Source organism: Geotrypetes seraphini, chromosome 2 (genome assembly GCF_902459505.1).
Source record: "Geotrypetes seraphini chromosome 2, aGeoSer1.1, whole genome shotgun sequence".
NCBI lineage: Eukaryota > Metazoa > Chordata > Amphibia > Gymnophiona > Dermophiidae > Geotrypetes > Geotrypetes seraphini.
In genome coordinates this window covers 510956950-511009566 of record NC_047085.1, presented here as the reverse complement: position 1 = coordinate 511009566, position 52617 = coordinate 510956950, and the positions used below count along the sequence as shown (strand labels likewise).

General features: G+C 43.4%; 1 protein-coding gene across 1 annotated transcript; it reads left to right on the top strand.

The window, feature by feature from the left end:
* Positions 1-620: 620 nt before the first annotated feature.
* On the top strand, positions 621-47368 carry LOC117354985 (oocyte zinc finger protein XlCOF6-like; the record flags this gene model as incomplete). Its single annotated transcript, XM_033932943.1, has 7 exons — positions 621-813; positions 4365-4491; positions 9318-9437; positions 42669-43789; positions 45265-45789; positions 46670-46963; positions 47048-47368. Coding segments are annotated over exons 1-7 (2532 nt in total), but the record flags the coding sequence as incomplete, so codon positions are not given.
* Positions 47369-52617: the final 5249 nt, after the last annotated feature.

Genomic DNA, 52617 nt, shown 5'->3' with positions numbered 1-52617 from the left:
GCAGCATCTCTTTTTCTCCCCCCTCTCCCCCATGCAGAATCTCTCTTTCTCTCCCCTCTCCTCCATGCAGCATCTCTATCTTGCACCTCTCCCCTCATGCAGCAAAATATATCTCTCTCCCCTCTCCCTCATGCATTATGTCTCTCTCTTGCTCTTCTCCCCCCATGCAGCATCTCTCTCTCTTGCCCCTCTCCCCATGCAACAGCATCTCTCTCTCTGTCGCCTCTCTCCCTCTCTTGCCCCTGTGTGCTGTTTTCCTTTCCTGCCCATGTCCAACTATCTCTCTTTTCCTTTTCTTCCTCCTGTTCCAGCCTTTTCTTAGCAATCCTCCTCCTGACAGCCAGCATGGGAAGAAGGTCCATGGCCTTGCATCTCCGCCCTCCCTTCCATAACAAGTTGGTCTGTGCAGGGAGGGAGGAGCCAGGGCAGGAGAATGGCAGCAGGGGTCCGTTTCCTACCTGAAGAAGGCAAAGCCCTGCAATGATTCTCCTCGTCTCCGCTTCAACTCCTGTCCCCGCCCCAGGATCAGTCTGACCAATCAGTGCCGGGAGCTGAAAATCCTCCTCTCAGAGCTAGTGGGTGGAACCTTCCATTTCTCTCCCACCCCAGCAACTGTCTGACCAATCAGCTCTTGAAAGGGGTAGAGCCAAGAAGAAACTCCTCGGCTTCAAGCACCGCCCCTTTGGTGATGTCATCATCCTCCAGGAAACGAGTCTTGTCTTCTTCCTGCTATTGAGCCGAAACTTCCGGTTCCCGCTCACTGCAAGAGGCAAAGCCTGATCCTGGGAAATGGCTGCAGGAGCTTCTGCCCAGGTGGGTCTTGTTGAAAGGAGAGAGACCAACCCAGAAACCCTTCAGTGCCCAGAACCCTCCTCTGGGATTGAAATCCTCTCTATCCACCCCAAAGCATCTTCCTCTGCCTCACTCAGCCCCAGCACTGGCAGCTCTTCTCAAACACAACTACCCTGGGACTGTGGGTTATGTGAAGGTCAATTCTGTACATCTGCCCTTGAGAGATACTCTGGGATTGTGTGTTAGGTGGCTGTGAACTATTTAAACCCAGAAACATCAGCCTCACTCAGCCCCAGCACTGGCAGCTCTTCTCAAACACAACTACCCTGGGACTGTGGGTTATGTGAAGGTCAATTCTGTACATCTGCCCTTGAGAGATACTCTGGGATTGTGTGTTAGGTGGCTGTGAACTATTTAAACCCAGAAACATCAGCCTCACTCAGCCCCAGCACTGGCAGCTCTTCTCAAACACAACTACCCTGGGACTGTGGGTTATGTGAAGGTCAATTCTGTACATCTGCCCTTGAGAGATACTCTGGGATTGTGTGTTAGGTGGCTGTGAACTATTTAAACCCAGAAACATCAGCCTCACTCAGCCCCAGCACTGGCAGCTCTTCTCAAACACAACTACCCTGGGACTGTGTGAATGTAAATTTCCCTCCACCCTAATAAGCATCAACCCTGGGAGGCCTCTTTCTGGAAGTGCTGGAAGAGGCTGAGTGTGTTTCTGGTTAGAGAATGACATGAGGAAAAAATCTGTCCCCATCCCCGGCCCACCGTCTCCTTCACCGCCATTCCCTTCACCGTCACCATCACTGCCATCCCATTCACCGCCCCGTCCCCATCCCCGCAGCATCCATATAAGCCTTAGTACTGTAATATTTAGCTTATTCCTTTCTTATAAATCAAAGTTCCTGCTGCTGAACTAGAGAAAGAGATGTTCAGCTGGCAGGGCTTTGTTTATACATTTTTATCAACACAACTAATATACTACTTTATCCTAAAGCAAAAGAAAATAAATATAATTTTTTTTTTCTACCTTTGTTGTCTGGTTTCTGCTTTCCACATCTTCTCATTCAATTCCTTCCATCCATTGTGCGTCTTCTCTCTGCGTCTTCCATTTGCTGTTACTGTGCCTCTCCCTTCACCCCCCCCCCCAATTGGTCTAGCACCCATCTTCTTCCCTCCACTCCCCCATAGTCTGGCATCTGTCTTCTCCCCAATCTGTCTTCCATATTTCCCTTCAGGGTCTGTTCCTCTCCACCCTCCTTCAATGTCTGTTCTATTCCTTTCCACCACCACCCTTCCCTCCCTCCTTCACCATCTGTTCCTTTCTACCACCCTTCAGCTCCTCTCGCGTGGCTTATCTATCTACCTCCCTACTTAGTACACTTATGATAGCTGATCTTGGATTCCCTTGCGATTAGCTCAACCGGACACTGGAGCAAAGAAAGAAACCCCCCCCCCCGGGAACCCTGGGCAGGCAAGCAAGCAGAAAGTGTGGGGATGCGGCCCACCTTACCCGAGTTTCCAGGGAGCAGGGAAGGATGCAACAATTCCTCCCATACCACAATTCTGAGGAGGTTTTGATTTTTCTGTGAGGCAGGGCTGATCCCACCACTGAGCACATGGCCTCACATTTTGGCCCCATTTCCTTGCTCTTACTGATGAAAAGATCCTCAAAAAGTTTTTTTTCTCCTGGCTGGTTAACCTTTTGAGGATCTTGTCAGTGTGGTTAACCATTTTCACTATTCTTACATTTTGGCCCCATTTTCTTGCTCTTACTGATGAAACCAAATGAAGCCCTGCATCCCTTCGCATCTTCCATGGACTTCAGCGTCTTCTCCTCTCCATCCTCCCATCCCCAGCACTCTTCACACGGTCCAGCAGCTCCCTCCTGCCAGCCAGCCATGGATTTCCCTCCCTCCCTTTCCCTTACCTTCTCTTCTCTTGTTGAAACTGGAGATTTCTATAAGGCTATGCACCATATTACAGCCGGAGCCTTGAAGTCGCGTAGGGTTGCCTGCTAGAAAAGTCTCCTCCGATGCAACCGGAAACAGGAAGTTGCGTCGTAGGAGACTTTCCCAGCAGGCAATGCGACGCAACTTCAAGGCTCCGGCTGTAATACAGCACATAGCCTTATAGAAATCGCCAGTATCAACAACAAGAGAAGGTGAGGGAAAAGGAGGGAGGGAGATACATGGCTGGCCGGCAGGAGAGAGGGGGCTGCCAGATCAAACGCTCTTCACTGCGCGTTCACGCTCATTCACCGGCCCGTGCTAACCATTCACCGCTCCACGGGGCGGTGAATGGCCTTGTCCCCGATCTCGCGGTGACCTTTTTTTTTGGTCACTGTTTTGGCGGGTTACCCGCGGCTAGCCACGGGTAACAGCCACCGTGTCATTCTCTAATATCAAACATATCCTATTGTAACAGAGGATATGTCCTACACATTGTAACATTATAAAGAAGCCCTATGTCTTTCCAGGCCGGTTATAATAGATGTGGGCAGGTCCCTAGACTGGCATCTATTTTGAATGCTTCCTGGAAAGCTCTCTCCAGCAGGTTAAAAAAATAAAAAAAAGGAGGACAACCATAAAGTCATTGGGTCAGTAGGTATTGTCTAGTATAGTGGGTATTCACTAATTTTTAAGTCAGGGACTTCTTTGGATCCAGTGAGCTGAAGGAGAGCCACTAAATATCTTCCTAGGTGAGGTCACGACACTGCAGTGCTGACTAATGTCATCCCCCCCCACCAGCCCACCTTCAAACTTTTTATTGGGTGTATCCTCAAAGAGGTGAGCATTTTCTGTTGAGAAATGCCAAAGAAAGAAATTAATCACCAAATTTACAATTAAATATTACATAGCGCATAAATAGCAAACGCCAGATCCCTCGGAGCAGTCAGCAGAGATTGCGAAAGCCCCCCCTTGGTACAAGCCTGGAAGTGGAAGGACGCGCCTGCACTACATCGGGCCGCACTGAACCCTGCCGTCAAATCCGCAACCCCCGGCGGCCCCTGCTGCACGAAGTCTCCATACTCCGGCTCAAGCCCAGATCCCACGCGGAACCCGGTCGCAGACTTTAACTCAGCTGTCAGAGAGCAGGAGGACCAGGTGCGACCACCAACGCCCACAACAGACACCGCTTCTGTTCCCCAACGGCAAGAAGATGAGCAAATAGGATAGACACAGAAACACTATCGCCGTTGAGCCACATACCGGAGGCGCCTGTTCAATCTTCTGCTCAGATGCAACCGGAAACAGGAAGTTGCAGCAGAGGAGAAAATTGAACAATTGAGCAGCTTGTGTGCGCGGCTTTTTGAAAGTGTGCCGCTGGGTGAAAAAGAAAGCCGGCAAACTCTGCATATAAGGTGAGGTGGAGGGAGGAAGCTGGCTAAACACTGCGATCGGGAGGGTGGGGGCTGCTGGACCGCGCGATCCTTGATTGTCCCCGTCCCCGCAGCGACTACTATTTTTCTTTCCCCGTTTCGGCGGGTTACCCGCAGCTACTTGCGGCTAGCCACAGGTAATAACCACCGTGTCATTCTCTATTTCTGGTTTCTGTTTCAGATGCAGGTGACATTTGAGGACATCGCTGTCTCTTTCTCCCAGGAGGAGTGGGAGTATTTAGATGAAGAGCAGAAGGAGCTGTACAGGGAGGTGATGAAGGACAACTATCAGACCCTGCTCTCACTGGGTAATGGATACATTTGCATGTCTATTGGCAGTAGTGGACTACCAGTATAGAGATAATTTTGATTATGTTTGTCTCGTGTGATGAACACAAATGAGACCATGAGGGTCTTACTGTCCTGCACTAGAGAATGACATGGGGACAAATTTGTCCCATCCCCATCCCTGCAAGGTCTGACCTCATTTGCACAGCCTTGAACACTTTAAAATCATAAGTGTTCAAGGCTTTTGAAGATGAGGATAGAGCTTGCAGGGACGGGACAGGGACAGAATTTGTGGGCACTGGATGGGGATGGAGATAGATTCTGTGGGGATGGGGAATTTGTCCCTATGTCATTCTCTATCTGGCACATGGAGGGCTATAACTGGGCAGCTCCACTCCAGGCATTCGTAGCATGTCGCATGGAAAGTGAGAAAAAGTTCTGGAAAAAAATTATAAATGTTAGGACAGAGGATAGGTTGTGAGCTGCTTGGCCCATACAGAGGAGGTAAGTAGAAACCCAATCACTCAATTAAAACTGGATATCTGGGACATAGTGAGGGAAACACTGTTAGATGACAATTACTGTGCTGATGTCCATTGGACATAATCCAGAATTTGTGCTTGGGATTATGTTTAGGGAATTTCACAGGAAGGAAGCAAAGGGGTCAAGTGACTACAGAACGCTGAATGCCGAGGGGAATTTGGAACATGAGGGAATATTATGATCTGGAAGCTGCTGGTTTTATCCTCTTTTTACAAGTGAATAGTTATATACAGATTGAGACGTGAAGAGGGATATGTGCAGGAAGCCATTAAATTTGAGGAATTAATGGGAAAGGGAAGACGGGACAAAGGAATCAAGAAATGGACTTAAGCTTCATAAGTGGCATCAGAGGGGAGATGGAAGATGTTGGAGGGACTGCGGAGCAAATGGGGATTTTTACCATTTGTGGTGGATGTTTACTAAGGCCTGCAAGTACTGGTCAGTGGTAGTTCAACAGGTACAAGAAATAATGGGTGATGTTCTGGAGTTGGACCCGTGATTTGTCTGTTGGATGGGAAGCGGGGCACAGACCGAGAAGACTAACTAAATATTGCAGATTATTATCTTGTGGCAGCTAGAAGCGAGCTGGAGAGACACTGGAGAGGGGATGCGTTACCTGTTCAGGAGGGAGCGTTGAGGAAACAGGAGGAGATCTCATGGATGGCTAAAGTTGCAGCCATGAGGCAACAGACTTTGTATAAGGATGAAAAATGATGGGGATTGTATCAGGAGTGGAAACATGAAAGTTAAATTTATGTTGCAGTGTGGTTTCTTCCAAGGATTATTAAACAGAAGGCTGGGAGAGATGGAGATGGTCAAACACTTTGAAATCATAAATGTTCAAGGGGGAGAAATAGGAGGTCAAGAGCTCTTTCAGGACAAGTCGTACATCTGGACAGTAGAAGAAACAGCACTGCCCAGTGGATTTCTATACACAGGCTGGATTGCCAATGACTAGAATAGGGGGGTGGGCTGTAGAGAGCCACAGTCTGCCATGTTGGAGTATTGCAACAGAAGTTAAAGGTGTATTGCGAGAGGGTTTAGTGGATTAGTTGGGGGGGGTTGAATTGTATTAGTAACTTAGAGGCCTTTTTAATAAATCTTAGCATCCACTAAATGCCACGTGGCCCTTAGGCATAAAATAGGACACTCAACATTTAGCATGTGCTAATTCTATTAATTTTCAAAAGAGACTGAAATCTCCTGGGCTCTTTTGTAAACAAAAAAGCAACTAGCAGGGAGGAAATACTCTGCAGAATAGCACTTGGTTGCTCTTCAGTGCAGGCTCATGACAAAGTATTCAAAAGCAATGAGTTAACACTCCAAACGAAGATCAGACTTGTCCACACACTCATTTTCTCAGTGGTCAATTACGGATGCGAAAGCTGGACACTGCGGAAACAAGAGCTTTGGTGCTGGAGAAGGATTTTAAGCGTGCCGTGGACTGCCAGAAAAACTAACAAATTGATTCTGGAAGAGATCAAACCAGCGATGTCACTCGGAGCTCAAATGATGAAGTTACACTGTCTTATTTTGGTCACCACATCAGAAGAGAGAGATCACTGGAGAAGGACATCGTGTTTGGGAAAATCGAAGGAACCAGGCGAGTAGTCGGATGGCTGGACATGTTGAGAACGACCATGGGGATGACGCTGGAGGACCTTTCCAGACTTGCACAAAACAGATTTTCTTTTAAGATCCACAATTTATCAAGTTGCTAGGACTCGAGCACCTAACAAGAACAATAGTGGGAATTTAAGGAAGGATGTTGCTCCTCCAGCTAAACCACAAGAACTAAGCTGTAGGAATATTATCAGATGAAGATTGCAAGAAAGCAGAGGGTCCCGTGGATCAGGAGATCTTAAACATCCCGACCTTCCCCCTCAGCATCCCTTACAATCTTCCTATCAGGACACTAATAAAGTTTGGAAATTTTAGTATCTGAAAACTCCAAGATTTCAAGAACATATTTCTTAATCAGCTCCATAGGTAAAAGTTAAGTATCTCCAGGTTCCTAGATCTTAATTGATTTTCCAAAACTTCCAGACTTTTGTTTGAGCTCCACCAAGTCCTTGTCGCGATCACATCTCTTGAGTCTAACTTAGTAACCGAAGACTCAGCTTTAGACACTCAGACATCGGCTTCTCCCAGCTTTATTGCAGACTCTTTGGAGAACACAGATACCTTGGCTATTAAAAATCCCTGAAGCATCAGCAGGTTACAGAGGCAGACGGGAGCCCAGGACAAAGACACAGCAGATATTGGTATTTTCCCCACCAGCAGACAATTCGCATCTCGGGTTCCGATCGGTGATAATTGACCATCTCATCTTCAATACTGGTGATAAGATACAGGCTGCAAAAGATAACAAAAAATAACCTAATTGAAACAGAAAAGAAAGAATCTAAAATGCTGAGTCTTTGCTGGAAAGTTTTCTCTGGAGAGGGACTTGGGAAAATGATTTTGGCTTCCTGCCCTTTCTCTGAGCTCCCATCAGTCTGAGCATGCTCAGTGTGTTTGTTTTACCTTATTCCAGGGTTGAAGAAGTTTGCATATATTGAAATGAGGGTGATAATTCATTATTTAGAGTGAGAATTTGACTTTAAAGATGAGTAAGGAGGGTTTATGAAGACAAAAAAGAGGACACCCACACTCCACCCATTTCCTTGGTCTCTCTTTCCATCCTCTGTACCTTTTTAGTGGTTCTTTCTATCTCTTCTTCCAACCCTCCTCCTCTTTCGCTCTCTCTCCTTCCAAACTCCTCTCCTCCTATTTCTGTCTCTCTCCTCCCATCCAGCACTACCCTACTTCATGCTCTGTTCTCTAGCACTTCCTCCTTTCCATAATGCTTCTCCAGCCCTCCCTCCCTTCATTTATGCTGTTTCTCAAGACTCCCTCTATTCCATTTTCCCAGCTCCTTCCCCTCTCTGACACTGCTGTCTAGTTTCTGACTTTTTTGAGGACTATCCAGGATGTTTTTTGTTTTTTTTTAAAGATGAGGGAGTCTGTCATTCCCGACTTCCCTACCTACTTCTTTTCTGGGCTGCCTGCTGTAATCATATCTTCAGGCAGCCATCAGCAGCAACGAGTAACATCCTGCTCCCGCACAGGCGGGACTTGTAGAGTGATGGCTTCTGGGGCAGATCAGCAATAGCAAGCTCACCTTGCTGCTACTGCCAGGTTCCCGAAGATACGATTACAGCGGCTAGCCCAGAGAAGAGGAGGGGAAGTCAGGAGTGACAGACTGCCTCATTGTCAAAATACCATCCTGGATGTCCTCGAAAAAGAGGACATGTTTGGGTTTTCACAGATGTCTGGTAACTGTAGGTTTATGTTACTTTTCTGAGGTATAAAATTTTTTTTTTTTTATAATTCTTTATTCATTTTTAAAACTTTCATCAAGTGTACAACAATCATAATAAACACAATTAATCAGAGCACTTGCATATCTTATCATTATAATCTAAAAATACAAATGTAACCCTCTCCCCACCCTCCTTCAAAGCCCTTCATTCATAATAAAAACCTATATTTGTATCCCTCCCCCCTCCCAATACTATATGGTGTATAACTAATAGAAAAATGGCATTTAATCATGACAAAAAGACGTTAATGGCTCCCAAATTTTAATAAAATTATTATAATTTCCATTTTGTATCGCTATTGATCTTTCCATTCTACATATGTGACATAATGAATTCCACCAAAAATTAAAATTCAGCCTACTATAATCTTTCCAATTATTAGTAATATGTTGGATGGCAACTCCAGTCATGATCATTAAAAGTTTATTATTACACGATGATATCTGACTCTTTTTTTCTCATATACATTCCAAATATCACAGTATCATAAGATAACGCTACATGGTTTTCCAATAAACAATTTATTTGATCCCAGATTGAGTTCCAAAAGGCTAAGATATGGGGACAGTAGAATAAAAGATGATCCAAAGTCCCTACCTCCAATTTACAATGCCAGCACCTATTGGACAAAGAATTATTTAATTTTTGTAATCTAACTGGGGTCCAAAAAGCTCTATGTAACAAAAAAAAACAAGTTTGTCTCATGTTTTCAGGCGGACTTTCTGGGTCACCAGGCCGCACAGTGGTATAAATCTATTAGTGATTTGATTTAAAAAAAAACTAAAAATGGTCTGAGGGATATTTGGAGCATTGAGATTAAGCATCAGATTTCAGCATCTCAATGGCCACAAATTTGGTCTTGGAGAATGAGATGTACAATGTCAGCGTCTATGAGGTATAAAATTTTTAAGAAAACTTAATGCAATTTTTTACTCCAGCAATAGATTCTCTGACCTTCACCCCTAAGATTATATCCCACATCAAACGAGGGGAAGAGCCATACATCAGGAGTGAGCCTGAATCAGAGGAAAGAGAATCTGTGAAAAGCAGCTGCTCAGGTGAGTGCAGTAATAAGAGGGGCTGGGGTAAACACTTTCTGTAGGAGAACTACAGGGGATGCTACCCCTTTATAGATGAGGATAAGTCACTTGGTCTGTAAGTGAAGGCTTAACCTATGGGCCACACAGTCTTAGCTCTGGAGAGGTGGAGGAGAGGAAAGATCCAGGTTCCTTTCTGTTTATCTGTAACTTCCCTCCAGCCTCAGCCCCCATGGGTCTAAAACGTCTTTTCCCCCAGCCCAGATCCGTCCATCGTTGCGCAGTTTTATGTTGCATTAGTGATTTCTATTCCGCCGTTACCTTACGGTTCAAGGCAGATTACACAAGAATTGTCATGATGTTCCGAAATACATTTGGTGGATTAGAAGAGAATTGTCAAGATACTAGTAAATGTCTAATGAATGGTTTGAATATTTTTGATTTACTATGTAGATGGTTTTTGGGTGAAGTTTGGGGGGGGGTCTGGTTCTGTTATAAAGGTTTAATGAACTTTTTGAAGAGTAGGGTTTTTTCTTTTTTAAAGGTTTTGTAGTCTGTGGTCGAGGATAGCAGAATTGGGATTTGTCTGTCCAGTTTTGCTGCTCTGGTGGCTAGTAGGTTGTACATTTTTCTTCGTTTGACATTTTTGGTAGGTGCGTGAGTGAATAGGGTGTGGGTTCTCCTGTGTCTGGTTGAGTTAGTCAGTTGTTCCAGTAGGTTGGGCTGTCTTTTGTTTATAGCTTTAAATACTAGGCAGTGGAATTTGAAGTGTACACTTGCTTGTATTGGGAGCCAATGTGAGTTGTGGTATGCTTCTGTGATGTGGTCGTGTTTTTTCAGCGAGTAGATGAGTCTTAGGGCTGTGTTCTGTATTGTTTGTAATTGTTTTATCATGGTTGCTGGGCAGGGGAGATATAGTATGTTGCAGTAGTCTATTAAGCCTAGGAGCTTGAAGGAGCCAGCCACCCCTCACTTCAGCTCCAGTTCTGGAGCCAGCCAGCACCCTCCCATGATTCTGACAACCCCACCACCACCACAACCACAGGTACGTGATAGCAGTGGCAAACCCCCCCCAGGTTAGCATTTCCTCCCCATCTTCCCTTGCGCCAACATTACCTGAAGGAGCCTGCTGCACCATGATGAAAAATCTTCAGAGGCCTGTTCTGAGACCTTCCTTCTGCTGTCGAGCCCCTCCTTGATGTAACTTGCACCCCGTGGTGGAGGGGGTTGTGGTTGCCTCTATTGCTGTACCAGAGGGAGATGGGGGGTGTTGGCTGGCTCTACAGCTGGAGCTGAAGTGAAGGACAACTGGCTCCTTCAGGTAAAACTACACCACGATGAAAACTTTTCAGAAGCCTGTTCCCAAGACCTTCCTTCTGCCGACGAGTCCCTCCTTGATGTAACCTTCCGTTTCGCGAAACCAGAAGTTACATCAAGGAGAGGCTCGTCATCAGAAGGAATGCCTCGAAACGCACCCTGGAAGATTTTCATATGGCAGCTGGCTAGTTCAGATAATGTAGACGCGAGGGGAGCTGGGGAGGAGAAGCTGATCAGTGGGGGGGAGGGGGTTGCCTCTGCCACTAATGCTATCACTGTGCCCAAGTCTGACCTTTGTGCAATTATTATCCCAGGATAAGCAGGCAGGTATTCTCACAAGTGGGTGACGTGATCCAACGGAGCCCCGATGTGGACGCCTCACAAGCAGTCTTGCTTGAAGAAACTCAAAGTTTTGAGTCGCCCGCACCGCGCATGTGCAAGTGCCTTCCCGCCCAGCACAGGGTGCATCTCCTCAGTTCTTACTTTTCCACGGAGTCCGTCTTCAACTCTCTGCGTGAAGTATTTTCACTTGTGCCTTCTTAAGTCCGCGGTTTTGGGTTATTTTTCTCAGAGTCTGAGCAGTAGTGGCTCGTGGCCAGTAGGGGGTGATGTCTATGGGATGGTAATGGAATGGACATCAGGACATTATAGTGCTGTATTTTTGTGGAATTTTTCTACAAAAGAGCCTGCTTTTCATATGATTCTGGGTAACTCTAGTCAGATACAAGCATATGTGTTAGTTAAGGCCACACCCAAATAGAAGCGTACGAAAAACTGGTGAATAAAAAAATCTAATTATGGCTGTAGCCAAGGCCAGAAAAACACACTACAGATTAATATTAAGGGAAAGCATAATAATATTCTTTTTATGTACTTGCTATTACGCTAGATCATGGAGGAAATCAGGATATACATGGACTCCATTTTGTTCTCTGTCTTTCTATATCTTCTGTGTCTTGGACTCCATTTTGTGTCAGTGACTCTCTGTCTCTGTCTTTGTTCAGGTTTCCCGCTCCTAGCATCTTGGTTCTAATTGATACCAGATGTGCCTTAGGCTGGGTAGGAAGCGCATATTAGATTACGTATCCTAAACTAAGATATAATATATATTAAATATTAATGACCGAGTTCTGAATGAAATTATGAATGTTGGGCCCAAGTATGGATGGATGAAAGAATTTTGTATTAAAAAATGAAAATACTAAGGGAAAAATCCTGAACACAACATCCGGAAATGGTTAACTTAGAGTCAGAGACTGCTGTTCCAGTCTCTAACATAGGAAGGCTTCTGTGTGAAGATCAATGAAATTTGAAACTGTCAGCTCAGGGAAAGGGGGAAAACAGCCCCTCCTTCTCGTTCTCCTTTTTCTCCAAGGCTGACCAATTTTCAGCACTGTTTGTAGGTGTAACATGAAACTTAGTTGTTCAAAGCAGGCTTAGAACATTTCAGCACCTTGCCTGATACTAGCAGATTGTCTGAAATAAGTTTTAAGAATGATAAAAGGAATATTGGATATGTTATAAAATGTTAATGTATATTCAGAAATGAATGTAAACAAAACAAATGTAATTTCTGAAACTTTTAAACGTAGAGAAATTTTCTTTGTCTAACTTTAAAGACCACCAATTTCAGCTAATAATAATAAACTTTTAGTAATATTAACAGGGGTTGCCATTCAGCAGATTACAGGGAATTGGAAAGATTATACTAAACTAAATTATACTTTTTGGTGGAATTCAGTGTGCCATATTTATAAAATGGAAAGGGTATTGGCTTTGCAACAAGGCAATTATAATAAGTTTAAAAAGATTTGGGGGCCATTGACGATTTATTCTAGTGATCAGACATCTTAAACACCAGAATATTGGATAAGATAAGGGGGGGTGGGATTATGAAGGATAATATATTGATAGTTGTTATTTATTGGTATATGAGTGGGAGGGGTGAGTTTCTTATATAATTATTTATTTGGATTAATACAAATAAGAATGTCAAGTGATGAATTAAGGTATTTCTGAAAGAATGTTGGACACTTGTTGTAATTTTTGAAAATGAATAAAGATTTATAAAAAAAAAAAAAAAAAAGACCACCTCTGTTTTTGGGTGGCCCACGGGCCAATGATGTCACACTGAGCCAAAGGTATATAATGGGGAGTTTCGAAGTATACAGCTGAGCTTGTTATCAGAAGGCCAGCATTTTGGCAACTATAACGACCTCCCATTAACGCAACTATGCTTTATTCTTTTGAGTTTCATGATTGAAAAATAAAAACAATAAATACATAATTATTATATTTTGGTAAAACCTTGCGTTAGCGTCATTTTCCATGTTTTTGGTTATTTTTCACACCTTGAGTGAAAGCTAGCAGCTTAATTGGCAACTGCAGCTTTATGAGTGCGCAGGCGTCCAATGCCCATGCTCAAGTCGTTGATTTTTGTCGTACTTTTCTTGTTGTTAAAAAAAAAAAAATTTCTTCCATCCGTTCGACCGGGCAGGCCACGTGGCCGCAGCCCCGCGGCTTTGATCTTGCGGCGGAGCTTTTTTGGCCTATGTCCTGGCCTGCGACTGGTTTTAAAAAGTGTTCCAAGTGCCAGCATGCGATTTCCCCGATGGATCCTCATCGACGCTATCTTCGGTGTCTTGGGTCTCAACACCTACCGAAATTGTGCCGGCCTTGCTCAACACTTACATCCCGTGCTTTCAAGCGTCGTTGCATCTTGTGGGAGCAGCTTTACAGCATGGAGTCTTCGATGGAGCTTTTGTCATCGAAGGGTGCTTCACCATCGACCTCATCCGAGGCTCTCCAGGCTTCCACTCCTTCTGCTCCGAGCCTCATCAAACCTGCTTCGTTTGTACCGGCTCTGCCTTCGACGCCGGCTGCGGTGCCTTCTTCTGTCTCTTCAGGTCAGATAGCACAGCTGCCCATTCCCCTGGTAGTGCTTAAAATGCCCAAGGCTTCTAAGTCCAAGCACTCTCACACTGCCTCGAGGGAGCACGAAGCCCGTGCAGGTGGTCCCGTTGAAGACGGATCCATCCTTGCTGGCTTCGTTCCATGCCTTACTGGAGAAGCAATTCATTCAGCTCTTTACCACAATAGGGCCGAAGCTTCTCTCTCAAATCCAGCCTGGGCATGCGGAGGTCTCCCGCGAGTACGAGCCGCCTCCTGTGCCTCAGTCGTACGCACACTCTCTACAGGGAGCAAAGTCTCTGCGAGTGTCTGGTCTTGCATCGATGCATGCATCGCAAGGAGCAGAGTCTTTGCCAATGCCTCCATTGGAACCGATACACTCGATACAAGGACCCGAGTCTTTGCGAGTGCCTCGTGGTTCTTCCACCCAACCACTTCTGCTTCGATCCACCGCCTCCAGCCCCATCCATTCTCTGGGGGCCACAGCGAAGTCACATTCGCCTCCTTTGTCGAGGCCTGCTTCGAGGCATAGCTCGCATCATCAATCGAGACATTTTTCGAAGCACACATCCAGGCATGCCTCGCCCCATCGGAAGCAGCCTTTTATTCAGTATTCTCCACCGTCTACTTCAACCGTTCCACTGCCGGATCTCGAGGACACGGTGGGGTCTTTTTCTCCATCTAGATCCCTGTCTTCATTGGATCAAGCTGCCTCGACATCCTTGAGTCCCTCTCGAGGCCAGGCTTTGGCTGATCAGCTGTCTTTTTCTTCTTTCCTACGTCAGATGCAGCTGATTTGGACATGCAACTGGACACTGGGTCCAAATTTTCCAAGGAGTATCTCGAGACCATGCATCTCCCTCAACCTCCTGCTAAATCCCTCAAGCTTCCTCTTCATAAGCTGTTGGGTCAAACCTTTGTCCGCTGTCTGGAAACTCCCTATTCCATTCCAGCTGTTCCGGGGAAACTGGATTCCAGATACCGGACTGTCCATCATAAGGGGTTTGATAGTGCTCAATTATCCCATCAATCCCTTCTGGTGGAATCTTCGTTGAAGCGTTCTCACCCTTCTCAAGTATATGCCACTGTACCCCTGGGCAGGGAGGGCAAAACGATGGACAGATTTGGTCGTCACATTTACCAGAACTCAATGATGACCTCCAGAGTCCTCAACTACAACTTTCATTTCATTACCTATTTCGAGGTTTTTCTTTCCATCCTTCCTAAGTTCATGCCCTACTTGGATTCTCGGGCACATTTTGAATACCAGGAAGTCCTGGCATCAACTTAGACTGCAACTGCTTCAGTCCTCATATGATGCCTTTGAGCTGTCTGTTTGGGCTACTGCTTGCTCGGTGGCCATGCGACACCTGGTGTGGCTCCGGACCATCAACATGAACCCCAATCTGCAGGACCGGCTGGCTAATGTACCTTGTGCAGGCACTGACCTCTTTAATGAGTCCATAGAGGCAGCAACCAAGAAGCTTTCGGACCACGAGAAGTCTTTCCAATCTATTCTCAATCCTAAGCCAAAGCCAGCTCCTCCTTGTCCTTCACGCCCGCCTCTGATTTACCAATGGCGTTTTCCACCAAAACAGGCTCCTGTCATTCGTCAGCCTGTCAAGAGGCAACATCCTCAGAAGCAGCAGAAACCTCAGCCACCTGCTGTACCTAAGGCTCCTCAGCCTTTTTGACTGTCTCCTAGAAAGCATAACCTCAGTCGTTCTGCCATTTCCCATTTTTCCCCCTGTTGTAGGTCGTCTCCATCATTTTTACCACCGATGGACGACTATTACCACCGACCTCTGGGTCCTTTCCATCGTAAGGGAGAGATACTCTCTTCAATTCCATCAAGTTCCTCCAGAACATCCTCCAAGAGAGTATCCTTCCACCTCGGCCCAGACCGCCCTTCTTCTTCAGGAAGCTCAAGCTTGCTGCAGCTCCGAGCTATCGAGCCAGTTCCTTTGGCTCAGCAGAACAAGGGTTTTTACTCCCGGTATTTCCTTGTTCCGAAGAAGATGGGCGATCTGCGTCCTATTTTAGATCTCAGGGTGCTCAACAAGTTTCTGGTCAAAGAAAAATTTTGCATGCTGACCCAAGCATCTCTGTATCCCCTCCTCGAGCAGAATGACTGGTTATGCTCTCTGGATCTCAAGGAGGCCTACACGCACATTCCCATCCATCCAGCCTCCCGTCAGTACCTCAGATTCCGGGTGGGACATCTTCATTTTCAATACCGAGTGCTCCCTTTCGGCCTGGCCTCGTCACCCAGAGTCTTCACCAAGTGCCTGGTAGTGGTGGCCGCTGCGCTCAGGAATCATGGTCTTCAGGTGTTTACCTACCTGGACGACTGGCTCAACAAGGATTCCACGTCTCAGGGAGTCGTCCTGGCGACCCAGAGGACTATTTGGTTCCTGCAGAGTTTGGGATTCGAGATCAACTTTCCAAAATCCCATCTTCAACCTTCTCAGACTCTTCCATTCATCGGAGCTGTTCTGGATACTATTCAACTCAGAGTGTTCCTCCCTCAGCAGCGTCTGGAAGCTCTTCTCATCTTTGTCATTCGGTGTCCTCTCGCCCGTCCATCTCGGCGAGACACATGATGGTTCTTCTGGGCCACATGGCCTCTACAGTACACATGACTCCTTTTGCCAGACTTCACCTTAGAATTCCTCAGTGGACCCTGGCATCTCAATGGTCGCAGGTTTTCGACCCTCTGTCTTGACACATCCATTTCGCTCCTGCTCTGACACAGTCTTTTTGCTGGTGGATGCTCTCTTCCAATCTATCCAGAGGTTTACTGTTTCACACGCCCCCCCATCAGAAGGTTCTCACAACCGACTCTTCGACTTACGCTTGGGGGGCTCATCTGGGTGGTCTCCGTACTCAAGACTATTGGACCAGTACAGACCGCCAGTGCCACATCAATCTCCTGGAACTCAGGGTGATTTTCAATGCTTTCAGTGCTTTTCAGCATCTGCTTCACGACCGTGTAGTCCTCATTCGCACGGACAACCAAGTCGTCATGTATTATGTCAACAAACAGAGAGGCATGGGATCGGCCTCCCTCTATCAGGAAGCTCTGAAAGTTTGGGATTGGGCTGTTCGCCATAACACCTTCCTCAAAGCTGTCTACATTCAGGGGACAGACAATGCCTTAGCAGACAATTTAAGTCGTCTACTACAGCCTCACGAATGGACTCTCCAATCCACGCCCCTTCATCACATCTTCTCTCAGTGGGGAACGCCTCAGATAGACCTCTTTGCAGCCCCCCACAACTTCAAACTGCCTCAGTTCTGCTCCAGGATCTACACTCCTCATCGCTTCGAGGCAGATGCTTTTCTTCTGGACTGGACGAATCTCTTTCTATATGCGTTTCCTCCATTTCCTCTCATTCAAAAGACTCTAGTCAAGCTGAAGTCCAACCATGCCACCATGATTCTGATTGCTCCTCGGTGGCCCAGACAACCTTGGTACTCCCTTCTACTTCAACTCAGCAGCAGGGAGCCTTACCTTCTACCAGTTTTTCCCTCGCTGCTTACACAGCATCAGGGATCTCTGCTTCATCCCAACCTGCAGTCTCTACACCTGACAGCTTGGTATCTCTCATCATAACTCCTCTCCAGTTTTCTCAAGCTGTGAGGGATGTTTTGGAAGCTTCACGAAAGCCTGCTACTAGACAATGCTATCACCAAAAATGGACTAGATTTTCTACACGGTGTTTTTCTCATCATCAGGAGCCGCAACATTCCTCCTTATCTTCAGTTTTGGACTATCTTTTGCACCTTTCTCATTCTGGCCTCAAGTCTACTTTGATACGAGTCCATCTTAGTGCGATTGCTGCTTTCCATCAGCCTCTTTAAAGGAAACCTCTCTCTGCTCATCCTGTGGTTTCTAGATTCATGAAAGGACTTTTCCATCTCAATCCGCCTCTCAAACCGCCTCCAGTGGAATCCCTGGGTCACCTCTTGATCCTTTTTTAAAGATGGGTGTAACATTAACTATCTTCCAGTCCTCCGGGATCACGCCTGTTTTCAGGGATAGATTACAGATCTGCTTTAGTAGTTCTGCTATTTCCTCCTTTAGTTCTTTTCAATACCCTAGGGTGGATTCTGTCCGGGCCCAGAGTTTTCTCAGTTTTTAATCTATCTATTTGCTTGCGTACGTCTTCAAGGCTTACCTCCATGGATATTATTTTTTCTGCTTGATCTCCTTTGAATATTTTTTCAGGTTCCGGCTAGGAAGCTTAGTAAATCTATGGCATTTAAACTGGTTGAAATTTGGAATAAGCTTCCAGATTCCTTAAGATTGTTAGGTCAGTTACAACAATTTCGGAAAGATTTGAAAACTTAATTGTTTACACAACATAGTAACATAGTAGATGATGGCAGATAAAAACCCCGAATGGTCCATCCAGTCTGCCCAACTTGATTCAATTTAAATTTTTCCTTCTTAGCTATTTCAGGGCAAGAATCTAAAGCTCTACCCGGTACTGTGCTTGGGTTCCAACTGCCAAAATCTCCATCAAAACCGACTCCAGCCCATCTACACCCTCCCAGCCATTGAAGCCCTCCCCAGCCCATCCTCTCCCAAATGGCCATATACGGTTGCATTAGCTCCCTATACAGCAGAGAGTGCAATTTCAAGTGCTATCAATTGTACATCCGGTTTTGTATCATAAAGACCCTGGATGTTTTCAAATTTTGTTGAAGTTATATTGCCAGGAAGGAAATTAAGATCTGAAAATAGCATAAGTTTATCTTTGGAAGCATGGAAGAGTTGGGAAGTCTCATCCTTCGGCAGAAACTAGGGAGCAATATTTAATGACTCGGGCCACTTTTAACTCTCTCTTACAATCTTGTACTCAGAAGTGGGCCTCTTATCATCGCTATTGCTTTCAGCGTTTTGGTAACAAACCTGGTCGTTTGTTAGCTTGTCTGATTGACATCCAATCGGGACGTAAGCCTATTCTTGCCCTCCATTCCCCTGGTGGTGGACACAAGAAGAAATGATATATTTTCCGTTATGGCCCCTACACTATGGAACTCCATACCAAACTATATCAGAATTGAAAAAGACCTTCTATCTTTTAAGAAAATTTTAAAAACCTTTTTGTTTCAAGACGCCTTTGATACATAGCACGTCTCATATCAATCCCTTTACATTTAGTAAAGACTATCACATTTTCCAATCCCCTTCATTCCCTATTGTGTTTTTCCTTTTATGTTAATTTCAACAGATAAAGAGATTGTAACTTTTCCCTCCTTTCCTACGTATTGTAACCCGCACGCTCCAGGCAGAGGGCCTGGGAATGTTGGTCACAATTAAACTCTTGTGAGTTGCTTCATGTCTCACAAGGATAGTTTATTTTTTACGTTTCAGAAAAAGGACAGCCTTCAAACAATAATACAGGTTTGTATTTAATTGTTCAAAATGAAGAAAAACAATAAGTTGCTTGTCAGGATTACAAAACTTTCATAGCATCAAGCACAAAGTTCCAAAAAGAAGTCTCTGGTTAAGAAACTCAAAAAAAATCAAACTTAAACAAACTCTCATTCCAATTATAGTCCAAGTAGAGTTCCTAATCAAAGCAGGAAAGTAAAACACTTTTTCTCCCAAAAATCAAAATCACCAGACAATACAAAAGTACTGGCTTCTTCAGCCGCTTGAGGCAAGAAGGACAGTGTGCTCCGTGTGGTCTTATTTTTGCCCAAACTTAGGCCCGCTATCCCACCACGTAACACGGGGCTTACCCCACTGTCTCAGCACAGCAAGCATGCTTCAATTTCAAAAAGAAAAAAAAAACATTATTTAACTTTCAAGGAAGAAAACTTCCAAACTTCCAAAAGAAAAGTCCTTGCTTAACTTAGCATATTCCAATCCACTCTTTAACTTGAGTAAGATTAAGTCAGACAGCACAATCCAAAGAAAAGTCCAAAACAAACTTCAGCAAAATTCAAATAGTACTTGCTTTTGTGGTGCAAACTTCCATGGGAGTATATTCAGGAGTCATTTCAACACTGGCTTCAGGGCTTGTTTCAAAATCCATAGCCAATGGTTCCTCACTCAGGCTGGTAGGCAATTCTCCTTCAGCCTCAGTAATCTCCATGTCCTCTGGAGCTGGTCTGCCATCAGGAGCTCTCAACCCTGAGCCTTGCGACCTTCCCTCTTGCTGTTCCTCTCCCTTCTGTCTCCCCAGGAGCCTGGCCTTCAGAGAAAATAGCTTGCAGCCCCGCCCCCAACCCTCAGGTGAAAAGGATTTCCTGAGATTCATCTTGTGACTCAGAGGGGGATGGGAATTCAGCACTGCTGCTTTCTTACTCCCTCTACTGGCCCTAGCAGGAAATTCAGACAGAGTGGCAGAATATGGGGAAAAAGGCAGATTCTGAACTGTGTCAGGACTTAACCTAGAATCTGAGCTAGGGACACTCCTAGCAGGCATAGTCCGCTTATCACATACCTCCCCCCTTAACTGTCTGCTAGGGGTGGACCTGGTTCTGCCCAAATCTTCTTCCCCAACCCTAGATAAAGCATCACCATTAATCTACTGTTTTGTGTTACGGTTGCCCTTCTTTCCTAAGTAAGAACTGGGCACTGAGGGATCGAAACCCCGCTGTTGTAACTCGTGGGCCTGAGCTACTGCTTCTGGATCCATCAGAAGTAGGAAGCCCTCTTCTAAGGAATCCACCCTAGATCCAAAGCCTGTAATCAGATCACACATTTTTTTAAGCTCTTCCTTGCCCATTTGCTTAACTTGTACTTGCACCTTTTTAACCTCTTCACATACCTGGCCTACAGCACAGGCGATGTCACGTACCACTGGTGTAGAATCCTGATGTCCTGCTACCTGGCCTTCCATATGCCCAATCTGCTCTTTCAATCCCTGAGTGTTTTCTTTAAGAGATTGCAGATCCTCTTGGCAATGTTGGAAGTTCTCTTCCAGGGTAGATCTTAATAACCGGTCTTGATATAAAAGGGCCTTTCGTAATTTGTCACTCAGACTCCCTTCAACCTCCTGAAACGCTTGCTGCCATAGCCGCTTCTGCTCCTCCTGACCCTGATCTAATTCCCGCTGCAGTTTCCCAAATTGTTGTTCTACTGCTCTTTCCATACTCATCCGGGAATCTAGATCAGATGGAGGACACTCAGGATCTACCAAACCCGTGGCTCGGACACCAGGCTCATCAGAGGAACCAAAACCTTTTCCTCCTCTACGTGTCGGTTGCAAATGTTTCCATTTTTCCAATTTAGGATGCCAAATACGTTCACAGATCAACTGTGCTATGCAATCCCCTTCTTTAACATGGAATTCTGTATCGGCACCATTTATTAGTAGAACAGAAACATTGCCCCTGTAATCCGGGTCAATCACCCCAGCACCTACGTCTAGTGAATGCTTTAAAGCTAGACCTGAGCGCGGAGCCACCCTAAGGTAAGACCCTGGAGGAGGAGATACCTGTATGTCGGTGGGAACTAAGATTCTTCCCCCACCCGGCACCACTACCTCCTTGGCTGCATAGATGTCGCAACCTGCTGCCCTATCATAAGCCTGAGTAGGAGTACAAGCATGTTCGGGCAAAGGAGCCCACCGGATCACAGGCCTCCAATGAGAATAGGTTCTTCCTTCTCGCTGAGGAAAGTAGTTGTTAGGCCTATTTCTCCAGGGACGCCGCTGTGGTCCTTCCCTTGCCAAAAGCACCCGCCCCACTCTTTCTTCCTTACCCTGAGGTCTAAGGGATCCTTCCCCCTGAATGCCCTCTTTGAGGCCTGCCCAATCCCGTCCCAAGACCAGGAGAGCCGGGGCATTGGGAATCACCGCCACATTCAGGTACCTTACATCTCCCTTGAACCTCACTGGAATCTTATATTGGGGATAAGAGTTCTTGCCCCCATGGACACAAACAATAGAGACCTTCGTGGTGTGTCTAACAAAGGAGCCAGTCTGCTTAATTCTATCCCAACACATTCGGGACATCACTGACTGTTCCGCTCCCGTATCTAACAAGCCCTTTACTTTATAGCCCTTTATATAAACAAACACCTGATAGGGTCTAGGAAAGGTCTTGTCTCCCACCCGAGAAGTAGTCAGTGCCAGTTTCACCCTACACTGTTTTTGCAGATGTCCCGTCTTACCACACCTAAAACAGGTCATAGGGTTTTTTCTGGGGCCTCCTACCTCCTGGGCTTTCTTTGAGGTCTCAGGATTATATCCCTGGGGCTTAGGGTATCCTTCTCCCACCCGAGTGATGGGTCCCTTTCGAACGAAAGATTCCCCTTGTGTGCCCCCATCAGACCCTGAGGAAGTGTTAGAGTCAATGTATGCCTCAGCCAATTCAATCACTTGCCCTAATGGGTGACTTCCCTGTCTCTGGATCCATGCCTTGAGGCTTTTTGGCAGAGCCTCTAAAAATTGCTCCAATAAGATCTCTGCAAGCATGGCTTGAGGATCCAAAAGACAGGGTTGTAGCCATCGCTCCACTAACTTCCTCAGTCTATGCAACAAAGCTTTGGGCCTTTCTTTATCCCCTAACTGGGCACTCCTGAACTCTTGCCTATAATGTTCCCTCGTGTAACCTAGGTAGTCCAGGATGTGGTTTTTAATGGCCCTATAATTGTTAGCAAGCTCAGGGCTGAGAGACTGATACGCTGTCAGTGCAGCTCCAGCAAGACATGGTATTAGCCTCATGGCCCATTGTTGCTCCGGCCATCCGTTCAAAGGCCATTAGAAAATCATCGGGTGCATCGGTAGGTCCCATCTTACACAGCTGCATGGAGTTAAGAAAGTTTGGTCCTACTGTAGCCCCGGTTGTTGGTAATCCTCCTGTGCCTGCAGCACTAGTCATAGTTCCTTGCAGGACTTGAGCAAATGTCCTGGTCTGTTCGCCCATGGCGTTCACCAGCTCCTCATGCCTGCGACCCGACTCCACCTGACTCGCCCGCCAGAGATCCTGGTTCGCTTGCAGCACGACCTTCAAGTCCTCGGTCTGTTTCTGACGCTCTGATGCCAACAGGGTAAACAGCTGCTGCAGATCCATGTTGCAACCTGTGAAGTAAACACAGACAAGGAAACCCAAGTGCGGATTTTCTTTTTTTTTTTTTCTCCCACTCTAGAGAGAGCTAGTCCCAGCTCCCGCCCAAGCTACCAACCCAGAATCCTCAATCAGCTGTCCCCAAGGTACCCTTACCGGACAGACTGACGAGTCTGAGCATTTGGGTTGTTAACCGGCAAGGCTTTCAAGCACACAGCTGGGCTCTCTCGGTTCCGGTTCCTGGTTCCACTTCCACAGATTCTCGCTGCCACGATCTCCTCAGCAGTTCCCACAGTTCTTGGCTTGCTGCTTTAATCTTCTTAGCATAGTTCCTCAAAGGACTCCAAAATTAGAAAACAAATACTGTCCCTTATCACAGTCTCATATGAAGGCAGTAAAATTAATCCCAAAACTGATACCACTTATGTAACCCGCACGCTCCAGGCAGAGGGCCTGGGAATGTTGGTCACAATTAAACTCTTGTGAGTTGCTTCATGTCTCACAAGGATAGTTTATTTTTTACGTTTCAGAAAAAGGACAGCCTTCAAACAATAATACAGGTTTGTATTTAATTGTTCAAAATGAAGAAAAACAATAAGTTGCTTGTCAGGATTACAAAACTTTCATAGCATCAAGCACAAAGTTCCAAAAAGAAGTCTCTGGTTAAGAAACTCAAAAAAAATCAAACTTAAACAAACTCTCATTCCAATTATAGTCCAAGTAGAGTTCCTAATCAAAGCAGGAAAGTAAAACACTTTTTCTCCCAAAAATCAAAATCACCAGACAATACAAAAGTACTGGCTTCTTCAGCCGCTTGAGGCAAGAAGGACAGTGTGCTCCGTGTGGTCTTATTTTTGCCCAAACTTAGGCCCGCTATCCCACCACGTAACACGGGGCTTACCCCACTGTCTCAGCACAGCAAGCATGCTTCAATTTCAAAAAGAAAAAAAAACATTATTTAACTTTCAAGGAAGAAAACTTCCAAACTTCCAAAAGAAAAGTCCTTGCTTAACTTAGCATATTCCAATCCACTCTTTAACTTGAGTAAGATTAAGTCAGACAGCACAATCCAAAGAAAAGTCCAAAACAAACTTCAGCAAAATTCAAATAGTACTTGCTTTTGTGGTGCAAACTTCCATGGGAGTATATTCAGGAGTCATTTCAACACTGGCTTCAGGGCTTGTTTCAAAATCCATAGCCAATGGTTCCTCACTCAGGCTGGTAGGCAATTCTCCTTCAGCCTCAGTAATCTCCATGTCCTCTGGAGCTGGTCTGCCATCAGGAGCTCTCAACCCTGAGCCTTGCGACCTTCCCTCTTGCTGTTCCTCTCCCTTCTGTCTCCCCAGGAGCCTGGCCTTCAGAGAAAATAGCTTGCAGCCCCGCCCCCAACCCTCAGGTGAAAAGGATTTCCTGAGATTCATCTTGTGACTCAGAGGGGGATGGGAATTCAGCACTGCTGCTTTCTTACTCCCTCTACTGGCCCTAGCAGGAAATTCAGACAGAGTGGCAGAATATGGGGAAAAAGGCAGATTCTGAACTGTGTCAGGACTTAACCTAGAATCTGAGCTAGGGACACTCCTAGCAGGCATAGTCCGCTTATCACAGTATTCATATTTGTCTCTATCCCTATTGTTTAAATGTCAATTGTTTGTTTTATGATTAATTTGTATAATATATATGTGAGACCACCACCTGGCGGTTTTTAACTTGTACATCGCTTAGAAATATTTTATAAGCGATTCATCAAATGCTAATAAACTTGAAACTTGGAACTTGGTCTCCTGGACATCTGAGGTGGCGAAAGTTCTTCATGACTATTTTGCTCAGTTATATGAATTGCCACTGGATACGCCGTTGGATCTTATCATAGACTATTTGCAATCATCTGGGATGCCGTGACTACCTGAGGGAATGGTGGAATGCTTAAACCAGCCCTTCTGGGCTTTGGAACTTCAAAAAGCAATAAAAACTCAGAAATACAGAAAGGCTCCAGGCCCGGATGTATTTTAAGGGGACCAAGTTGGGTTTGTTCGCGGGCACCAATCGGTATGTAACGTACGCAAGGTTTTATTAGTCATGGCTCATTGTCACAATTATCATGTCCCTCCTCTTTTTGTTAGCTTGGATGCTTCCAAGGCCTTTGATAGTATTCATTGGTCATTCTTGTTTCCTACCTTAGCCCATATAGGTCTCCAGGGCTTTTATCTGGATGCGATTCAGGCTTTATATGCTAATCTAATCTAATCTTTGGTTTATATACCTGGTCAACTCCCAGAGGAGCTCGACTTGGTTCACATATAATTAAGACTAGAGTACATTGCAGAAAACATAGGAGAAGGAAGAACTAATTAAAAATTAAAGTACATATTAAAAGCATAAGAAAAATAACTAGAATATTATCATTTCGTTGAGGCTGTAATTAAACCATTTAAAAACTGCGAGAACAACAAAGTTTTCAGGAATTGACGAAATAAATGCAGCTGGCCTAAAAGCCTAATGGAGTCAGGAAGTTCATTCCAGATCTCTACAAACTTGAAAACAAAAGATCGATTGAGCTTCCCAGCTAATTTAATTCCCTTAAAGGAAGGGAAGGCTAACATATCTTTGTGTGTTTCTCAAATGGCAAAGTCTAAGGGTATTCCAACATAAGGGGACAAAAGGATCAAATATTCCATAGAGAAGCTTGAAGATTATGCATGTGCTTTTAAACTGGATCCTAAAGCGAACTGGGAGCCAGTGAAGCTTTATCAACAAAGGGGAAACATGATCATACTTTTGTTTCCCAAAAATGAGCTTAGCTGCAGTATTCTGTATTAACTGAAGTTGTTTTAGACTGCTCTGCTTAATGTCTAGATAAACAGAGTTACAATAATCTAGCTGAGAAAGCACAGTGGATTGTATCAATACTGAGAAATGTTCTTGATGGAATAGTGATCTGATCTTCCTCAACATGCGCAGACTAAAAAAAACACTTTTTTGTCAAGGAATTTATCTGTTCATGAAATGTAAGTGAGGAGTCCAAGATGACACCCAGGACTCTAGATCACTGTTCTTCAACCGCTGGTCCATGGACCAGTGCCGGTCCGCAGGAAATTTCTGCCGGTCCGCACAGGACCATCGAGATTGATGAACCTCAATTTCCTGCTGGTCCGCGTAGGGCTGGCGAGATTGACGAGATATTTCCAGCTGGTCTGTGCTGGGCCAGTGAGCATAGATAAAGAGACACCAGCGCACTCATAAAGCTGCTGTTGCCAATTAAGCTGCTAGCTTTCACTCAAGGTGTGCAAAATAACAAATATATGGAAATGACGCATAACGCAAGGTTTACCAAAATAATTATTTATTGCTTTTATTTTTCCATCATGGACCTCAAAAGGCTAGTTGCATTAGCGGGAGGTCGTTATAGTTGCCAAAATGCTGGCCTTCTGATAACGATCTCAACCGATACTTCGAAGTTCCCCAATATATACCTTCAGTCCAGTTTGACATCATTGGCTGTTAGCCAATCAACTAACAGAGGCTGTACTTAAATTTAGACAAAGACCTTCTTTTTAACATGGAATAAAAGTTCCAGAAATCATAATTTTTTTGTTTACATTCATCCTTAAATATACATTAACATTTTATAACATATTCAATATTCTTTTTGTCCTTCTTAAAACTTATTTCAGACAGTTTGTCTATATATCAGGCAAGCTGCTGAAATGTTCTCAGCCTTATCCTGGAGGGGGGTACTTCCTCTTCCTGCTTTGAACAACTGACAGTTTCAAATTACACTGATACTCACACAGAAGCCTTTCTAAGAGTGGGCTTCATGTGCCCCCCTTTCTATGCTAGAGACTGCTACAGGTCTCTGATTCTAACTTAACCATTTCCAGATGCTGTGTTCAGGATTTTTCCTTAGTGTTCTTTCTATAAACCATTTCATTTTTAGTACATCTTCTTTCATATATATTTCATATATATTACATCCATCCACACTTGCTTGGTGCTCCACATCCATACCATGTATTTCATTCATATTTAATGCATGTTATATCTCAGATTGGGATATGTAATCTAATATGCTCTTCCTAACCAGCCTAAGGCACATCTGGTATCAATTAGAACTACAAGGCTAAAAGCAGGAAAAACCTGAACAAAGACTAGGGATATAGGCTGAACACAAAATGGAGTAAAGCCAAGCAGAAGACACAGAAAAACAGAGAACAAAAGAGAGAAAGAAACATGAAGGTAATTTCATACCTCTAAAAATGTATTCTGATTTCCCCTATGGTCTGGCTTAATAGCAAAGTACATAAAAATAATATTATTATGCTTTTCCTTAATATTAATCTGTAGTGTGTTTTTCTGGCCTTGGCTACATCCATATTCAGATTTTTATTCACCAACTTTTCGTACGCTTCTATTGGGCATGGCCTTAACTAACACATATGCTTGTATCTAACTAGAGTTACCCAGAATCATACGAAAAGCAGGCACTTTTGTAGAAAAACTCCACAAAATACTGCACCATCATGTCCGCTCCACAAAATACTGCACCATTCCATTACTGTCCCATAGACATCGCCCCCTACTGGCCACGAGCCACTATTCCTCACTGGAGAGATCATGAGGAGCCTCCAACAGTGGCTTTCTCCCCTCTCAGCAGCTCTCCTTATTTACCAGCTCAGCGATTCAGGAAGGCAGCCTTGGGGCTTTTGCTGAGTTGCGGCCGCTTCTGATGATGCAACTTCCTCTTTCCTCAGAGGCGGCATGACCCAACAAAGGACCTGAGGCTGCCTTTCTGAATCGCTGCACTGGCAAGTAAGGAGAGCTTCTGGGAGGGGAGAAAGCCACTGTTGGAGGCTGGGAAGCTGCTGGACAAGGGGAAAAAAGGGACAGCTTTTACTGGATCTGGAGGGAAGGAGAAGAAGAGATGCTGCTGGGAGGGGAGGAGTGAAAGGAGTCTGGGAAGCTGCTGGGCAAGAGAAAAAAAGGGACAGCTGCTACTGGACCTGGAGGGAAGGAGAAGGAGAGATGCTGCTGGGAGGGGAGGAGGGAAAGGAGTCTGGGAAGCTGCTGGGCAAAAGAAAAAAAGGGACAGCTGCTACTGGACCTGGAGGGAAGGAGAAGGAGAGATGCTGCTTAGAGGGGAGGAGGGAAAGGGAAGGGAAGAGAGTTACTGTTGGACAGGGGGAGGAGAGAAGGGAGAAGGAAAAAAGGAAGGATACAGCTGGCAGGGAGATTAGAGGAGGGGAAGGGGAGAGACAGGCATGAGAAAGTAGAGAGATTGATGATGAGAAGGGGTCATCAGAGAAATAAGCAGAGAGAGACAACAATGCTAGATCTGGTGTAGGAGAGATAAAAATGAAGAAAGCAGTGAAGCTGGAATGAATGATGTAAAAAGGAGAGAGGAGGCACAGGCTGGATGGAGAGGGGCATAGAAAGAAGTCAGATATATATGGAAGGGGGAGAGTGCAGACAGTAGATGGAATGGGCGGATGCTGGATTTAAGAGACAGGGCAGACGCTGGAAGGAAAAGAGTGAAAAGAAGATGAAAGCAGAAACCAGAGACAACAAAAGGTAGAAAAAAATCATTTTATTTCTATTTTTTTTTTAATTTATAATTTTGAATACATTACAATATCCAACAGTTCAAAAGAAAAAAGGATATCAGCTAAAATAATACATAATCAAATCATACATACAAAGCTCCTTTCAAGCCCACATCAATGGGGAGCATATCTTACTATTTCTAATAAAATAAAATTCAGGAAATATAAAGGATAATGAATCTTGGTTCGAATTTATGAACCCTGAGTCATTCCTTAATCTGGGATACTATATATTAAATCTCCTCATATTTCTCAGTAAGGTGAAACAAATCTCATTTCTATTTCTTTTCTCTTGCAATTAAGAATTGTAATTGTATTGGATCCCAAAAGGAATATTCAATATCTTGTAGTTTAATCATACATTTACAGGGAAATTTCAGGTAAAAGGATGCATCCAGTGCCAATACTCTATCCTTCAATTTCAAAAATTCTTTCCTCCTCAACTGTGTGGTTCTGGATACATCCGGGAAAATCCTGACCAAATCCCCACAAAATTTTGTTAACCTATTTTTAAAATAAAGTCTCATTATCAACATTTTATCCATCTCGCTCATGCATGTTATTACCAGGGTGGACCGAATCTGAATCACATCCTGTGTATCTTCTAGAAATTCAGTCAAATTTACCTCTGGTGTGGTCAGATGGTCCTCCCCCTGGGCAGGTTCAAGTTTTTTAAAGGGAATATATGTAGATTCCTCTTTGTCAGGAGCCTCAATAAGTCCTCTCAATCGTACTCCGCCCCTTCATCCGATACCCAGTGATGGTGGGAATATAACCCCCACTATATCTGATTCTCAAGTGATTTCATCCACCCACTTAAGTAAATTAGTATATGTTGAAATACCTAAACCTTTGACATTTTCTGGTGGAGTGGATGAAACCACACGAACAGAAGAAACACAGGATATTACCTTAAAAGACTTATGGTTAGGTATATCCAGAATTGAAGGGTTTCTCAGGACAACGATGAAGCAAATGGGAGATTATTCCCAGTCAGTTTCATCCAAATTAGAAAATGTGGATGCTAACTTAGGTTACTAAATGTGGTGGAAAATCAATGTAACAATTTGCAAGCTGTCTCTGTATCAGCTGTTAATGATTCAACAGTAATAATTCTAAAATTGAATCTATGGAGAATATGAATAGAGTGAAAAATCTACGCTTGGTCAATTTTCCAGTAACTCATTTATTGTCACCTGAGATTTTATTAAGGAAGTTTTTTAAAGAAGTACTGGGATTGACCAATGCAGAGAATTTTCCAATTTTATTTCTATTTTGTCATTAAAATATATCATATTTCAAATATATATCCTACTAGAGACATAACTGGGGACTGCAAAGCCCAGGGACTGCTTCTTTAGCTTCCAGCTGGCTTAGGGCTCTCTCTGACCAGGGAGCACTCCCCTAACACTATTCCTGTCATGTGTGACTTCAGTATACTGTTAGCATGATATTTCTGTGTAGCATCTATAATAATAAAATGGTAAACGCGCATGCGCACTCTAAAGCCGTGTTCCCTGATCCGTCGCGATGTGGCCACAAGAGTGCACATGGTGCTTATACGTCACCACTCAACAGTCTCCTCTTTTTCCGGCCCGGCCCGCTGAGAGGGAGAGCGGCGCTGGCACCGGGGAGGGGAGGGGACGCCAGTTCAGCTCGGCCGCTCCGTCTCTGCCGTCTCAGCAGCCCCCGAAGCTCCTCAGCAGCCTGTCCCGCCCCCTCGAGAAGGGCTCCCGATGGCGGTGCTGCTCCCGCTGCTGTGCGCGAGCGACGCGCCGGAGCTGGACCCCGCCTGTCGGCAGCTGATCGACCACAAGGTGATCGGCAGTGGCTAACAGGAGGAGACAGAGATGAGATGATGGATTGATGGGAGATAGAGAGAAGGGAGATGCTGGACTGTTGGGGGGATAGACAGAGGGGAGATTCTGCTCTGGTGGGGGGTGGGGAAAGGAAGGGAGGCCTACTGCTGGACAGGGGGAGCAGGAAGAGGTGCTGATGGACAGGAGGGGGAAAAGGAAGGGAGGCCTACTGCTGCACAGGGGGAGCAGGAAGAGGTGTTGATGGATAGGGGGAAAAAAGGAAGGGAGGCCTACTGCTGGACAGGGGGAGCAGGAAGAGGTGCTGATGGATAGGGGGGAAAAAGAAAGGGAGGCCTACTGCTGGACAGGGGGAGCAGGAAGAGGTGCTGATGGACAGGGGGGAAAAGGAAGGGAGGCCTACTGCTGGACAGGGGGAGCAGGAAGAGGTGCTGATGGATAGGGGGGGAAAAAAAGGAAAGGAGGCCTACTGCTGGACAGGGGGAGCAGGAAGAGGTGCTGATGGATAGGGGGGGGAAAAAAGGAAAGGAGGCCTACTGCTGGACAGGGGGAGTAGGAAGAGGTGCTGATGGACAGGGGGGAGGTAAAACAAAAGGAGAAGGGCTGCTGCTGGATAAGGGGAGCAGTGAAGGGGTGGTGGTGGACACAGGGGAGGTAAAAGGAAGGGAGAATGGACAAGGGGAGCACGCAAGGGGTGGTGGTGGACAGCCAAAACAAAGAAAGACAGAAATACAGAAAGCGGCTAAGGAGACAGATACACACACATATATTCTAGCACCTGTTAATGTAACGGGTTATAAAGCTAGTTCTGTAATAATTTGGCTTGTTCAGTTTTCTTGATATTAGAGGGGATATTTGTGAAGGTGAGGGGAGACAGGGGTATTGTTGGTCCTTGCTCTGTATATTTGTATTTAAAAAATGACAATTGTACAGAATATTGTTTCTTTTTATACTTTAATAAAATACGTTCAATATAAAATAACTGCAGCTTGTGCAGATGGGATCAGATGGTTTGCGGAGACGGGGCGGAAATGGTTTTTTAAAATTTCAGTCTTAGTAGTTTACCGGTCCACAAAATAATTCTTTTATTTTTGCCGGTCCATAGGTGTAAAAAAGTTGAAGAACACTGATCTAGATGAAAAATCTATATGTAATGCGATATCTGTTTTTAATGTAACAGAGGAAGGGAGGTTTTCTAATTTTGGCCCAGTCCAAAGCAATTTGGTTTTGGCAGCGTTTAGTTTCATTTGAATAGACGAAGCCCACAGTTGAAGTTTAGAAATGCAGCAGTCTATACTAGGGACCGAGTTGTTAAGATCAGGTTCAACTTTGTTAGTTAATGGCACTCATTCGGATTCTTTTCCTATTTTACGGGGTACTCGACAGGGGTGTCCTCTTTCCCCGCTTTTATTTCTTCTTACGCTGGAGTCCCTTCTTTGCACTTTACGACTTTTCGATCAAGTGAGTGGATTACGAGTTGGTGGGGGGAAATTAAAACTTTGGCTTTTGCAATTTGGGGGTGCAGATGGAACAATTTTGGGTTGGGCAGCAGCCTCTGTGAGACTGGATATGGAGTTCTTTGTGAACTGGGGATCGGTTGCAGGGGATGGAGAACCCTTTTCTTAAGCATTTAATTATTCTGTGGGGTTCGATGAGGAGGCAGTGAGGGATGGGGAGGGGGGCCTCTACTTTGGTGGCTATAGGTCGTGAATCAACTTTTGTAGTGGGCAGTTCCTCTGGGATCTTTGCTAGGTGGGAGAGGAGAATGATTTGTGTATTTAGGGATGTAATGCAGGGCCATGATATCCTTCCTTTTGATGTTTTGCAAAAAAGGTACTCTTTGCCTCCTGGTGATTTTTTTTATTACTTGCAACTTAGACATTATATCCGGGCCCAGGGGTGGTTGGTTGATTCTCCAGGGAGACGGGAACGGGAACAAGTGGAAAATTTATGGTTATTATTGGGGAGGGTACCTCGTCCGATTTCTATCATGTACTCTTTTCTTTGGGGTTGGACTAAACCTATTTTTTCATATCGGGATAAGTGGGAGGTAGATTTAGGGTTTCGGATGTCAGAGAGTCAATGGGACATAATATGTTCTGAAATACATAAAGCGTCTGTGTGTGTGTGTTGGTTCAGGAGAATGCATATAAAATTGTCTCTCGATGGTATTATACTCCTGCTCGTTTACATGTTATGTTTCCTACTGTACCCAATATTTGTTGGCGCTGTGGGGAGGGGGGAGGGACCTTTTTCATGTTTGGTGGGATTGTGTTAAGGTTACACCTTATTGGGTTATGATTATTGGATGTTTGACTGCCTGGTTGGGAGAGTTGGTTTTGCTTACTCCACAGACTTGTCTATTGGGTCTTTTTAATTTTTAGGGATGTCTGGTGGCGTAGAAAACTTCTTCATTTGGGTCTCTCTGCAGCCAAATGTTTGTTAGCCTCTTATTGGAAAAAGCCAGTGGTGCCTACCGCAGGGGACTGGAAGGATAGGGTGGGGTCTTTATTGCATATGGAATGTGTAACTGCTAAACAACATGGATATTTTGATATGAATCATAGAGATTGGGATTTGATTTGTGGCAAGCTTCGGGGTTGAGTATTGGTGGATTTTTGAGAGGGGAGGGAGGGAGTATTGGATGTTTTCTTTTGTAGGGGAGGAACCAGTGGATGGGTGGGGGTTGGAGGGAGGGGGGTGCGGATTGGGGAGGTTTGGTTATTGTATTGTTGAGGGGGGGAGGTTTATGCTGGGGGTATTTTTTCATTTGTTGGGAAGGAATTTTTGGAGGGAGTATTGTGGGTAGTGGATCATTTATTTGAATTGTGCTTTTTGTAACCTGTATGTTGGTCCTGAATGGGAGGTTTGTTGATTTTGTTCCATTTTTTTCAATAAAACTTTATTGATACAAAAAAAACAAACAACAAACCTTTGGCTTTTGCAGATGATTTATTTCTTGTCCTTATCGATCCTGTGATGTCTTTGTCTACGGCACTGGACCTGCTTTCTGAGTTTGGATTCTATCTGGTGTCTCTCTCAATCTAGATAAGTCAATGGCTTTCCCCTCCTTCTTGGCGGTGTGTACTGATTGGCCGGGGGTTTTTCTGCTCCAGTGGGCCGATACCTTAAATACCTTGGTGTTTTATTACCAATGGATCTAACAAGCCTTTATAGGATGAGTCCTTATTGCGAGACTTATCTAATCAATTGTGTCTTTGGCAAGGCTATCTGCTTTCTCTTATTGGCAGAGTCAGCCTATATAACTTGGTTGTAGTTCCTCGTTGGCTTTATTTTTCAGGTGTTACCTCTTTACCTGGCTCATAAAGATAAGATTCGGCTTATTCGTCTAGTACAACGCTTTATTTGGGTTGGGAAACGGGCGCGCCTTTCATACAGGAAGGTGGCCTTACCTTGGTATAAGGGGGGCTTAGGTTTATTGAATCTCCGTTTTATGACAGTTGGCTGTGGTATGCGTCATATCAATGACTTTTTTTGGGGCACCTCTTATTTCACCAATACTCCTTTGGAACTTTCTTGTTTTCGGACTTTTCATTTTAATGCATTTTTACATTCCCTCCGGATGTCCAGAACTCCTTTCTTGTACTGTACTCCATGGCGCTTTGAAGCAGGTTTGGCATTGGGTTTGCCGCTTTCATGGTATCTCGTCTCAGGTTTCTCCTTTTCTGCCTTTACGTTTTAATCCTTCCTTTCTTCCTGGTATGGACACAGCTGCCTTTCTTAGATGGGAAGCAAAGGGGATTCATTACTTATTCCAACTTCTGGCAGATGAAGGGACCATCAAGTCTTTTACACAATTACAACTGGAATTTGATCTCCCCTCTACTGAAGTTTTTGCATATTTCCAAATCCATCACTATATCCAGTCTCTGCCTTCAGGAGATCTAATCGCTAGTCGTCATGAATTGTTATCTGAGACATATATCATTGGATCTCAGCAGTTGGTTCCATTGACATTTCACCACCGCTACCTTAAGGATGAATCCCCTTTACTTGACCTTACTACACTCCGGGACTGGAAGAAGGCTAACGTCATTCCACTCCACAAGAAAGGCTCCAAGACAGAAGCGGCAAACTACAGACCAGTGAGTCTCACATCAATAGTGAGCAAACTAATGGAAACTCTTATCAAACACCAATTAGATACGATCCTGAATGAAGAGAACCTACGGGATCCCCGTCAACATGGATTTACTAAGGGGAGATCCTGCCAATCCAACCTGATCAGCTTCTTTGACTGGGTGACCGGGAAGTTAGATGTTGGAGAGTCCCTGGACATCGTATACCTGGACTTTAGCAAGGCATTCGATAGCGTACCTCATCGCAGGTTGCTAAGCAAGATGAGTTCCATAGGATTGGGCGACACATTGACGAAGTGGTTTGGGAACTGGCTTGGAGGTAGGGTTCAAAGGGTGATGGTGAACGGCACCCCCTCTGCAATGGCGGAGGTGATCAGCGGGGTGCCTCAGGGCTCTGTCTTGGGCCCGATACTATTCAATATTTTTATAAGGGACTTGGCAGAAGGGCTCCGAGGTAAGATAACATTATTTGCCGATGACGCCAAACTAAGCAATGTAGTGGGCAAAAGTACAATAGAAAAAAATTCAATACCCGACAATATGATGCATGATCTACTCTTACTAGAAACCTGGTCTAAGACATGGCAGCTCAGCTTCAATGCCAAAAAATGCAAAGTTATGCACCTGGGTACCCAAAATCCATGCAGGACTTATACCCTTAATGGCGAGATCCTAACAAGAACGGTAGCAGAACGGAACTTAGGGGTGATCGTCAGTGAGAATATGAAGGCTGACAATCAAATGGAGCAAGCTTCTTCCAAGGCAAGACAAATCATAGGTTGCATATGCAGGGGTTTCGTCAGCCGTAAGCCTGAAGTCATTATGCCTCTGTATAGATCCATGGTAAGACCCACCTGGAATACTGTGTGCAATTCTGGAGGCCGCATTACCGTAAGGATGTGCTGAGGCTGGAGTCGGTCCAGAGAATGGCCACCCGGATGGTCTCGGGACTGAAGGATTTCCCGTACGAAGAACGGTTAGATAAATTACAACTATACTCGCTCGAGGAGCACAGAGAGAGGGGAGACATGATCGAGACGTTCAAGTATCTCACGGGCCGCATCGATGCAGAGGAGGATATCTTCTTTTTCAAGGGTCGCACGGCAACAAGAGGACATCCGTGGAAAATCAGAGGTGGGAAACTGCGTGGTGACACCAGGAAATTCTTTTTCACCGAAAGGGTGGTTGATCGCTGGAATGGTCTTCCACTTCAGGTGATTGAGGCCAGCAGCGTGCCTGATTTAAAGGCCAAATGGGATCGACACGTGGGATCTATTCGCAAAGTAAAGGCAGGGGAGGGTCATTAGGGTGGGCAGACTGGATGAGCCGTGGCCCTTATCTGCCATCAATTTCTATGTTTCTATGTTTACCCGAAGATATGGTCTCAATGGCTCTCAAGCAGTTGAAAGTTTTTCGGAAATATATGACATTTTGGGAGCATTACAAATTAGTGTTGCGCCTATATATTTTTCTCCTAAGAAAGCACATTTGGCTCGTTTTCGGGCCTCTGCTCAGTGCTCTCGATGCTCTTTCCTGGAGGCGACTTTGGGCCATATGTTTTGGGATTGTCCCTTGATTGCAACTTTCTGGGACCGTGTCTTCTCCTTTATTGAAACTATTTGGACGATAAAGATAAATCGTTCTCCATTACTACTTTGTGGTGTTCTTTCCAGTTATACATAGAGTATGACGGCAGAAAAGGGCTGAAGGCCCAACAAGTCTGTCCTATCAAAGAACCCTCCCCCTAAAAGAACCTTCCTCTAAGCACTTCCCCGGAGCGAATCCACATATTTATCCCATCGTCTCTTGAAGTCGAACACGTTACAACGATCAACCACCCTTTTGATGAAGAAGTACTTCCTGATGTCGCCAAGAAGTCTCCCACCCTTGAGTTTGAGCGGATGCCCTCTTGTTGCCATGGGACCTGTAAGGAAAAAAGTATCTTCCTCCACTTCAGCACGGCTTCTAAGATATTTGAATGTCTCTATCATGTCTCCCCTCTCTCTGCGTTCCTCGAGAGAATATAACTGCAGCCTGCTTAGACGTTCTTCATATGGGAGATCCTTGAGTCCTGAGACCATCTTAGTGGCCATTCACTGAACCAATTCCATTCACTTCACATCCTTTTGATAATGTGGCTCCAATACTGAACACAGTACTCCAGATGAGGTCTCACCATGGACCTGTACAACGGCATTATAACTTCAGGCTTTCGGCTGACAAAGCTTCTTTGGATGCAACCCAGCATTTGTCTAGCCTTGGTTGAAGCTTTCTCCACTTGATTGGTAGTCTTCATATCTTCACTAATGATTACACCCAGGTCCCGTTCTGCGACAGTTCTTGTTAAGGTTTCACCATTCAGGTTGTATGTTTTGCAGGTGTTACCGCTACCAAGGTGCATAATCTTACACTTTTTGGCGTTAAAACTCAGTTGCCATGTATTTGACCATTTTTCCAGTAAAAGTAGATCCTGCCTCATAGTGTTGGGCACGGTTGCGCTGTCCACTATGTTGCATAGCTTAGCGTCATCGGCAAATCTCATACAAAGATATTAAATAGTATCAGACCCAAGACCGAGAACTGCGGCACTCCACTGGTCACTTCCGACATTTCTGAGGGAGTACCATTTACCACCACGCTCTGAAGTCTACCACTGAGCCAGTCTTTAACCCATGCAGTCAATGTTTCTCCTAGTCCCATTGTATTCATTATGTTCAATAACCTATGGTGTGGGACTCTATCAAAGGCTTTATTTAAGTCTAAATACACTATATCCAGGGACTCTCCCCTATCTAGTTGTTTCGTTACCCAGACAAAGAAGCTTATCAGATTGGATTGACAAGACCTTCCCTTCGTAAATCCATGCTGGTGGGGATCCCTCAGCCTCTCGTCATCCAGAATCATATCTAATCTGTTTTTAATCAACGTCTCCATAAGTTTACACACTATTGATCTGAGTCTCACAGGTCTGTAATTTTCAGCCTCTGATCTTCATCCCTTTTTGTGGGGCAGAATGACGTTAGCAATTTTCCAGTCCAAGGAGACTTTTCCCTTGTTTAGGGAAAGATTGAAAAGTGCAGTTAATGGCTGTGCCAGGACATCTCTCAATTCCCGAAGTACCCTGGGGTGTAGATTATCCTGTCCCATGGCTTTGTTCACTTTTAGCCCTGATAGTTCATGGTAGACGCTGCTCGCGGTAAATTTAAAATCCCGGAACGGGTCCTCTGAGCACTCCTTTGTCTGCATCTTCTGTCTGGATCGCCCGGTGCCTCACATGTAAAGACCAAGCACAAGTAGCCATTGAGTAATTCGGCTTTATCTGAGTCCGATCCTACATAGTTACCGTCAGGTTTCCTGAGGTGCACAATCCCGTCTGTGTTCTTTTTTCTGTCGCTAACATACCTGAAAAATGATTTATCCCCTTTTTTAACATGCCTAGCTATGTTTTCTTCTTCTGGAGTTTGGCATCCCTGACTGCTTTTTTAACAGTTCTAGATTTCACCAGATAGGCTTCTTTAGTTTCCGGTTGTTGTGATTGTTTGTAGGATACAAATGCTTTTTTCTTCTCCTTTACTAGTTCCGAGATCTCTGCAGAGAACCACTGGGGTCTATTTCTCCATCTTTTACTCACGGTTTGTATGTAGAGGTTGGTTGCTTCCTGCAGGGTAGATTTCAGAGCCGACCACAGTACCTCCACATCGTCCGTCGTGTCCTGGTTTTGCAGCACCTCTTAGACAAAGTCTCCCATGCTCTGGAAATTAGTTCCCTTAAATTTAAGGACCTTTGTCGATGTATTTGTCCTTGTGACTCCCTTCCTGAAGTGAAACCACACGATGTTGTGGTCACTGGAGGCTAAAGCATCTCCTACCGAAACCTCTGTGACACTGTCTCCATTGGTGAGTAACAGGTCCAGAATCGCCTGATCCCTGGTGGGCTCCAATATCATCTGTTTGAGGCGTGTTCCCTGTATGGAGGCTAGTAACCTTCTGCTGCCGCTGGTCGTAGCAGTAAGTTTGTTCCAGTCCACATCGGGCATATTGAAGTCCCCCAACAGCACAGTGTCTCCACGCAGAGTGATGGTCTCGATGTCTTCGATTAATTCTTTGTCTATGTTGTCTTGTTGTTTTGGAGGTCTGTACACAACACCAAGATACAGGCATTTGTCATTGCCCCTGGCAAGGTTCACCCAGAGGGATTCCCCCGTATACTCGATGTCTATTATCCTGGTAACTTTGATGTCCTCTCTGATGTATAGTGCTACCCCTCCTCCGGTTTTGCCTTCTCTGTCTCGGCGGAGCAAGTTATATCCTGATATAGCCATATCCCATCCATGGGACTCTGAGAACCAGGTTTCTATTATCGCCACCACATCTAGGTCGGCATTTCTCATTTATGTTTCCAATTCCAGAATTTTATTGCCCAAACTATGTGCTTTAACGTACATAGCCGTCCATTCTCTATATTTGTCCGGTTTGCTTGGAGATTTTCCTGTTCGAGTTAGTTTGTCCCCCTCAGTATTGCCCCAACTACTTGTATTAACATACATAGCCGTCCATGCTCTATATTTGTCTGGTCTGCATGGAGATTTTCCCATTTGAGTTAGTTTGTAGCCCTCATTACTGTCTTTGATGCAAATACTTACCTTAGACTCAAAGTGAGCAAGGGTCATTGACGCCATTTGTGAAAGCTTCAGGTTTGAAAATAATTATACATGCAAAATGACACCAGCGCAAGGTTTTAAAAATTATAACCAAGATTTATTGAATTATTGTTTCTATTTTTCCATTATTAGATCAAAAGAACAGCATCATTGCTTACCGATTGCGCTAATGGGAGATCGTTAATAGTGGCCAAAATGCTGGCCTTCTCCTAACGGTCTTGTTTTTCTAGCTCCAGAGTTCCTATTATATACTGTTGGCTTTTCGGTGACATCATCATCATAACCAATAACAATCCTATGGGTGGTCTTAAAAGTTTAGACAAAGGAAAAAATAAATCCCTCCATGTTTCCATGTTTAAAAGTTTAGAACAGTACATTTGATTTCTGAATTAACATTATTATTCAAGAGAATCTACAATTATTAACATTGTGCTGAAAAATTCTCAACCTCTCCCTAAATTGACAGTAACTTTAGTCTGGAAGAGGAAAGCTGACAGCTTCATGTTACACACAGTGATAAGCATGGGCTTCCAATGCCCCCCCTTCCTATGCTGGAGACTGAAGCAACAGTCTCTGACTCTAATTACTCCCAGATGTTGCCTCAGGATTTTCCTTAGTGTTTCTTCAGGTTTAAAATATATAAAATATTAGAATTTAAGTACACACCATTCTTTCATATATCTCTCATATCAATCATTCCTTCGTTCATTCGGGGCCCCTTGCACACATTCATACTTAATGCATTTTATCTCTTAGTTTAGGACACGTGATCTTCCTAGCCAGTCTACAGTACATGTGGTATTACTTAACACCACGCTGCTGAGAGCGGGAAAAACTCAGAGAGGACAAAGACAGAATATTATTCACTGGCCCAAGATGGTGGCCGAAGACAGGACAGATATAGTACACACAAAGAACCCAAACTGGATTCCATGTAATCATGATTTCCACCATGATTTGGCTCAACAGCAAAGTACATACACAGATATTATTATGCTTTCCCTTATATTAATCCTTAGTGTGTTTTTCTCTGGCCTTAGCTACATTATATTTAAATTTTTATTTACCTGTTTTTCCGTACGCTTCTATTTGGGCGTGGTCCTTAACTAACACAGATGTTTGTCTAACTAGAATTACCCAGAATCATACGAAAAACTGGCCTTTTGTAGAAAACAATTCCACAAAAAATACTGCACTTATCATGTCCTAACATCCATTCCCATTTCCGTCCCATAACCAGCCTGCTGGCCACGAGCCACTACTCAAAAGATGGAGTGATTATTTACCCTACCAGGATGAGATTGGGTCCCCTCCCCCAGCTCACCTAGTTTAAACTAAACTAAACCTTGGGTTTATATACCACACCATCTCAGTAAATGCAGAGCTCGGCACGGTTTACAGGAATTAGGATGAGAGAGAACTCAAGTGGAGAGTTTAAGAGTTAGATGTAAAAGGGTGGGGAAGGTGGGAGAGGCCTAAGAGGGGGGAAATGTTACAGTTTTGAGAATAGCCAGGTTTTTAGGTGTTTACGGAAAAGTTGGAGGGAGCTTGAGGATCGGAGCAGGGAGGTAAGGTTATTCCACATCTCAGTGATTCTAAAGGGGAGGGATGACCCAAGTTTGCCTGCATGAGAAATACCTTTTGTGGAAGGGAAGGATAGTTTAAGAGTTTGGGAGGATCTGGAGGAGGTAGGGGTTGGGGAGTTCCAGGATAGAGGGATAACGGCAGGAAGGATGCCATATAGGATCTTGTAGGCTAGGCACGCACATTTGAAGTGGATCCTGGAGATTACTGGGAGCCAATGGAGCTTAGACAGGAGTGGCGAGACGTGATCAAATTTGCTTTTCGCAAAAATAAGCTTAGCCGCGGCGTTCTGAATCCGCTGCAGTCTGTGGAGGCTTTTCTTGGTTAGGATGAGGTAGATAGAATTGCAATAGTCTAATCTGGAGAGGATGATGGATTGTACTAGGTCTGCGAAGAGTTTTTGGTGAAAATAGGGTCTGACTTTCCTTAGCATGTGAAGGCTGAAGAAGCATTTTTTTACCAAGGATTGGAGATAGTCATTGAAGGATAGGGAAGAGTCTAAGGTGACACCCAGAACTTTGCTTGAGAGCTCGAGCTGTAGTGAGGAGCCGGAGGACAATGGGATGGAGGAGGGTAGATGGTCTAATTGTGGGCCGAGCCAAAGGAGTTTTGTTTTGGACTCGTTCAGTTTCATTTGTACTGTGAATGCCCAGGATTGGAGGTTCGTTATGCATGAGGATATGTTCGTAGAGAGGTTAGTGAGGTTCGACTCGGTCTCAAGGAGGACGAGGATGTCATCGGCGTAAGTGTAAAGAGTTTCAAGGGGGGATAGTTGGAGTAGTTTCAGGGAGTTCATGTAAATGTTAAAAAGGATTGGAGAGAGGGGTGAGCCTTGCGGGACACCACAAGTCGGGATCCAGGGGGAGGATGAGGTGCCCTTCGAAGCAGGCGGGCCAGACGTTGTCCAAAGACGTTCTTCCCTCTTCTGGTCAGGTGTAGCCCGTCTGATCCCTGGAGACCTTGAATTGCTTCTCCGTGGTCCAGGAATCCGAAATTCATCTCTCTGTACCATCCGCGTAACCACTTGTTTGTCCCTAGCTGTCCCCTTGCCTCTTACTGGAAGGATGGAGGAGAAAACCACCTGCGCCTCCATCTACTTCAGCTTCTCACCCAGGGCTCTAAAGTCTTCAGGTATCTTCTCCGGGGTGTTCCTGGCGGTGTCGTTCGTCCCAATGTGGATGAGGAGCATCGGGTAGTGATCTTGGGGCTTGATTAGTCTTTCTAAGTCGGGGGTCACATCTAGGATCCTGGCTCCCGGCAGACAGCAAACCTCTCTTGATTGAAGATCTGTTCTACATACCAGTCTCTCGGTGCCTCTCAGCAGGGAGTCCCCAATGACAACCACTCTGAGCTTTTTGGGGGGGTGGTGATCCGTTGCTTCTGGAGTCGGGGTCTTCCACTGGGCCTCAAGATCACTCTCCAGGATATCCTCCTGAATTCCTTTGGCAGGTCTTTCCAGTAGGAGCTGGAATCTGTTCCTCAAGGTGATCTGTGGGGATGATGTAAGGCTGCTATGCTTGCATGAAGAAGAAGAAGAGGAAGGCCTTCTGTGTTTGCTTGCAGAGGTGACTAGCTGCAAGGTGTCAACGTCTCAAGCCTCTTCTTGCACCTCAACCGTTACTTCCAATGATGTAGGTCTGGTCGGTTCGTGCGTCTCGAAGATGGTCCTGTCTTCTTGCACCTGCTCGGGGACTTGGGACTCTTGGGACAGCTCTTGGGACATTTCTTGGAGGACTTCATCCTTGAAAGCGGGGCACTTTTACTTTTCTCAAATGGACAATAGCGATTGCTCTGAAATGCATCCTTCTGAAGTGGTTGGATGCTGAGGCACCTGATCTTTCCCTTTGGAGATCTTGTGTGATTACTTTTCTGATGTGGGAACGCAGAGACATTGTGGAGATCTCCCCTCGGGAGCACCTTTTCCAACAGGCTTGGGGACCCTTTTGGACTACTATGACTCCTTTACCACGGAGTCGGCTATTGAATTCTTGACATTTAGGGGGGGGGTTTGCTGGTCAATATCCCTATTGGTTGTTCTTGTTTTGTTGTGTGGAGAATGTCTTCGGGATGGGGGGGATTACTTGGGTGGGGGTTGCCTTGTGTTCTCTTTTTAAATTTCTAACTCTTTGTAATTCTATTGTTTTCTTCCCTTTAATAAATATTATTTGACTATATTAGTATCATAGAAACCACTGCTGTTTTCTAACTTATGAGAAATACCTTCTGTTTATATCCAGCAGATCATCAGATCCAGCACAAATGGAAGAGAGAAAAGAATCAAGGAGAAGATCCAGTTGAAATGGAACAAATCCAAACACAGGCAGAAAATGTCTGTGAGAATATTTCCCAGGGAACGGAGAAGATTAACACAAAGAATTATAAGCAGGAATCAAAGAAACAGAGAGACCCTACCGAGGTCTCAAGGGATGGAGTCAGGAAGTGTGAGAGAAATGACAGGGATCTGAGTTACATCCCAGAGGACCAGAGACACCTAGCAGAGGGACCCTTCCAAATTAAAAACAGTGATAAAATTACTTCTAAATTCCACCATGGTAAGAGGAAAGGAAAAACCCACAAAAAAGAACTTCAATTGCACAAAAGGGATCATAAAAATATGAAACCATCTACCTCGACTGAGTGTAATAAAAACTTCACTCGGCTTTCAACTCTAAAAAGACATAAACTGATCCACACAGGGCACAAACCATATACATGTACCGAGTGTAATAAAAGTTTCACTCAGCTTTCATCTTTAAAAAGTCACAAAATGATCCACATAGTGTACAGACCATTTACATGTACTGAGTGTAAGAAAAGCTTCACTCAGCTTTCATATCTAAAAAGACATAAAGTAATCCACACAGGGCACAAACCATTTACATGTACTGAGTGTAAGAAAAGCTTCACTCAGCTTTCATATCTAAAAAGACACAAAGTAATCCACACAGGGCACAAACCATTTACATGTACTGAGTGTAAGAAAAGCTTCACTCATCTTTCATATCTAAAAAGACACAAAGTAATCCACACAGGGCACAAACCATTTACATGTACTGAGTGTAAGAAAAGCTTCACTCAGCTTTCATATCTAAAAAGACACAAAGTAATCCACACAGGGCACAAACCATTTACATGTACTGAGTGTAAGAAAAGCTTCACTCAGCTTTCATATCTAAAAAGACACAAAGTAATCCACACAGGGCACAAACCATTTTCATGTACTGAGTGTAAGAAAAGCTTCAATCGGCTTTCAGATCTAAAAATTCATGAGAGGATCCACACAGGGTACAAACCATATACATGTAGTGAGTGTAATAAAAGCTTCATTCAGCTTTCAGCTCTAAAAAACCACCATAAGGTCCACACAGGGTACAAACCATATACATGTACTGAGTGTAATAAAAGCTTCACTCAGCTTTCACATCTAAAAAGACACAAAGTAATCCACACAGGGCACAAACTATTTACATGTACTAAGTGTAAGAAAAGCTTCACTCATCTTTCATGTTTAAAAAAACACAAAATGATCCACACAGGGTACAAACCATATACGTGTATTGAGTGTAATAAAAGCTTCACTGAGCTTTCACATCTAAAAATTCATGAGAAGATCCACACAGGAAATAAACCATTTACATGTACTGAGTGTAATAAAAGCTTTAATTGGCTTTCAGATCTAAAAATTCATGAGAGGATCCACACAGGGTACAAACCATATACATGTAGTGAGTGTAATAAAAGCTTCACTCGGCTTTCAAATCTAAAAATTCATGAGAGGGTCCACACAGGGCACAAACCATATACATGTAGTGAGTGTAATAAAAGCTTCACTCAGCTTTCACATCTAAAAAATCATGGAGGGATCCACACAGGAAATAAACCATTTACATGTACTGAGTGTAATAAAAGCTTCAATTGGCTTTCAGATCTAAAAATTCATGAGAGAATCCACACAGGGTACAAACCATATACATGTAGTGAGTGTAATAAAAGCTTCACTCGGCTCTCAGCTCTAAAAAAACACAATATGATCCACACAGTGTACAAACCATATACATGTAGTGAGTGTAATAAAAGCTTCACTCGGCTCTCAGCTCTAAAAAAACACAATATGATCCACACAGGGTACAAACCATATACATGTAGTGAGTGTAATAAAAGCTTCACTTGGCTTTCAGATCTAAAAATTCATGAGAGAATCCACACAGGAAATAAACCATTTACATGTACTGAGTGTAATAAAAGCTTCAATTGGCTTTCAGATCTAAAAATTCATGAGAGAATCCACACAGGGTACAAACCATATACATGTAGTGAGTGTAATAAAAGCTTCACTCGGCTCTCAGCTCTAAAAAAACACAATATGATCCACACAGTGTACAAACCATATACATGTAGTGAGTGTAATAAAAGCTTCACTCGGCTCTCAGCTCTAAAAAAACACAATATGATCCACACAGGGTACAAACCATTTACATGTACTGAGTGTAAGAAAAGCTTCACTCAACTTTCAGCTCTAAAAAGACACAAATTAATCCACACAGGGCACAAACCATTTACATGTACTGAGTGTAATAAAAGCTTCACTTTGCTTTTATCTCTAAAAAGACACAAAGTAATCCACACAGGGCACAAACAATTTACATGTACTGAGTGTAAGAAAAGCTTCACTCAGCTTTCATCTCTAAAAAGACACAAAGTAATCCACACAGGGCACAAACCATTTTCATGTACTGAGTGTAAGAAAAGCTTCAATCGGCTTTCAGATCTAAAAATTCATGAGAGAATCCACACAGGGTACAAACCATATACATGTAGTGAGTGTAATAAAAGCTTCACTCGGCTCTCAGCTCTAAAAAAACACAATATGATCCACACAGTGTACAAACCTGTAATAAAAGCTTCACTCGGCTCTCAGCTCTAAAAAAACACAATATGATCCACACAGGGTACAAACCATATACATGTAGTGAGTGTAATAAAAGCTTCACTTGGCTCTCAGCTCTAAAAAAACACAATATGATCCACACAGGGTACAAACCATTTACATGTACTGAGTGTAAGAAAAGCTTCACTCAACTTTCAGCTCTAAAAAGACACAAATTAATCCACACAGGGCACAAACCATTTACATGTACTGAGTGTAATAAAAGCTTCACTTTGCTTTTATCTCTAAAAAGACACAAAGTAATCCACACAGGGCACAAACAATTTACATGTACTGAGTGTAAGAAAAGCTTCAATCGGCTTTCAGATCTAAAAATTCATGAGAGGATCCACACAGGGTACAAACCATATACATGTAGTGAGTGTAATAAAAGCTTCATTCAGCTTTCAGCTCTAAAAAACCACCATAAGGTCCACACAGGGTACAAACCATATACATGTACTGAGTGTAATAAAAGCTTCACTCAGCTTTCACATCTAAAAAGACACAAAGTAATCCACACAGGGCACAAACTATTTACATGTACTAAGTGTAAGAAAAGCTTCACTCATCTTTCATGTTTAAAAAAACACAAAATGATCCACACAGGGTACAAACCATATACGTGTATTGAGTGTAATAAAAGCTTCACTGAGCTTTCACATCTAAAAATTCATGAGAAGATCCACACAGGAAATAAACCATTTACATGTACTGAGTGTAATAAAAGCTTTAATTGGCTTTCAGATCTAAAAATTCATGAGAGGATCCACACAGGGTACAAACCATATACATGTAGTGAGTGTAATAAAAGCTTCACTCGGCTTTCAGATCTAAAAATTCATGAGAGGATCCACACAGGAAATAAACCATTTACATGTACTGAGTGTAATAAAAGCTTCACTCAGCTTTCACATCTAAAAAATCATGGAGGGATCCACACAGGAAATAAACCATTTACATGTACTGAGTGTAATAAAAGCTTCAATTGGCTTTCAGATCTAAAAATTCATGAGAGAATCCACACAGGGTACAAACCATATACATGTAGTGAGTGTAATAAAAGCTTCACTCGGCTCTCAGCTCTAAAAAAAACACAATATGATCCACACAGTGTACAAACCATATACATGTAGTGAGTGTAATAAAAGCTTCACTCGGCTCTCAGCTCTAAAAAAACACAATATGATCCACACAGGGTACAAACCATATACATGTAGTGAGTGTAATAAAAGCTTCACTTGGCTTTCAGATCTAAAAATTCATGAGAGAATCCACACAGGAAATAAACCATTTACATGTACTGAGTGTAATAAAAGCTTCAATTGGCTTTCAGATCTAAAAATTCATGAGAGAATCCACACAGGGTACAAACCATATACATGTAGTGAGTGTAATAAAAGCTTCACTCGGCTCTCAGCTCTAAAAAAACACAATATGATCCACACAGTGTACAAACCATATACATGTAGTGAGTGTAATAAAAGCTTCACTCAACTTTCAGCTCTAAAAAGACACAAATTAATCCACACAGGGCACAAACCATTTACATGTACTGAGTGTAATAAAAGCTTCACTTTGCTTTTATCTCTAAAAAGACACAAAGTAATCCACACAGGGCACAAACAATTTACATGTACTGAGTGTAAGAAAAGCTTCAATCGGCTTTCAGATCTAAAAATTCATGAGAGGATCCACACAGGGTACAAACCATATACATGTACTGAGTGTAATAAAAGCTTCACTCGGCTCTCAGCTCTAAAAAAACACAATATGATCCACACAGGGTACAAACCATTTACATGTACTGAGTGTAAGAAAAGCTTCACTCAACTTTCAGCTCTAAAAAGACACAAATTAATCCACACAGGGCACAAACCATTTACATGTACTGAGTGTAATAAAAGCTTCACTTTGCTTTTATCTCTAAAAAGACACAAAGTAATCCACACAGGGCACAAACAATTTACATGTACTGAGTGTAAGAAAAGCTTCACTCAGCTTTCATCTCTAAAAAGACACAAAGTAATCCACACAGGGCACAAACCATTTTCATGTACTGAGTGTAAGAAAAGCTTCAATCGGCTTTCAGATCTAAAAATTCATGAGAGAATCCACACAGGGTACAAACCATATACATGTAGTGAGTGTAATAAAAGCTTCACTCGGCTCTCAGCTCTAAAAAAACACAATATGATCCACACAGTGTACAAACCTGTAATAAAAGCTTCACTCGGCTCTCAGCTCTAAAAAAACACAATATGATCCACACAGGGTACAAACCATATACATGTACTGAGTGTAATAAAAGCTTCACTTGGCTCTCAGCTCTAAAAAAACACAATATGATCCACACAGGGTACAAACCATTTACATGTACTGAGTGTAAGAAAAGCTTCACTCAACTTTCAGCTCTAAAAAGACACAAATTAATCCACACAGGGCACAAACCATTTACATGTACTGAGTGTAATAAAAGCTTCACTTTGCTTTTATCTCTAAAAAGACACAAAGTAATCCACACAGGGCACAAACAATTTACATGTACTGAGTGTAAGAAAAGCTTCAATCGGCTTTCAGATCTAAAAATTCATGAGAGGATCCACACAGGGTACAAACCATATACATGTAGTCAGTGTAATAAAAGCTTCATTCAGCTTTCAGCTCTAAAAAACCACCATAAGGTCCACACAGGGTACAAACCATATACATGTACTGAGTGTAATAAAAGCTTCACTCAGCTTTCACATCTAAAAAGACACAAAGTAATCCACACAGGGCACAAACAATTTACATGTACTGAGTGTAAGAAAAGCTTCACTCAGCTTTCATCTCTAAAAAGACACAAAGTAATCCACACAGGGCACAAACAATTTACATGTACTGAGTGTAAGAAAAGCTTCAATCGGCTTTCAGATCTAAAAATTCATGAGAGGATCCACACAGGGTACAAACCATATACATGTAGTCAGTGTAATAAAAGCTTCATTCAGCTTTCAGCTCTAAAAAACCACCATAAGGTCCACACAGGGTACAAACCATATACATGTACTGAGTGTAATAAAAGCTTCACTCAGCTTTCACATCTAAAAAGACACAAAGTAATCCACACAGGGCACAAACTATTTACATGTACTAAGTGTAAGAAAAGCTTCACTCATCTTTCATGTTTAAAAAAACACAAAATGATCCACACAGGGTACAAACCATATACGTGTATTGAGTGTAATAAAAGCTTCACTGAGCTTTCACATCTAAAAATTCATGAGAAGATCCACACAGGAAATAAACCATTTACATGTACTGAGTGTAATAAAAGCTTTAATTGGCTTTCAGATCTAAAAATTCATGAGAGGATCCACACAGGGTACAAACCATATACATGTAGTCAGTGTAATAAAAGCTTCATTCAGCTTTCAGCTCTAAAAAACCACCATAAGGTCCACACAGGGTACAAACCATATACATGTACTGAGTGTAATAAAAGCTTCACTCAGCTTTCACATCTAAAAAGACACAAAGTAATCCACACAGGGCACAAACAATTTACATGTACTGAGTGTAAGAAAAGCTTCAATCGGCTTTCAGATCTAAAAATTCATGAGAGGATCCACACAGGGTACAAACCATATACATGTAGTCAGTGTAATAAAAGCTTCATTCAGCTTTCAGCTCTAAAAAACCACCATAAGGTCCACACAGGGTACAAACCATATACATGTACTGAGTGTAATAAAAGCTTCACTCAGCTTTCACATCTAAAAAGACACAAAGTAATCCACACAGGGCACAAACTATTTACATGTACTAAGTGTAAGAAAAGCTTCACTCATCTTTCATGTTTAAAAAAACACAAAATGATCCACACAGGGTACAAACCATATACGTGTATTGAGTGTAATAAAAGCTTCACTGAGCTTTCACATCTAAAAATTCATGAGAAGATCCACACAGGAAATAAACCATTTACATGTACTGAGTGTAATAAAAGCTTTAATTGGCTTTCAGATCTAAAAATTCATGAGAGGATCCACACAGGGTACAAACCATATACATGTAGTCAGTGTAATAAAAGCTTCATTCAGCTTTCAGCTCTAAAAAACCACCATAAGGTCCACACAGGGTACAAACCATATACATGTACTGAGTGTAATAAAAGCTTCACTCAGCTTTCACATCTAAAAAGACACAAAGTAATCCACACAGGGCACAAACAATTTACATGTACTGAGTGTAAGAAAAGCTTCAATCGGCTTTCAGATCTAAAAATTCATGAGAGGATCCACACAGGGTACAAACCATATACATGTAGTCAGTGTAATAAAAGCTTCATTCAGCTTTCAGCTCTAAAAAACCACCATAAGGTCCACACAGGGTACAAACCATATACATGTACTGAGTGTAATAAAAGCTTCACTCAGCTTTCACATCTAAAAAGACACAAAGTAATCCACACAGGGCACAAACAATTTACATGTACTGAGTGTAAGAAAAGCTTCAATCGGCTTTCAGATCTAAAAATTCATGAGAGGATCCACACAGGGTACAAACCATATACATGTAGTCAGTGTAATAAAAGCTTCATTCAGCTTTCAGCTCTAAAAAACCACCATAAGGTCCACACAGGGTACAAACCATATACATGTACTGAGTGTAATAAAAGCTTCACTCAGCTTTCACATCTAAAAAGACACAAAGTAATCCACACAGGGCACAAACTATTTACATGTACTAAGTGTAAGAAAAGCTTCACTCATCTTTCATGTTTAAAAAAACACAAAATGATCCACACAGGGTACAAACCATATACGTGTATTGAGTGTAATAAAAGCTTCACTGAGCTTTCACATCTAAAAATTCATGAGAAGATCCACACAGGAAATAAACCATTTACATGTACTGAGTGTAATAAAAGCTTTAATTGGCTTTCAGATCTAAAAATTCATGAGAGGATCCACACAGGGTACAAACCATATACATGTAGTCAGTGTAATAAAAGCTTCATTCAGCTTTCAGCTCTAAAAAACCACCATAAGGTCCACACAGGGTACAAACCATATACATGTACTGAGTGTAATAAAAGCTTCACTCAGCTTTCACATCTAAAAAGACACAAAGTAATCCACACAGGGCACAAACAATTTACATGTACTGAGTGTAAGAAAAGCTTCAATCGGCTTTCAGATCTAAAAATTCATGAGAGGATCCACACAGGGTACAAACCATATACATGTAGTCAGTGTAATAAAAGCTTCATTCAGCTTTCAGCTCTAAAAAACCACCATAAGGTCCACACAGGGTACAAACCATATACATGTACTGAGTGTAATAAAAGCTTCACTCAGCTTTCACATCTAAAAAGACACAAAGTAATCCACACAGGGCACAAACTATTTACATGTACTAAGTGTAAGAAAAGCTTCACTCATCTTTCATGTTTAAAAAAACACAAAATGATCCACACAGGGTACAAACCATATACGTGTATTGAGTGTAATAAAAGCTTCACTGAGCTTTCACATCTAAAAATTCATGAGAAGATCCACACAGGAAATAAACCATTTACATGTACTGAGTGTAATAAAAGCTTTAATTGGCTTTCAGATCTAAAAATTCATGAGAGGATCCACACAGGGTACAAACCATATACATGTAGTCAGTGTAATAAAAGCTTCATTCAGCTTTCAGCTCTAAAAAACCACCATAAGGTCCACACAGGGTACAAACCATATACATGTACTGAGTGTAATAAAAGCTTCACTCAGCTTTCACATCTAAAAAGACACAAAGTAATCCACACAGGGCACAAACAATTTACATGTACTGAGTGTAAGAAAAGCTTCAATCGGCTTTCAGATCTAAAAATTCATGAGAGGATCCACACAGGGTACAAACCATATACATGTAGTCAGTGTAATAAAAGCTTCATTCAGCTTTCAGCTCTAAAAAACCACCATAAGGTCCACACAGGGTACAAACCATATACATGTACTGAGTGTAATAAAAGCTTCACTCAGCTTTCACATCTAAAAAGACACAAAGTAATCCACACAGGGCACAAACAATTTACATGTACTGAGTGTAAGAAAAGCTTCAATCGGCTTTCAGATCTAAAAATTCATGAGAGGATCCACACAGGGTACAAACCATATACATGTAGTCAGTGTAATAAAAGCTTCATTCAGCTTTCAGCTCTAAAAAACCACCATAAGGTCCACACAGGGTACAAACCATATACATGTACTGAGTGTAATAAAAGCTTCACTCAGCTTTCACATCTAAAAAGACACAAAGTAATCCACACAGGGCACAAACAATTTACATGTACTGAGTGTAAGAAAAGCTTCAATCGGCTTTCAGATCTAAAAATTCATGAGAGGATCCACACAGGGTACAAACCATATACATGTACTGAGTGTAATAAAAGCTTCACTCAGCTTTCACATCTAAAAAGACACAAAGTAATCCACACAGGGCACAAACTATTTACATGTACTAAGTGTAAGAAAAGCTTCACTCAGCTTTCAGCTCTAAAAAGACACAAAGTAATCCACACAGGGACCAAACCATTTACATGTACCGAGTGTAAGAAAAGCTTCACTCGGCTTTCATATCTAAGAAGCCACAATATGATCCACATAGGGCACAAACCATTTACTTGTACTAGCCCATCTACACCCTCCCAGCCATTGTAGCACTCTCTAGCCCATCCTCCCCCCAAACGGCCATATACAGACACAGACCGTGCAAGTCTTCCCAGTACTGGCCATAGTTCAATATTTACTATTATTTTCTGATTCTAGATCCAGTGAGGGGCAAAATAAAAAAAGCGTCTAAGTCCCCTTTTGGCCTAAGTCCCTAAACGTTCAACCCAGAAGTAGGGAAAGTGTCCATAACCAAAACATACGTCCATGTTTTGATTATGGCCTTCCTCTGCCTAAACGCCCAATCTCCACTACGTCTAAAAGTACCCCAAAGCACGTTTACACTTTTTAACCATAATGAAAAAAAAAAACACAAAACGTCCAACAGAAGGGCTTTTAGACGAAGGAGGAGCCAGTCCTTCGCCTAAAAGCTGGATTCTGTAACCGGTGTCTGTCAAAAACAACACCGGTTACAGAATCCTCCCCCTCCCCACCACCACCAACGATCCAGGCAAGAGGGTGCCCAAGCCCTCCTGCCATGTCAAACCGCGACACCCCCCCCTCCCGACGATATCGGGGCAAGAGGGAGTCCAAGCCCTCTTGCCCCGTTGAAGC